The sequence below is a fragment of the Lontra canadensis genome, unplaced genomic scaffold (genome assembly GCF_010015895.1).
Source record: "Lontra canadensis isolate GAN:19392208 unplaced genomic scaffold, GSC_riverotter_1.0 scaffold29, whole genome shotgun sequence".
Taxonomy (NCBI): domain Eukaryota; kingdom Metazoa; phylum Chordata; class Mammalia; order Carnivora; family Mustelidae; genus Lontra; species Lontra canadensis.
Window position 1 is genome coordinate 1,199,603 of NW_022631023.1, and position 68,871 is coordinate 1,268,473.

A 68,871-nucleotide genomic window follows, 5' to 3' on the forward strand; every position below is an offset into this window, starting at 1 on the left:
ACTCTCTCCGAGGCCGTCAGCTCCCAAGTACAACCCGAGAAGCCCTCGATCACTGGAAACGCTTCGCACAGTCGAGGCTGCTAACGGTCTGCTCTGGAGGAGGGCTTGGGTGCCGGGGTTTGGGGTGGGTTCCACGAAAATCGGACCCACCAGAGGCCCCATGTTATGGAATCCACGGCCGAGCCGCTGAGACGGTGAAATCCATCCACGTGCTCTCTGGAGGGAAGAGGGGACACACTTCACAGTCGTGTGTAAAGCCCGCCCCTAACTCCGCCCTCCGTCCCACCGGCCAAGGGCTGGTCATTCACCATCACCACATCTGGACCGACACCCCCCCACCGCAGCATCGGGCGCTCGGAGTGTCCCTGAACGCTCCTCCCGGAGGGCAAAATAAAGTGGGTGCTGGGTGGGAGTCCACGAGGGTCATCATGGGGTCCCAGGGGAGCCCCAGAAACCACCGCCGTTGGAGGTGAGGTGGGGGGCCTGCTTCCCGGGGGAACAGCCAGGGCAAACCTGGGGCCTGGGGCTGGAGAGGAGGCCAGCATGGCCGGAGGGCAGCGGGGAGGAGGGGAGCTCAGGGTGTGGCCTGGCCGGCTTAGCGGGGGCCGGGGGGGGCCTGACCTCTTCTGGTGAAAACTCAGCTGTGTGGGTGAGAGTCAGGGTCTCGGCCTGGGGTCCGCAGGGTTGGCCGTGCTGAGTCGGGGTCTGTGCCTGCCTGGGCCCCGGCTTGCAGGAGGTGGCAATGCTCGTCTGCTGACTGTGTGAACAAACACGGGGAGTCGGGCCCGTTATGGGTCTCAGGACTCTCCCCAAAGATGCTGTCTTATTGGACGATGGGCAGGTTCTTTAGTTACAAGGGAGATGCGGAGACAAATGGAAGGCAGTGGTGTCCGCCCGCCCCACGCTGGCTCCCGGAACTCCCTCAGACACAGGATGGATCGCTGGCCTCCGCAGAGAGGGCTCTGCCCGGCTCCTCGAAGCTTGTGCTGGCACAGTGTCCCAGTTTAGGGAAGGAGGGCTTGCCAGCTTCGGGAGCGGTCAGCCCCATAGCTGTGCCAGGCAGAGAATACTGGGGCCAAGGACACTTCTCCAGGAGCTGGGCGGGTTTGCAGGCTCCCAGACACCTGAGAGTCCAGTGGGCTCCTCCTTTACCAGCCCTGATGCAGGGCCAGTGGGGACCTCGAGCGTGAGACACGTCCAGGAGGGGCCTGCCTCTGACCCCGGGTCCCCACACCTCTGGCCAACAGGGGCCTGCCATCCCAAGAAGACAAGTGGGGCGGCTCCCAGCTGTAGGGCAGCAGCTCCAGCCGCAGCAATGAGCAGGGGACAGGGCCCCAGGCTGACGCTCAGATCCTCCCAGCACGTCCGTGTGGCAGGAGCCCCGTATGCTGCATGAGTGCAGGACCCAGCTCTTGTGATGACGGGGACAGGGGGATGGACGCCTGACCCGCACCCCGAGCTGCAGGGTCAGGCCCAGGCAGCTGGGGCCTGTGTGTTGTGCAGTTTGTTTTCATTTCTCTGCACCCACCGGCCCAGCCACTGGTCTGGACCCAGCCCTGCACCCCTCATTTCGAGCCTGGCCTGAGCTGACCGCGGGAACCACTGAAGGCGACGCTGGCCTCGGGACACCTCCAGCCACGGCCCAGGGGCACGGCCAGTCCAGGTCAGAGTGGGACAGGGGTGAGAGCCGCTGTTGGCCCCATGTGACTCCCGACGAGGCCCGGCCTCAGCCCAGGACCGGCTCCGCCGGAGCTCAGCCTGCACCACTCCCGAGTACGGCCCCACCCGGACCAAGAGGAAAACCCCCTCCCCCCACAGTGCACTTCTCCTTCGGTGGCACACTTGGCCTTGAAACACCCAGGCTGGGAGCTTGCTGTCACCCGCAGAACGGCAACGGCTCCCTTCCTTGCTGGGCCCCGGGGCAGAGGGACAGCGGCCCCATCTGCCCGCTCGGGGGACGGAGAAACGTGTCTGCAGCGGAAGTCAGTCAGATGGCTCTGCGCAGCCGGGAAGGACCTTGCCAGCCTGGCGGGGAGCTCTCCCCACCCTGCCCTGCTCTGTGTCCTTGGAAAACAGAGGCCACATGCCTAAGGGAACTAGCCAAGTCCACCTGGGCTGGAGGGTGACTTGGGACAGACTGGGACCAGGGGCTTCCCATTGGACGCCCCATCCTGGCCTGTGGCCACTTGCCCAGGGGCATGAGTGCCCCTTCCCATCCTCGGGGCTCAGGCTGCTGCGAGAAGTGAGTTCCTGCATACGACACCCAGTGCTCATCCCATCACGTGCCCTCCTGAATGCCCATCCCCAGTCACCCCACCCCCCACACACCTCCAGCAACCCTGTTTGTTTCCTAGAGTTAAGAGTGTCACATGGTTTGTCTCCCTGTCTGATGACTTCCCGTTCAGTTTTCCCTCCCTTCCCCTGTGGTCCTCTGCCCTGTTTCTTAAATCCCACATAGGAGTGAAAACATATGACAATTGTCTTTCTCGGACTGACTGACGTCGCTCAGCACAATCCCCCCCAGTCCCATCCACGTCGATGCAAAGGGCAGGACGTCTCCCTTTCTGACGGCCGAGTCACATTCCGTCGTGTAGACGAACCCCGTCTTCTCTGTCCGTTCATCTGCTGACAGACGTCTGGGCTCTTCCACAGTCTGGCCGTTGTGGGTGTTGCTGCTACAAACACTGGGGGGCACGTGTCCCTTTGGGTCACTCCATCTGCATCTTTGGGGTAAATACCCAGTAGTGCGATTGCTGGGTCACAGGGCAGCTCTATTTTCAACTTTCTGAGGACCCTCCATGCTGTTTTCCAGAGTGGCTGCCCCAGCTTGGGTTCCACCAACAGTGCAGGAGGCTCCCCTTCCTCTGCATCCTCGCCAGCATCTGTCATTTCCTGACTGGTTAATTTTAGCCATTCTGACTGGTGTGAGGTGGTATCTCATTGTGGTTTTGATTTGTATTTCCCTGATGCCGAGTGATGTGGAGCACTTTCTCATGTGTCTGTTGGCCATCTGAATGTCTCGGCAGAAATGCCTGTTCATGTCCTCTGCCCATTTCTGGATTGGATTATTTGCTCTTTGGGTGTTGACTTTGATAAGCTCTTTATAGATTTTGGACACTAGCCCTTTATCTGATATGTCATTTGTGAATTTCTTCTCCCATTCTGTCAGTTGTCTTTTCGTTTTGTTGACTGTTTCCTTTGCTGTGCAGAAGCTTTTGATCTTGATGAAGTCCCAATAGCTCATTTTTGCCCTTGCTTCCCTTGTCTTTGGTGATGTTTCTTGGAAGAAGTTGCTGTTGCTGAGGTCGAAGAGGTTGCTGCCCGTGTTCGCCTCAAGGATTTTAATGGATTCCTGTCTCACATTGAGGTCTTCCATCCGTTTTGAGGTTATCTTTGTGTGGTGTGAAGGAAATGGCCCAGTTTCATTCTTCTGCATGTGGCTGTCCAGTGTTCCCAGCACCATTTGTTGAAGAGAGGGTCTTCTTTCTAAAAGAAAGGTTGTTTTCTCCGAGTCTGGCCTGCCGTGTCCGCTCCCCTGTGCCCTGTGGCCTTGTCTTCCCTGTGTCTTTGTCGTGACCAGACACTCAGGGCAGAGTGAGGTCAGAGGCAAGTCCTCAGGGACACGTTCCCCCAGGCACCCCTGTTTAGAGGAGAACAGAGGGGCATGGGTGTGCTCGGCATCCACCGGCAGGCCCCTTCGGGCACAGGGACAGAGCTGGGGAGAAGGTGGACCTGTCCTTTGGAGCTTGGGCCTGGAAGAAGCCTGAAGGTCTGTGGACGCCTGGACAAGTGCTTTCTACTGACCAGAGGAGGCAGGACCGACCGGTACCGTGCTGGGGGAGACTGGGCGCTGGGAACCTGGTCTCAGGGACGCCTCCCTCCTCCTGCCCTTGCAGCCGTCCCCTCCTCCGTGGGCTCCTTGAGAGGACTCTGAAGAGAGGGCTGAGGGGACGCGGCTCTGCGGCAGAACCCACGCACCTCAGGGAAGGATCTGATCTAGCTGGAGCCTGGGCTTCCCCATGTGGTCCCTGGAATGGACCCGCCTACCCCAGCCCTGTGGCCCTCGGTCCCAGGGTGCCCCGCACCATCCTCAGTGCTCCCAGGAAGCACTGGGAGAAACTGGAGCATGGGGAGAAAAGGCTTCCCAGCTGACCTCTGGCCGGTGCAGGGTCACGTAGGGCCCCTGTGGCCGGTGCCGGGGTCGCCAAGGGCTCACAGCAGACTCGCCAGCCCAGCTGAGGAAGCTTGGCTCCCACCCATATAACCAGAAAAAGTTGGACACCCTGCAAAGTTGGGGCTTTCTGAGCCCATCAGAGCACCTGAGGTCTGGAGTCAGGCCCCAAGGTAGGAACTGAGCCCCACGGGAGAGACCCCACGCCGGGTGGCAGGAAGGGTTAGCTGGAGACTGTCCCCCAATTGCCAAGGCCAGGGCGCGGTGCCCTGCGGAAGACAAACACACCCGAGGGCACAGGCCCACAGGGAAGATGGGGAGGGTCCTGGAGGGATTGTCCTGCCGTGCCAGTCAGGGAGGGACACCCAGACCACCTCCTGTGCCCCCAAGGAGCCCACTGTGGCAGGGGAGGGCTGCAGGGGCCATGGGGGCAGGAGCACGTGGGGAGGCCACACCCACGACCAGGTTCCTAGTGCCCGAGGCTGGGCGCTGGGACATCAGAGAGTGTCCCCTATCCCGGGGTGTGGCTGTGAGAGGCAGATGCTCTCCTGGGTGCGGCCACAAAGCTCGCAGGGCAAGTGCTGGTGTGGCTGGAGGAGCTGGACCTGGTTCTTGACCAGTCGGGCACCCCCAGGACAGAGGCCCTGGCAAGCCCGAGACCCGCGTACCTCCAAAACTGGCTCCTCCGCAAGGCCAGCGGGGTGGGGGTTGGAGGGGCGGGGTGGGGGGTAACATGGTGGGGGTCGTGGTGGATGGGGACGTGGGGAGGAATGAGGGGGGAACGTGGGGGGAATGTGGAGGGATGTGGGAGGGGGGACATGGGGGGAAGAATGTGGGGGGGGCTGGATGGGGAATGTGGGTGGGGGAACGTGGGGGACGTGGGGGGCGTGGGGGGCGGGCACCCAGCTGAGTGCTCTGCCGTTTCGTACAGAACCGGACGCGCAGCCAGCACCGGGCTGCACGACTGAGCTCCTGGGTGTGTGGCAGAGAGGGGAAGCCCCAGCCGCGCGCAAACCCACCGGGCAAGAGCCACTTTACCTGGAGGAGCGGCGAGCCCGAGACCCCCCCGGCCCTTCCCGTGAGGGCCTGAGCCAGTCCACCCCCCAACGCCCCCTGCCCACGGCGCCCACCGCCCCTCAGCCATACACAGCGCCGGCGACCCCAGCTAGGGTGGGATCACAGCCAGCAGGACGGCCCAGGGGCAGGGGTCGGGGCCGGGGAGCGCACGGGGTTGTGCAGGGCGGGGGCCCAGGTGTGTGGCGGTCAGGCAGACCTGCACTCGTGCTGGCAGACCTCCACGGGGTGAGGGCGGGGGCACTGGGGACAGCAGGGGACAGCGGGGCCTCAGGGGAGGGCTGCCAAGTCCTCCTGGGGGCAGGGGCTCTGGAGCCCTAAGGGGCCCGGGGTAGTTTCCTGGCTGTGCACGGTGCCCGTGGTCACGAGGGAGCCGCTGAGGGGCGCACGGGAAAGCCCCCAACTTTCCGTCCTGCCTAGAAGGCTCATGTTGTTCCGGAACCAAAACATCCACAGTCTCTCCAACGACACACGTTTAGGAAAATGAGCTCTGCTGGGGGCGCTTGGCTCGTTCTTGCTAAGCTGGGCCGGTAACTTGGAAGTGAGACCCGCGGACTGAGGCATCTACAACCCATCCAAGGGGACTCCACATGTCAAAGACCCTCGAGGCATAACTTGGCCAGTTGTACCTGAAAACATCTCCTAGGCCCTGGCGTCCGGACAATGAGATGGTTCTTCTCCGCTGCTGGAAAAGCCCCGGGTTGGGGAGCGATTTTCCCCTGTCCCATCAGGACCACCTTCTAGCAGCAAAATGCCTCCCTGAGCTCTCCACGCTGCCACGGTCTTTGTATCAAGGGGTCTCTGTATTTGGGCAAAACATGGTTTTCTTCATTTCCCGTTCCCTGAAGATGCACCCTCTCCCCCAGATTTGACCTTCCGTGACTTTGGACCCCACCAGCGGTCTGCACTGCCCGCCCCGTCTGTGCCCAGCACCCACCTGGCAGGGAACCTCGCTGAGCTGGCGGCTCAGAGACGCACAGGTCCCGTGGGCTCAGCGTCCCCGGACACAGAGAACCTGCCGCGGCCGTGCCAGGATCCCAGGCCTGTGCACGGGGTCAGAGACAGTGGAAGACGGGTTCACCTCCTGCCCTGAGCCCACGTGCCCCAGGGCTTTCAGAAACTTCCCCTCGTTTAATCACACTTCCCTTAAAGGACCAGAACCTCCAGCATTATTACCTTCATTTCACAGACAAAGAAGCCCAGACTTGGGGCCGGGGGTTTCCTGCATGTCTGGGACCCCAGGACCTCACGACTCACCCCCTTCCTGTGGGCCAAGGGTTTCCCTGTACCCCTCCCCAGCCTGGGGCATGCAGAGCCCCAGACTCTGAAGGCAGCTCGTTCTACACACCCCACAGGATATGCATAAAATGAACGACCCGTCTTTCCCCAGACGCTCTTCCCCCAGGCTCCCGGACTTCCAGAGCCGGAGGCCCCGGGAGGGCCAGACACCCGCCTCCCTCCCTCGCATCAGCTCTGCCTATGAGCTCAGCCTCCCAGCACGCTGGTCCACCCGCCCATCGGCTCCCCCACCTGTCCAAACCCCACTCACCCGGTGTTGGCAGAGCCCCAACCTGGACCCAAGACTCTCTTGCCCCCCAATCAGGTCTCCACCAGCGTCCAAGGGCTCAGGTCCTTCCCGGGGCTCCCTGCTCTGCTAAGGACACACGCCGGGGCCTCGCGGGCCCCTGGCCCGGCAGTCTGCTCTGGCCTCTCCTCCAGGCTTTCACAGACCTCCTTCTTCCCACAGCCCCTCCTTCCTGCCTTAGGACATTTGCAGGTGCGGTCGCCCCTCCCACTCATTCTTCCCCTGGACCCCTGACCCCCAGGTCTCACCTGGACGTCCTCCCACTGCCCATCACCTGGTCATGCACGGCGTCCGTCTCCCAGCGGGCCCTGCCCTGCCCCGACCTGCAGTTGGTAATGGGGTCCCTCCCTGGGTTGCATCTGGCCCCTCTCTGCCTTGCTCCGTGGGGACAGAGCCATGTGTCCCTCCCCCTACAGGCCGCCTCGGCCCGCAGCACAGCACCTGCACGCAGTGGGGCCTCACTCCTCGGGTGAAAATGGTGTAGCAGAGCCAGGCTCCTAAGCCCCCGTCTCCCATTGCACCGGGTGGGGGGGGGGTTCATTCCCCCTGGCAGTCAGGAGGGCTTCCTGGAAGAGTCGACCCACGACCCGGGGTCTGAAGCCTGAGTTTGTCTGCCCAGCTGGCAAGGACGAGGAGAGCTCCGGTGGACACTTGCAGAATTGGTCACTGCCAGCGAGCCAGGGGGAGGGGGGAGGGCCGGGAAGAGAGATAACAGGACATGTCCGAGGGCAGGGCTGTCCTGCCACGGGGGCGTCTTCAGAGATGGTCTTGGGGGGAAGGTTCTGAATAATACCAGTGTGGGGGAGGGGTGGGGGGCCGGGGGTGGGGGTTGGGTCACGGGGGTCCTGGGCCCCTGAACGTGGCCAGTGTAGCATCTCGGGGACCCGAGGGGCAGGGCCCGGGGCTTTAACATCACGTTCATCACAAAGCACAATGTTTTGTCTCAAAGATAAATGAGGAAATGCTGAGGTCTGGGCAGGAGAAGAGTGTCCGGCAGAGAAATCAGCACGCTGGTCCCTCCACCCGGGGCGCGGAGGCTGCTGGCAACTCTCCCAGCTGTCCCCGAGGGTTCTGGGTGCTGAGGGGCTGGCGTGGCCCGTCGCGGGCAGTGGCAGGGGTCAGACGGGCATAGCCCCTCGCCGGGCTCTGGGCAAGGGGTGAAGAGAGCAGACACTCGGGCAGTGAATTTGGGAGGGCCCTGTCGGCCTGTGCCACAGCCTGTAGAGTCCTGTCCCTTCCCCCAGGACGCCCCCCAGGTCCCCAGCAGAAGAAGCGGTCCTCCAGGGCCCGGGCTGGAGAACAAAGCCCCTGTGTGCTGTTCTGGGACCGAGAACCCCGTGGGGACAGAGCCCCTTTCAACACCAGCCCCGCTCCTTCCACCGTTCAAGGTCAACGTGGCCTCCTGGTTCCTGGGGGCAGGCCAGCTTGGTTGACGCAAGCGGATGATTCAGAGATAGCCCACAAGGACGGCCACGGCCACTGGGCATCTCTGGGGGTTGGCTTCATCTAATCTTAGCTCTGCCTTGAGCCGGTCGCCAGAGCGGGCCCTCTCGGGCGGGCTTCTCGGAGACCCCCGGGGCGAGGGCTGCGCCAGCTCCGTGCCATGCGTCTCAAGATGGGACCTGTTCTGGGGAGGCTTGGGCTTCAGGGCCTGAAGGACCGAAGGAGGCCACAGGCAGACCAAGCCCCTGGGAGGACACTGGAGGGACCGTAGTCACGGGGGACCGCAGCTCACAGGGACTACAGCCCACGGCAAGGGGAGGCACATTTCATGGGGGGACAGAGCTCAGCGGGACCACAGCCCACGGGGGCAGGAGGCAGCCACAGTTCATGGGGCCCAGAGTTCATGGGGGTCTACGGCCCATGTACAGCCTGTGGGAACCACAACAAGTTGGGACCACTATACCCACACGCTGTCCTCCCTCCTCCATCTACCCAAGCCTCCCTCCACCCAAGCCTCCCTCCTCCCTCCGTCCACACCCCAGCATCCTTCAGAAGCCATGATGCTGGATCTCCCAGTCCTTCCAAATCTGGCTGCCCTGGCCCATGCCCCCAGCACTTTTCTCCTGAGCCACAACCAGCCCCTCCCGCTCCTCCCTGCCTTCTCCTCCCCTGAGCAAGCAGATCCTCAAGCCCTCGGCAGGATCCCCCGACTTGGAGGAAACCTGCGAAGCTGGTGTCCTCTGACTGTCCGAGACCTGGCCCTCGGGGGAATCCGGCCCTGGGATCGGAGCCTTTCCTGTCCAGTGCCAGGCTGGCTCCCGAAACCCACGTTAGTACCCCTTATCCATCCGCTGGCAGGCTCCCTGGTCACGCCGTCTCTGGCAAGGGGACGCACAGGGCAGATGGTGCCGACCGGGGAGGACATCACCCTGGAGACCGGCCAGGTAGGAACAGGTAAGAGAACTGCCCGCCCAGCACCACAGCCCAAACCCATGGCCATGGGAGAGAACACGCAGAATGTTCCTACAGAAGAACATTCTATAGGAACTTCTCTGTAAGTGAGAAGGCGCCGGGAACCCCAGGGACCCCGACCAACACGGGGAAGGTGCGTGGACAGGCTGGGACCCTGGGTCCCTGCCATGGCCCTGCCGGAACACGTCGTGGGCTTAGGGAGGGGATCCCCCAGGTCAGACCACCTCCCTGCTGGCAGGGGCGGGGTCTGCCTGAGGCTCGGGGCTCCTCACGCTGTGCTCCCCGTAATGGTCATCCCGGAGAGACCAGACACATGCATGGCCAGCTGCTCACCAAGGCTGGCCTCTACTTGGCTCCCAGAGATACTTGCTGAGCACCTGCTGTATGCCGGGCTCGAGGACGGCGGGCAGGGACCCTGACCAGGGAGCTGCGGGCTGAGGGGCTCCTTAGGGGACAGGGCTGTGACCGTGTCTGCTCTCGTTACAAAGCAGCCTTTAAAAGGGCATCTCCCACGGCAGGACGTCTCCCTTTCTGACGGCCGAGTCACATTCCGTCGTGTAGACGAGCCCCGTCTTCTCTGCCCGTTCTTCTGCCGACGGACATCCGGGCTCTTCCACAGTCTGGCTGTTGTGGGCGTCACTGCTGTGAATACTGGGGGGAAGGGGCCCCTTCGGATCACTCTGTCTTCATCTTTGAGGTAAATACCCAGTAGGGTGATCGCTGGGTCGTAGGGCAGCTCTATTGTCAACTTTCTGAGGACCCTCCATGCTGCTCTCCAGAGTGGCTGCCCCAGCTTGGGTTCCACCAACAGTGCAGGAGGCTCCCCTTCCTCCGCATCCTCGCCAGCACCTGTCGTTTCCTGACTGGTTCATTTTAGCCATTCTGACCGGTGTGAGGTGGGATCTCACTGTGGTTTTGATTTGTATTTCCCTGGTGCCGAGTGATGTGGAGCACTTTCTCATGTGTCTGTTGTCCATCTGGATTATCACATGATCTCACTCGTGTGTGGAATTTTAGAAACAAAACAGAGGAGCATAGAGGGAGGGAGAGAAAAATAAAACAAGATGAAAGCAGAGAGAGAGACAAACCAGGAGACTCTTAATCATAGGAGACAAACAGGGTTGCTGGACGGGGGGTGGGGGATGGAGGTCGGGGGGACGGGCATTCAGGAGGGCACGTGATGGGACGAGCACTGGGTGCTATATGCAGCTGTGACTCCCTGACCTCTACTTCTGGAACTAATAATACGCTGCGTGTTAATTAATCACATTTAAAGAAATTTTTAAAAACATCATCTCAAAAGAACAGCATGAATTCAGCTGAGGGGCTTGGACCCCACGGACGCACAGGGGAGCAGAGTTTCTGATTACCTGCACTTGCCGTAGAGGCTAAAGAAGAGGGACAGGGTCCAGGCATTGAGCGCACACAAGGTGTGGGGGGGAGGCTGATTCTCGGAGCATAAAGCTTCAGGGCAGTTGCATCGCCGAGAGGCCTGGAGAGCGAGTCAGGGCGCCGGAGGGGAGGGTGGGCGTCCAGAACCCCCAGACGCGGTCCCAAGCTGTCAGTGCCCCGTCCGGACGGCGGCACACACTGGTGAGGTCCTTGTTCACGGACACACCCAGTGTGGAGCCGCAGGGCACTTCCTCCTCGTGGGGTCTCTCCCGAATCGCACAGGGCACTCACTCATCCAGGAGGGTTTGTGGGGCACGTGTGTGTGTGCCGGGCCCCAGGGACACTCCCAGGCCCCCAGCTGCCTGGGATTTCCTCCTACGACGGCAGGAGCCACAAACAGGGAACGCATCATGTGTGTTAGACGTGACATGTGCTCTCGACCGAGGGCTCCTAGATGGGCCTCGCGGGGATGGTGACAGCGGAGCAGGGAACGGCACTGGGGCCGAGCTGGGGCTCCCAAGCTCACCCCAGCACAAGCCATGTGGCCTGGCTGTAGCCGGTCCAGCCTTCAGAGACTGCAGCCCCTGCCCTGCCCAGCAGGCCCCACCCAGCCAGAGAGAGAGGCTGAGAGCTGCTCGGAGAGGCTGCCTCCCCACAAGCTCCCAGTGGTGCCAAGGATACTGGGCCAGGGACTCTGCCCAAAGTTGCAAGGATGCAAGGCCTCCCACGCTTTCCCCACCCGTGTCCTGGGTCTGTCCCATGCAGCAGGCAAGGGAGCTGGGGTGGGGGTCAAGTTCTGTGCCTGGGCAGCGAGCACAGCCCACCTGCTCCCAGCCATGGCAGATCCCCACTGGACACCAGCCAACTAAGACGCGGGCCAGCCTCGGCGCAGGGCTCAGAGGACAGCCCACTGCCTCACCCACTCATTCGTCACCAAGTGCTGCCCGCGGTCCCCGTGCCTAGCGCCGGGGGTCGGACTACAGCCCTCGCAGGGAGAAGTTGGTGAAAATCTGGTCCTGGCCTCCCGTTTCCAGCACCTGCTTGTCTAAAGGGAGAGCCGCAAGCAGAGGTGGCTCAGTGCAGAGTGTCCTGCGGGGGCCACATTGGGAGAGAGCCAGGGCCGCACGGTGGCCGGACGGCTGGGTGAAGAGGAAACTCAGGCCCGTTAGCCTCCGGAAACAGCCTGCCGGGCATCGTCTCCCCAGGGAGGGAGTTGCTGCAAAGTTATATTTTCAAACTATTCAAATACATGTATTTTTTTAGGCCAACCCAGGTGTTCCGGTAAGAGTGTCTAAAAATAAGCCAGGATCACGTGCTCCCAGGGCTGAGTCCCAGCCATGGTGACGCAGCCAGGCCCAGGAGCTCCATCATATAAGGATGTGGAAAGCCCGCTCTGCCCCTACTTCTCTCCCAAGACCCCAAGGCCTTGATGTTGGTGAAATTCATTGAAGTGGAGAGAGAGCATCATCGGGGGGGGGGGACAGACCCCACGGAGAAGTGGGCTCAGGGCAGGGGCCTGTGCACCGGGTCCCGCAGCAGGCCGGGGCGGCAGGCGGACCTCGGGTCGGACGGCAGCACGCTGCCGGAGGGAGCCTTATAAGGAGCTCCCGGGGCCTCACCACGAGCTCCCAGAATAGCCTCCCCGCTTGGCCCCGGGGCGGGCCGGCGCCAGGGTCCCGAGGAGGGCGCCAGGGCGGCCAGGCCAGAGCTGGTCAGGCCCACACTCAGGCCAGCTTCCTTCCTCCCGGCCAACCGGGCCCCAGTGGCTGCGGGAGGGGAGGGGAGGGAGGGGACGGCACTGCCCACCACAGGACCACGGTGCCTCAGCGCCCTCGGCCCCCAGCAAAGCCTGCTTATCCTCAGGATGAAACATGTGAAATGAAACCCACAGGACGGGGGGCCAATGGGACCGATACACGGAAATGCAGGGCTCTCGTCGCAGCATTGGGAGGTGTGAGCTCCTCCGTGGAGGCGTTACGGGGCGACACCCCTGCTCCGGGGCAGGTCAGCGTCTGGCACCCTCTGCCCCGGGCCTGACTCCGCCGTGAGTCATCCATGGAAGGCGGCCCAGTGCCCTGGCGGTGCGGGGCGTCTGCCCCCCTGCCCAGATGGCCGCGCAGGACGGGGCAGCAACATGAGCCATGGGCCAGGAGGGACCCCACACCCTGGAGCCTGGCCCAGGAGATGGTCGGGGCTGCACGCAGACCCCAGAAGGGTCCCAGAGCATGTTCAGTGCCAAAGAGACGCAGGAAAGAGGGCTGAGGGGTGGCAGGCGTGAGGCCTGAGGGTGGTGGGGTACTGGGGGAGGGGTGAAGCCTGAGAGGACAGGGTGATGGGAGACGGGGGCCCAGGGTGAGGTCTGAGGGAGGAGGTCTGAGGGCCTGAGGTGGGAGCAGAGGTGAAGATGGGAGGGGACCTGATAACCAGCCACCCGGGCCCTGCCTGTTCTCCTTTGAAAACCCTCAGGCTGACCCAGGTCTCGGCCCAGAAGGGAGCCTCCCCTCCCCCGTCTAGCAGGGCCCATCTCGGACCAGTCCTGCTCCCTCTTGGCACCCTCCCTGTGGGAGGAACCCTCTGGAAGGACGGGCCTCTCCTCCCTCCACTGCCGGTCTGCTTGGGTTGAGACCCCAGGACTCACACGCTTTCTGGGCAGGTGTGTGGGAGAGGGGATCCCCACCGAGAGGAAGTGCAGGGGGCACCCCCTGTAGTAGTGACCTTTGGGTGGGGGTGGGAGCCGCACATCCCTACACCTGCCTCCCCGTCTCGTCCTCCTCTCCGCCCCGTCCTCCTGCCCACCTTGTCTTCCTCCCTGTCTCGTCCTCCTCCCACCTGGCCTCTACTCTTTGGCAGGGGGCGTGGCTAGCTGTGCGCTGGCAAGGCTGGTTGGGATCCAGGGTGGATCCAGGGAGGAGGTGTAGGGTCTGCCCCCATGGTGAACCCCCTTGAGCCCCCAAGCAGGCCAGAGCATAGCTATGACCCCCCCAGGGATGTGGCACGGGCAAAAGGGCAGTTAGCCATCCTGGGTGCCCCGGGGCTCACTGGGTGCAGCCACCGTGGGCGGGGATCTGGGTATGAGGCTAGACCACGTGAGCGAAGGCAGGTGCTAGGGGCTCCGGGCACCCGAGTACAGGATCTGGGCCCCTGAGAGACCTTGGGCAGCCAGAACAGGCCCCCAGCCTGGCCCAGCAGCCGTGGTGGGTGAGGAGAAAGCTCCCACAGATCGAGGTGGGCACCCAGCCTTGGGAAGACATCCGGGGTACGGGAGATGTTCTCTGGTTGGGGGAACAGCGGCTGCCATCTCAAACTTGAAAAATGTTCACCTTGATGCAAGAACCTTAGAGCTCTTAATGGGGGGAAGGGGCACTGTGGCCCCCCAGGGGACCGTCCACGGGGCATTACCCAGCCCAGCATATCCCCAGCCTGATGGGGTAGGGGCTCGCTGAGCCTACAAAAGCAGCCCAGTGACAGCACCCGAGTGGGATGGTATCTTCTGGAAGGCCATGGGGACCCCCATGTTCCCTGCTCCCACTTCTGGAACTGACCCCTCCAGTGGCCTCCTCTGTAGCTGGGGGATCCGGAGGCCTGGGGCAGATGGTCTGGACTGAGGACACAGCAGTGTCTGGACTGAGGACACATGGGTCCTGCTCAGCAGCGGAGAGTCCCACCGAGGGCACACCAGTGGGATCCAAGCCTAACGGTCCTCCTGAACCCACAGAAATCCTCGCCCGCCAAGCAGGGCGAGCTCACGGACAAGGACGGCGGCTGTTGGCCTCTGTGGCCGGACCTTCTCCCACTTCCACGATTGTTTCCCACTTCCTTCTCCCCAAAATTAGGTTCTCGGGGTCCAAGGACACGTCCCCCACCGAGTGACAATCATTTCCATTCCCAGCTACTTGCCGCACACGAGAGCAGCAGGGAAGACAGAGCTCTGGGGTGCGGTTTTAAGGCACCTGGAGGAAGCCGTGGTGTCCGGTGGGCCTGGCAGGGCACTGCAGCCTCTCGGCCCCCAGGCCTGCTGCACGGGCACCTGCGTTCGAGCAGGAGCCCGGGTTCCAGCACGCTGGGTGGACCCCGGGTGGGTTCCCTGGACGTCCGTGCACGGGCACCAGCATTTTCCCGGGACTGCCTGCTGGGATACGCGTCAAACCCCGGAGGGCGTGTCCTCGGTCCTGTGCCAGCCCCGCCCGCTCCTGGTTCTGGGGGAGGCTGGCTGGGCCTTTCCAGCAGTGTCCCGGGGGGTGCGGGGGCGTCTCAGAGCAGCTCAGGGGCCAGCCCAGCTCCGCCGGACCGCCCGCCGCTGGCCTGCGCTGTCTGCACCCAGGAGCTGAGCATGCTTTGACATTCAAGATCACAAGGATGGGGGCAGAGGGACGCCCCGGGGGCTCCATCGATTGAGCACCTGACTCTCAATTTTGGCTCCGGTCGGGATCTCAGGGTCGTGGGATCGAGCCCTGTGTCCAGTTCCAAGCTCCATGGGGAGTCTGCTTAGGAGTCTCACCTGTGTGCTCTCTCTCTCTCTAACATAAATAAATTAAAATCTTCAAAAGTAATAATAAAAACAAAGCACAAGGAGCCGGGCAGGCTGAGAGACTGCGGACGCTGGACACGGTAAAGCCCAGAAGATCCCCGCTCTGGCCGCAGAGGACGGGGAGGATGGGAGGTCGGGGCGGCAGGCAGGCGGCCCCTCCGGCCCCGTCTCCGCGGTCACGGTCCCACTCTGCTGCAAGCTCCCCAGGCCCAGTCAGGCGGGGGTGTCCCTCCTGTTGCCTAGCCTCCCGTCTGTCACCTGTCCTTTGGGTATGGGTCTGATGTCATCAAAAGCTTAACTTCTGCTTCCGATTTAACGCCCTCCTCCTTTGTGTCCATGTGGCTGTGTCCGGCCGCTCCTGCTCGGGGTCCAGACCAAGCCTTGCCTCTTCTCTCCTGCTCATCTCACACTTTTGTGTTTCTGTTTGTGGGTGCAGGCAGGAGTGGGTCTGACCCCCCGTGTGCCCCCAGCCCGCCCTGCTCCCTCCACGTCTCAGATGCCCCCTGACCCTGGGAACAGTTCCCACCGAGCCCTCACCTCTGTTCCCTGATGTGTTTCTCTGTTCCTACAGCCAGAAAACCTTTCATTTACTCGGGTTTTCTTACGTGTCCACGTGCCTATTAAGGCAAATTTCCTTCTTACTCTTGTTGTGTTTTGTTCTGAGGGGGCAGGCAGGGGGAGAGAGGGACCTTCCGGTAGACTCCCTGTGGAGCACGGAGCCCGACGCGGGGCTCGATCCCACGACCCTGAGACCATGACCGGAGCTGAAATCTGGAGTCAGAGACGACCCACTGAGCCACCCGGCACCCCCTTTTTTTGTTGGAAACAGATTATTGTTTAGAACAGTGTTAGGTTCCCAGCAGAACCGGGGAGACCGCCCGTGTCTCTCTGTCTCTCTGTCACCACCCGGAGTGGTGTGTGTGTCACAGTGTATAAGGCTGCACTCACACACCATTACCACCCAGAGGGCGGGGATGGCTGTTTGTGGCTTTGCACACGTGTGGGACAGCCCGCAGCCACCCCTCCAGTGCCACACACCTTGCTTTCACGGCCCTAAACAGCCTCTGTGGTCTACTCATTCATCCCCACCACCCTCCTCCCCCCGCCCCCGCAACACAGCCCGTCACCAGCCCCACCGCTGTGCCTTCGCCAGAGAGTCCTGTCGCTGGGGTCACACGGGCCGCAGCCTTCTCAGACCGGCTCCTGTCACTCAGTGACACACTCACGGCCCCCCGCGTCCCCTCATGGCGGGATGGCTCATGTCCTCTTCATGCTGAACACCCTCTCCCAGCTGGAGGGACAGTTCCCGTGTCCGTCCACCCGCTGAAGAGCCCCTGGGTGGCTTCCGAGGGTCGGCAGTTACGCACGGAGCTGCTGCCGCCCTCGTGGGCAGGTTTCTGTGGGGACGTGTGTTCCCGTCCGCCGCGGGGGGACCTCAGGGAGCGCGATCGCCGGGTCGAATGGGAAGAGCAGGTTTCGTCTTGGGAGAAACCACCAAACCTCCTTCCGAGGTGGCGGCACCACCTGCTTTCCCCGCAGCCGTGACCGGGCGCTCCGGGCGCTCCCGTCCTCGCCAGACCGTGGCCGCCCTCGGAGGCGTGCAGCGGTGTCGCCGCTGTTTGCGTTCCATCTCCCCGGTGACCTGGGACGTGGGGCAGCTTTACTGATTGGCCGTCTGTGTGTCTTCTCTGTTGGGTCTTTTGTCTATTTCTAAAAGGTCGTTTGCTTCATTGTTGAGTTTTCAGAGCTCTTTATATATGACAGATAACTGTCCTTTAGGAGGTGTCGTTGGCAAATGCTTCCTCCCAGGCTGTGGCTTGTCTTCTCACTCTCCTGACATGGTCTTTTGCAGAACACAAGTTTGGCGTGTTAACAAAGTCCGGCTCACCCGTCCTCTCTTTCTCGGATTGTGCCTTTGGTGCTGTGTGAAAAAAGTCACCCCCTCTGCAGGGTCCCCCGGGATTTCTCCTGTGTTGTCTTCTCGAAGTTTGATCATTTCGCATTCTGCATTGAGTCTGCGATCCACTGTGAGTGAATCATCAAGAGCGTGAGGTCTGTGTCTAGGGTCACTTTTTGCGTGTGGACGTGCCGTTGTTCCCGCCCCGCTTGCTGAAGACACGGATGGCCTCGTGCCCTGGACAGCGTGTGTGTGGCTGTGTTTCTGGGCTCTCTGTACTGTCCCGTTGCTCTCGTTGTCTGTTCCTTCTCCAATACCATAGTGTCTTGGTCACTGTTGCTCCATGGTGACTCCTGAAGTCAGGGGTGTTGGTCCTCAACTTTGTTCTCCTTCACTATTGTGTCGCTGTTCTTAGCAGTTTTTTAAAACTGTTTTTGTTTCTTATTTACTAACTATTTCAAGTTGTCAGGTCCCATCAAATATCTTTGGGGATTTGGTTAGGATTGCTTTTTTAAAAAAGATTTTATTTATTTGACACAGAGAGAGGGCGTGCGAGCACAAGCAGGGGGAGGGGCAGGCAGAGGGAGAGGGTGATGCAGGCCCCGCACTGAGCCCCCCGACGCGGGGCTGGACCCCAAGTCCCTCAGATCATGATCTGAGCAGATGCGTAACCGAGTGAGCCCCCCAGGGGCCCCTAAGATCGCCGTTTACATGTGTGTCAGCATGGGGAGGACAGATCCTTCCAAGTTCTGAGCCTCTGCTCTCCCTGCCCACCCCATCAAAGGAAAGCACATGGAGGGGTCATGCAGAGCCACCTCTGGAGGCCCACACACGGCTAGAGTTCTGAGTGGACAGGGTGAAGCCCAGTGTGGAGAGGGACCCCGAGCGGCAGATGGGTTAGGAACGGCAGTGTCCATGGGGGCGGGCCCATGTGCTGTCCCCCTGTCCCCCTGCTGCCTCTGGGGTGCGGGGAGTGGGTGGCAGGGCTGCTGCTGCCATCTGGACCCTGAGGCCGGGTCTACAACCCCAAGTGGAGCCCGTGCAGATGAGAGTGTGAGCTGGTGCTGAGACGGGCTGGTGTGCAAGGCCTCCCCCCTGCTCTCTGGCAACCCCAGGCTCTGGGGGCCGGTGTAGGAGCCCGTGCTGGTGAGCCATCCCGACCCTCCCTCCGCTGGGTAGCTGCACCCCGTCTCTACAGCAAGCAGGGTTTCTGTGACCGGCCAAGCGGCTGATACACATCTACTCATCTTGGCAGAAAGGACTTCTCAGGAAATGAGAAGTGGACAGAAGTGTTTAGTCTTCTGTCTTTCGACTGGCTCTGGGAAAGGCAGGGGTCCGGCCAGCGCCAGCCCCTACCCCAGCCAGCGGTCCCCGCACACCTGTGTTCTTGCTGTCACTCAGCCTGGAGCGACCTTCCCGCTCACCTCCACCTGCTGTGAACATGCTTGTGTGCGTGTATGTGCGTGTGTGTATGTGCACCCGCGCACTCTTCCTGGAGTAGCTCCATTACCCAGCAAGGTGTGGGCACGTGGCCCTTCCTCCAGCTGGGGACAGCCCCTGCCGTCCCAGCCCACAGCGGGCAGCCCTGCAGGCATAAGGCTTTCTGGAAGGCCAGGAGTCCCGAGCACCCAGAGGGCAGGCAGCCCCATGGGCAGGAAGCAGCTGGGTTTCCTGGAGTGGCTAGGACCTGGAGTGGCCAGGTCACGACCCTCCTGTGTTCTCTCCTGGTCGGGCAGGACTCAGGCAGCTACCCTGAGCGTACTGTGGGGCGGGGTCCCAGGCCCAGCCCCTCAAGCCCAGGAGGCCCATCCGCAGAAGTTAGGTGGGTGGGTGCCTCAGGGTTGGTCCTGGGGTCTGGACTGGGTTCCCGATCCTGGGCTCTCCTGGGCACTGGCCAGAGCAGAGCAGACGCTGGCCACCTGGATCTCCATGCCCGGCATTTTGCTTTAAGTTTCTGGTCCGTGCAGTAAGAGCTTAAAGCCCAGGAAAACCAGGTATTTCAGGAAATTTCGGAACTCGTCCCTATCAGCAATTAATTTTCTCAGCGAAGCGTCTTGTGACATTTCCCCTCAAAGCCTTAATTTCCCTCCTCTGGTCACCCTTGGTTTTGGAGAAGTTTGACCAAAAGCGTCCCTCCGGTTCTGGGGTGAGATGCTGTTGGGGGCAGCGGCCGCCGCAGCTGAGACAGAGCGAGCGGCTCCCGGGGCCTGGAGGCCAGGAGGGTCCGGGGAAGCTGCCTCTGCCGGCCTCCTGACCAGTGTCCCCCAGCCCCTCCCCGTGTCTGTCCTCCATTCTTCCCTCTTATGAGGACACTCGCAGTGGGGGTCAGGGCCCACCGGGGACCCCGGGACGATCCCCTCATCTCGAGACCCTAACTCCTCCAGATCTGCAAAGGTACTTTTTTTTTTTTTAAGATTTTATTTATTTGACAGAGAGAGATCACAAGTAGAGAGAGAGAGAGAGGAAGAAGCAGGCTCCCTGCCTAGCAGAGAGCCTGATGTGGGACTCGATCCCAGGACCCTGAGACCATGACCTGAGCTGAAGGCAGAGGCTTAACCCACTGAGCCACCCAGGCAGCCCCTGCAAAGGTACTTCTTCCTCCAAACGTCACAGCCGCATGTTCTGGGGATTGAACGTGGACAGGAGCTGCGTTGCTCCGCCCTCCACAGGGAGGGGCAAGAATGACGGCCCCGACCACCCTGCCAGCGGCAGGTCCCGGCCCCCCCACACCGACAGAAGGGAAGGCAGCGAGGAGGGGAGGGTGCTCAGCCAGTGGGTGAGGGTGCTGGGGGCCATCATTCAAGGACCGCAGGAGGGAGCCCGATGGGATCCGCGGCCCATCCCTGCCCATCAGCATGGTCTCTGTTAACTTGCCAAGCCAGGTGGCAGTGGCGGTCAGCGAGGTCTGCAGGGGACAGCAGGTGGCGGGATCCTGAGAGCCACAGGCCCTCAGAGCCCCAGGCCCTAGCACAGCATGTGAGGCCCCACCCGACCCTTGGTCCCGCAGAGCTGTTTTGCAATTCCCCTGCAGTGTTTCCAAGAGCCTCTTTCCGTTCCCCGGGCGGGCGTGCTGTAAACAGGCGGGCCTGGCTCTCGGGGCCTGTGTAATTGTGGTTTCGTTGGACGGTTACAGCAACGTGCTCCAGGCCCCATGGTTATCCGGGCCGGCGTTGGAATCCGCAGTTCCTGGAGCGCCTGCTCTCCTGCCTCGTCCTGGCAGCTGGGAGACATTCCGTCCCGCTGGCCCGACAGCGGCTCCGATCCCAGTCCTGAGAGCACCGGCTCTCAGGGAACCGGCTCCAGGCCCTGCGCCCCCGGCACAGAGCAGAACCGTGGGGAAGTCGGTGTTGAGAGGGGCGTGATGCCATCAAGCCTCCTGATTTCACTGAGATTGCCACCGTGTGTGTGTGTGTGTGTGTGTGTGTGTGTGTGTGGAAATACCCTTAGGAATTGTGCATCCCTCACCCTCCGAATGGAATACTCCGTCTTTGTGTGTATCTGTGCATGTGGTCCTGCCATGCGTGTGCCACTGTGTGTCTGTGCACGTGTGTGGATGCGTGTGCCACTGTGTGTCTGTGCACGTGTGTGGATACGTGTGTCACTGTGTGTACGTGTGTGCATGCGTGTGCCGTGTGTCTGTGCACGTGTGTGCACGCATCTCTGTACCTTTCACCCAGCTCCATCTCTCCCCTCTGAGCCCTACCCCAGACCCCGTGTGCTCGTGCGGAACTGGAAGGTGACGAGGGCGAGGACACGGCCGAGCTCTGGCCGGGGCTCAGGTCAGCAGGGGCATCGGGACAGCCCGCCCCGAGTCCTCTGCAGGGAGCCGGGGCTGGGGGAGGCCGGGGGTGCCCCCTCAGTCCAGACGCCTCCTCTGGAATGAATGGCAAATGTCGAATGCAGCCCCAAGGGAAATAGTTCCCACACCTAATCGTGTCCCCAGAGAGGTCGGGAGGGGGCCGGGGAGCACGTGACGGGTAAAAACAAGGTCCCTTTGTGCGCTCGGGCAGCTGCGGCTGCTCCACACGGCTCAATGGACCGGCTGTCTGGCCACCGGGCCGGCCCGGGGGACAAGAGTTCCCCTGCTTGTCACATCAGCGTCTGGGGCCTCCTGCCACACCGAGCCCTGTCCCTGAACCTGCAGGGGAGCAGGAAACGCCGGCTGTGGCCAAGGCCACCTTCTCCCTGGCAGAGCAGTTCATAAAGAGGGCGATCTCCGGTGTTTGCTCGGAGCCGCCGAGCAGTGACGAGTGGATGACTTCCATTTGCTTGGGCACAAAGCCCCCGGGCCTAAGGTGGAAAGGCCGTGTGAGGGCTCTGCAGGGCAGCCTGGGGTCCCTGTGGGCGTCCCGATGGCCTCGGGGAGCGTGGCCTGCTGCCATTCCCTGCAACCCCCAGAGTGGGGTGGGTCCCCAGCCTCCCTCCCCCGTTGCTGGCCCGAGACCTGACGGGGGCTGCCCGGGGCCAGCAGGACACCAGGCATAGGAGAGCACCCCCACCTCCGAGGGACCTCTGCCCGCGGGTCCCCGGTTCTCCTTACTGTCCGAGAGGAGCCTCGTCCCGTCCTCCCATGTAGCAGGGAGGCTCTGGGGGATGTCAGGGCTCCGGGGGGCTGGGGGCCGGCAGGGAGGAGCCCGGGGGCAGGTGCATGGGGAGAAGCCTCGGAAGTGGGCCTGGGGCGGCTCCCGGGGGCAGATGCGAGCGCCAGAGGAAAGTCAGTAAGGACAGTAACAGATGACCGTCCCTCGCGGGAAATGAGGAGGGAAGAGTTTTCTCTTGACTGAGAAAAACTCAAGTCATGACTCGGGGGAAGCTCTTCCTCACGGTAGAATTCCAGCCAACAAATGATGGAATTAGAAGATGCGCGCTCGAGGGGCGCCCGGGGGCTCCATGGGCCGAGCGTCCGACTCTCACTCGGTTTCGGCTCAGGTCCTGATGCCGAGGTCGCGGGACGGAGCCCCGTCCGGGCCCAGCGCTCAGCAGGGGGTCTGCCGGAGTTTCTCGCCCCCCCACCCCTCCCCCCTCGGGTGTTTTCTCGCTCTCTAAAATAAATAAATAAAGTCTTTTAAGAAAAGAAAACTGTTGTGGAATAAAAATATTTTTTAAAAGGCGCCCGCTCTGCCGTCTGGATGCGCTCACTCCTGCCCGTCTTCGCAGGCAGAGCCGCAGGGCTCCGCGGCTGGGACCCCTCTCTGGGCCTCCAGAGACGGGGGCAAGAGCTGTTCCCTGGCACAGGAAGGAGGAGCGGGGACCTCGGGGCCAGAGACACCCACCACGCTGCCCTCGCACAGTGGGGAGTTGACTGAGTTTATCCCAGCCACGACCCTCCCCTGCTCCCTCCCACTGACAAAGCCCCCCACCCCCACCAACACCCAGCTGGGGGCCTGGGCTGGTCATCCGGGATGGGCCCAGTGTCCTGCGGCTGGAGGCCCTGCCACCCGCCCGCAGGGCCTGGTCCTGGCTCTGGGACTGCTCCCCAGAGACCAAGCATGTTACCTGGGTCACAGTCTCTGCGGCACACACGTGCCTGTCCACACTGTGGAGGGGACTCAGGGCGCCCCCAAGCCCCTGCTGGCCCTAGTAGGAGTCCCAGGAGTCCAGTCCCGGTGATTGGACTCCCAGTTCCTTAGTGGTCAGACACCCCCCAGGGTTTCTTAAAACCCACATTCCCAGGCCCCTCCCAGAGCCCTGACCCACACAGGTGGCATGATGTGGGGGGCCAGAGGCTATGTGGATGCCCACGGTGGGTGAAGCCCCGTGTGGTCGCCGCCCTCCTGCTATGCGCGGGACGATCTCCCTGTATGCTCACCCGTCACGCCCCCAGCCACAGGCCCGGTCCACCTGCGCCATGGCTGCCGCATCCAGCAGAGCCCGACTGGCCGGTGCCCCACTCTTCCCCGCCTCCCAGCCAGGACCCCAACCCCTGGAGGCTACTTCCTCCCAGCCCAGCCCCTCGCAGGACTCCCTGCCACACGGGCCATGAGCCGCCCTGCTCCCGAGTCCACCCCTCTCACCGCAGGGCCCGGCCTGGCTGTCACTCGTGTGGTCCTTGGGGGTCAGGGATGACGCCCAACAGCCCCTCACACCCAGCCCCCCCGCTGCCCGGTCAGCGTGTGTCCCACGTCTCTCCCGGGACCCCAGGTTGTTTGTCCGTGGGGGAGACCCCAGCCTGCCACCGCTGCTCCCGGGTGGAGACCCCAGCCCGTGGTCCACAGACAGATCGCTCGAAGGACTCCTGTCTCTGCCGACGATCGGCTCAGCCGCACGGGGACGCAAAGTGTGACATCCTTCAGTGAGGTCACAGAGGTGGTTGTAACAGGATGTGAGATTGGGAATGTGGGCCGTGGCCCCAGGGCCACCATCAGGAGCCACCGAGCCACACGTGCATGTTTTCTTTGGAACGGTCTTCCCAGCAGAGGCCGAGAACAGCCTGTGGGACACCCTCCCCCCACCCTGTCCCTCTGTCCCTGGGGAAGGTGTGGCTGGGGTGAGGGCTCCATGGAAGGACCCCTGGAGATGACCAGGGGCTGAGATTCATGTTCCCGCCCTCGGGGATGTCCACCACCCGACCCGAGGCTGTGACTCAGGCTCCCGGAGGGACGGTGCGGTCTGACACGTGACTCCGAGGCCGGTGTCTGGGGGAATCCAGGAGCCGGTACAGTGGGGGCCGAGGAGCCTGCGGACGCGGCTGGTGGGTGCGGGTCTGTCTCCTAGAAGGGATGTGCACTCCCTGGGGACAGATGGCATGAGACAAGCATCTTGAATTAATTGCAGGACTAACAGTGACCGGAAAGTTCCAGATCTTGGCCCAAGTTTTCAAACTGCAACATGAGAAAACAGTCCTCTTGGAACAATGCTCAAGGAGGAGTGAAATGTAAAAATAAAGATGCTTTTTAACGACACCCAGGGGTCCCGTGTACCTGACACAGGACGGAAATAATTATCATGAACCTCTTTGTGGTGGAAAACATGTCTCTAAGCTTAAGACCAAAAAGGAAACCAAAAAGTCATACAGTTGACTCTGCACAAATGAAGTGTCACTATATCAAAAATCACTATAGATGGAATTTACAGACAAATCTGTTCAAATTCTCACCCTGGATTTTAACTGTCACATACCGGCCATGAATCCAACCAACATCCCTGGGAGCTCAAGGGCCCTGTTTTTCATTTTAAAAAGCGGGGAACTGTGGAAACGTGATTGCAAGTTGTAGAAAAGGGAGCGCTCTCACAGATCGCTGAGAGGGAGACGGGGACGCGGGGGACACATCCCGAGAAATGACAGTACGTACTAGGGTCTTCGGTGAGCGTGATTAGCACTGGGACACACAGCTTTGGATGCGGACATGGCCACACACGTGCACACGCACACATGCACAGATGTGCACACACAGGCGTGTGCACACGTGTACACATGTACTCACACATGTGCACACACCTACCTGCACATGTATGTGTGTGCACGTGTAAAATACACGTGTGTGCCTACCTACACAGGCACACACGCACACACGTCCCCTTGCAGACAAGGCTAGAGAGACGCGCCCGACCTATCGCCGCATTCTCTGGGGTGGGGCTTGTCCACGGTTTTGAATTTCCACGAGTTGCTTATTGGAGTTTTCCAAAACAAATAGGTATTTGGTGATCCAAATACCCAAACAGTATTTTTCCAAAAAATACAAGCAAAGAAAAGAAAGCAAATGGTTCTATAACAGGTCACGCCCAACCTCTCAGATGCTGAAAACACGGTCTTGGTAGATTCCGGTGCTCTCCCCAAGAAAGTGCAGAACTTAAAACGTCCTGCACAGGGTTTTCGATCTCTGGCCACTGTGCCCTGCCTGACCTTCCTCCCTGACCTCAGACGGGGTGCTCTGGGAGAAGGGCGGGGGGTGGGGGAGCAGCCCCTCAAAGTCCTGGAGAGGCTGGGATGGCCTGGAACTGAGATGCACCAACCATGTCGATGCTCTTTCCTAAGCCGTCCGCCTCCCCCCTTGCTGGGGGTGCAGAGCAGGGCAGCTGGGCGCTGTGGGAAGCCAGGAGCCTGTGGCCCCGGGAGACATGGGGGGTGTGTGGCGGGAAAGGTCTTGAGCTCAGTCGGACCTGATTCTGCGGGTGAGGCTGGGCACCGAGCGTGCGTCTGCTCAGGTCGGGTTGGGGCGATGGGGGAGGGGATTACCTGCACGGAATCTGCGTGGAGACGGTCGGGCCAGGAGTCGGAGAGGCAGTCGGTTCATTGAGGCAGCTGACACATCCACAGTGAGGGGCCCGGGCCGTGGCCGACAAGAGCCCGGGCCACCGTCCACACCGCCACACTGTGGACGTCTGCTCAGCACCACGGGCCTCTTGGGCTCTGCATGACCCGTGAGTGACACTGGGCTCCTTTTCAAGGTTGTCCGGGGCAGCAGGTGGACTGTCCCTTCCACAGGAGTCCGGAGCCCCGATCTCAGCTTCTCTGTATGACACAGCCAGCCCTGCCCACGTGGGTCCCTCGGCCTATCCATGCCCCCTGCGGGGTCGTGCTCAGGGAACAGCGCAGAGAAATCACTCCCTGGCTGTTGTCCCAGCCATGCCTGACAGACCGTCGTTTGCCTCTGCCCCAGGCATCTGGGGTCTTCCACCAGCACCCAGAAGGCGGGGCAGGCCGACGGTCAGCTGCGGGGAGGAACGATGCCGCACCGTCACGGTTCTGGACGCAGCGGTCCCTGGAGGCCCACGCAGAAGAGGATCCGGGTTCCTGCAGTGCATGGGGACACTCAGGGACCAACGTGTGTGGGAGGGTGAGCAAAACCATCCGGCCAAGCAGAGCCCACAGCGAGGGAATCCCCTGACCTCCACAGACAGACCCCGACACTGACCACAGCACCTGCAGCCGCCACGGCTGAGGCAGCAGCGACTAGAACAGGAGCGCCGTCCACGGAGCTCCCCACCCACGGGAGAGGCCACGGGCCTGACATGCAGGGTTAGGAGGAGGAGGTTGTGAGGACCGGCTGGGAGCACCTCAGCGCTGGGAACCAGACTCCCCTGAGGAGAGAGATGGCCCCTGGATTTGGGGGTGCCCCAAGGCTCTCAACACACCGTCTTTGGGGAGCTCAACCATGGCTTCCCACTAGAAAGCGGTGTCCCTGGCCTCCTCGGTGAGGTGGGCCCCGGGGAAGTTCTGGCCACAAGGAAAGGTCCTGGACCACATGGGACCCGGTGATGTCCAGCCATTGGAAACATGTCATGGAGGGTGGATGGTGGCCCCCCAGGCTGTGGGGCACCTGCTGGGGGGGCTGGCGGAGGGGAGCAGGGGCCACGCCCCACAAGCCCCACCCCCACAGGAGAGTCCGCGAGGAAGGCTCACGTGCCCGGTAACCGGTGCCGCAGACCCTCGGCTTCCACCACCCAGGCTGTGACCTGGTGACACGTTTATTTACTTACTCAGGCCTTATTTCGACAAACGTTTAGCAGCACCTCTGGCTAAGGAGAGCCAGATCACTGGACTGGCTTTACCCCTTGGAGAACCTACCGCCCCTGCCTGCCTCAGTTTCCCACCCACAGTGTTTGGGATGAGGCTCAGATGACGAAATGGGTGAGTACATGTCACCCTCTCCGGCCTGCCCACCGGAGGTGGCTTCGGAGGGAAACTGAGGCGAGAGCCCAGCGCTTGGCATGGTCCCTGGTGGGCCCCGTGGCAGGACGGGTGCCCAGGAGCCCCTGCGATGTGGCTGCACAGCTTGTGCCTGTTTTGGCTGAAGGCACAGTGGCTGAGGGTCAAGGTTAACACTTAGCAAAACCAGCTTTGACATCCGTGCTGGTCGGCATGGGCGGCCGAAACAGAGCCCCAGACCAGTGACTCAAACAGCAGCAGCATATCCAGACAGCCGGACAGCCCACACAGCGGTGCTGACGAGGGTCGCCGAGGCCCTCTCCTCCCCAAGACACCCCTCTGTGCGTCTGCATCCTGGTCTCCCCTTCTGACATGGACACCAGCAGGCTGAGGCACGGCTCACGTCTGTGCTCTCATCGGATGCAGTCACCTCTGTAAGGACCGTGTTTCCAAATACAGCCACGGTGTTCAATGCAGGAGTCAGGGTTTCCACACGTGCCCTCGGCACGCAGCTCAGCCCAGGACCTTCTAGACGTAGGGATGACCGGGGATCGTCCGAGTGTATCTGCCGGCCGTGCTGTCCTTCAACACCGCCCGGCCTGTGCCGGCCCGCTCCCAAGCCCCCCACCCCCGTCTGCCCCGTGGTGCGGCCTCAGCTGGGCTGGGGGGCTCTGGGGCGACACACCACATCGACGGGCACAGCCTCCCGCTGCTCCCTGGCTTCGGCAGCCTCCCCGGTACTGGACAATGGGCAGATCTTCTTAGGAGCTCAGGGAAGCCAGAGACATGGAGGAAGGAAGCCCCTGAGATGCGGCCTCACAGGCTGGATGCCGACATGGGACCTCCGTGCACCCCTAATGCCAGCGTCTGTGGGGGTGCCCCAGGACTTCACGCCCGCACCCCGAGAACAGCACAGGGAGGCACCCGCCTCCTCCCACGCAGGGGATGAGCCGCACTGGGATCTCCCATCACGGCGACCAGCACAGAGTCAGAGTCACGCCTGGACGTGCGGCTCTGGGGCGTGCTCGGTGCTTCGCGCCCACTGCCCATGGTGCCAACAGCCGCTCGTGGGTCAGGCCGTGGCAGGCTGGGCCCGGCCCTCTCTCCGGGCCTGTTCCTGGGAGCTCCTGTTCCTGGGAGCCTGCCTGCGGCTGGGCGTGGGGCACTGCGCAGACTCCTGCCTGCCTCCCCCACGTCTGCTGGCCAGTCCCAGGGACATGAGCTGCTTTGGGGGACACTTTGGGATCACGGGAATGTCAGGAAAAACCATCTAGCCTCCAGACCCCGTGCCGCAGACGCTGATGGATTCCCCACCCGCCTCTGGATGGCAGAGGATACATCTGGCTCTGGCCAGGCAGGCCCTGTCTGTCTGTCCGTCTCTGATCAGGGCGTTAACCGTTTCCCTCGAGACCGGCCAGAGGGGTCTGTCCACTCCAGGGTGTGAGGCCAGCATTTGGGGACAGTCCCCAGGGTCGCATCACAGCGCAGGGCGAGGCTCAGGGAGACAGTTTCCTGGCCAAAGCTCAGCCACTTCCTCTGAGGGGGAGGCAGGTTCCTGTGGCTCAGATTTGGGATAAAAGCACCTAGAAGCACTTTCTCAGACCATCCTGTCGTGGGCACGGACTTTAAAACTCCAGCATCTCTGGGTAAATATTGTGACGGCTGCGAGCTCCATTAGCCTTCCTGGGGAAATCCCAGCTCCCCACCTCTCCCCGCCCTCCCCTCCAGGGTCCTGCCGCATCTGCACACCCAGCACACGTCTCCTTGGCCCCAGGTGGCACAGGGACCCCCGGTGGCCGAAACGGGGAGCCGGGCACTGCCAGGCTGTGCCTTCCTGGGAAGTCTGAGCTGCCCAGCCATGCGGGGTCACAGCTCTGGGGGCCGCTGAGAGAGCCGAGCAAGCACCACGGCCCCCGGGTGCTGGGCTGACCCCATGACTCCGAGGGTTGGTACCAGTACCAGGCAGCACTCATGCGGTATCCTGACGGCGTAAAGGCCACTTGGGACCAGCAGGTCCCAGAGAACAGTAGATAGAGACTGTCCCCCATGCTGGGGCAGCCACGTCCCCCAGGCCCACAGGCAGACAGGGAGCAGGGCACTGTCCTACCAACCCCATCTCCAGCTCCAGGCTGGGGCTGGCCGGCTTGGTCCAACCCCTGGCATCAGGAAGAGGAAACTCTTCCCGGAAAAGGGGTACAACTGGCCCAGAGCTGCGCAGAGAGGTGGGTCAGGACTGAACCTCATCTCTGGCTCATGGTCGCAGTGGGAGCCGAGCCTCCCAGGACCCAGGGAAAGCCACACGTTAGGTCAGCGTTTGCCCTGATGGTGCAGACGCTGGGGTCTGGGAGGCTGGGCGTGGGGAGCCCGGGTGGCAGGCGAGCGCAGTGGGCCCAGGGCTGGGGCTGAGCCCCGTGGGTCCCAGGTTGCTGTGGGGAGGAAGGAGGCCCTCCCCCAAGTCAAATAAAATGGCAGAAACAAGCACGTTTGCAGTGGGTGAACTCGCGGGAGATTTCAGACATGGACGTGGCTGCTGACCGTCTGGGGCGGGGGCGGTGGGGCTGGGAGCGAGGCTGGTGAGCAGAGGGGATGGTCAGGGCCAGGCTGTGGAGGAGAGGGGAGTGGGCGGAGTGCCTTGTTGCTGATCTCCAGGCTCAGGGTGAGAAGCCTTGGAGAGCATGTGAGCTGGTGGGGCCAAGGAGGCCAGCAAATGCAGGACCCAAGGCAGGGGTGTCGGGGTGTCTGGGACAGGGTGGGGGCGCCATCCTTGCCAGCTGTCCAGAGATTCTCAGTGGGGCATCAGCTGCAAGATGGGGAGGAGGTGAGGGCAGTGGCCGGAGGGACTGGGCCTGACAGAGGGGGAGGTTAGATGCTGGGGGGGGGGCGCGTTCCAGGCTGGAGAAGGTTCCCAGGGTGCTGACCATCCCCCAGCTGCCCGCAAAGCGCCTGCGAGCTTTCAGAGGGGTTTTCTGAGGTTCTCAGGCTCCAGCTTTCCCACTCCGTGAGCTGGACATAGGAAGCTGTGGTTTGCAGGCGCGGCCCCACTAGATGGTGGACATTCCAGCCCGGCGGGCTTCGTGGGACTGTTCCCAAACGGCTCCAGGGAGTTGGAGGGACTGGCCAGCTGTGGGAAATCTCTCCCAGACCCAGTCTGTCCTCATTCTGAGAGGCTGTGGGGCCTGGGAAGGTCAGTGGGTGCCAACGGTGTTATATGCAGCCTGGACCCAGACCTCTGAGGAGTCCGGGCTCCAGACCTCGACCCCCAGAAATGTCTGATAATCAGAAAATGTGCACGTCTCTCTGCAGCCTGTGCGCAAGGCCCTGGACCCCACCCCACTGGGGTGGGTGCTGGGAACAGAGACTGAGGGAGGGGAGAGACAGACAGAGGTGCTGAGGGCAAGAGCATCGGGGACCCAGACTTCCTTTGTCGCCCCCACACCGGCTCTTTGCTCTGAGACCCAGCAGCCCTCTTGTGGTTGATGCCCAAGGAGCCCCCAGCATGTGGAGGCGGGCGCCCACCTCCAAGACGTCAGAAGAGGCTGGGAAGAGCCGCCATGCGTGGCCAGCTGGGCACAGGGCAGGACTCTGCACGCGCGGGCTGTACTAGGTGTGTACTCGATGGTCCACATCTGACACCACCGACATCACCTGTGAAGCCCCCAGCATCCCATCCATGGCCTCGGGTGGTATTTGGGGCTCAATTCTAAGCCCCTTTGGAAATACTTGCTGGGACAGGACTCTGCCGTGTAGAAGATTCCTGCGGGGAAGCACGTGGATTACCTCCCCACCTCCCTCCATGGTGCCCACAGCTCCTCCCGGAAGCCCCGTATCCTCCCCGCAAGAATTGGTCCCCGGCTCGGGGCTGCAAACTGCACTAGCGCCAGGCACTCCGGCCGCTGAGCACTGGCCGTGCTGCTGTCCCTGGAAACCTTGCTGACCAGCCACCGAACTCCGCGTTCCCAGATTTGGAGCTGGCATTGGGATGTAACTTTGTGATGTGCCTCCATTGACAAACACCTTCCCCAGCCCGTTCTATCCATCAACGAAACTCGAGAGAAGGGGACATGTCAGGGAGCTGTGGATGAGTTATTCTCGAAATGCATCTGTGTCGTCTGTGCCCATGATATTCTGGGCCGTCCGACACGTTCTCGATCGCCAGCATGGAAATAAGTTCTGGGCAAATCCCTGCCATGCGGGCAAGACGGCTGACGTCCCACAGCACACGGCCGCGTCTGCCCCGCCGCCCCGGGACAGAGGGCCACACCGGCGGCACATGCTGACCCCAGAGCAAAGGGAGAGAGGAGGAAAGAGAAGGGGGGATCTTGTGAAATGATCGTGTTCCAGTTCCTAGCAATACATTTCAAAAGCTAGATTCCATGGATGATTTTCTCGGGAAATACATCTTTCAAGTACAAAGCAACTCGGGTAGAAACAGGAAATCTAATTAGTCCAATAGCCCGGGAGCAGGAAAAAACAGCCGAAGGTTTAACCGTGAAGAGGCTCCAGGCGCAGGAAGCTTCACACCAAATCCACAATCTGTAAGGAATCCCCGCAAGTGGGAACGCGGGACCGCGGCCTGGGTATGCCCGCCGGCACTGCTCACCAGCGGCGTGTGGCCTTGGGCAGGCCATGCACACGCCGGGAGCCTCAGTTTCCTCATCCGTCAAGCGAACGTGGAAACAGTACCTAATGCACAGGCTGTGCTTATAGATTAGGGACGTGACTCACAGGAAATGGATACAACCGTTTGCGCAGAAAGAACTGGACACGTTTCAATTGTTACCAAGAGTTACTCGCTCCCGAGCCCAGAAGACGAAGCATCACAGTTCCGTCCGTACAGTTAGTGGAAAACCGGTGGTGGGGATCACACTCACACTCACACACTCACTCACACACACACTCACACACATGCGCACGCTGCTAGGACACACATTATCTGTATTAGGGACGCACGACTTGCAGTAGGGCACGAACCCTAATAAAACCACAAACAAACAGCACAGAAGCCAGCAGGAGCAAGTGCCGTCCATCCCGGGAACGTAACAGGACTCAACGTCACAAAATCCGTCCCTACGACGCGTTACGTTAAGAGATTAAAGAGGCAAAGCTCTCGCCATCTCAAAAGACAGTCAGTTCCCCGAAAAGCGTGTAGGAAAACTGGGTGTCTAATCCTAAATTTCGATACATGCAGCCATGAGATCTTTAGGGAGCAAGCAAGAGTGGGGAGAGTCCCCAGCCCTGACACACATTGAGCTAATGCTAGAGTGGGGGTCAGCAAACTTGCGTGAAAGGTCAGAGCAAAGCTTTCAGGGTTCTCAAGCCAGCTGGCCTCTTCCCGCCCACTCGAGGCCACCGCGCCGCAAGAATGCAGCCATTTCGCTGTATTTACTGACAGGAGCGGCCGCCTGCCAGTAGAACTTTATTTAGGAAAAGGGGCCACGTGGACTGGATCTGACCCCCGGGCCAGAGTTTGCAGACCCCGCATCAGAACCCTTGACGTTATAGTCGGGAACAAGAGACGGGGTGCCTCCGGGGCTGCATCGGTGGAGCGTCGACTGCTGATTTCGGCTCAGGTCGTGATCTCAGGGTCACAGAATCGAGCCCCGCGTCCGGCTCCGTTCCTGGCGGGGAGCCTGCCGGTCCTTCCCCCTCTCTCCTCCCCTCGCTCGTGCGCGCTCTCTCGCTTCCTATCACTGAGCTAAACACATAAATGCAACCTTAACAAGGAAAACAACAGGAAGATGCCTGATTTTCTATCTGACGCCTAACAAGGGTAGTGGCACAAGGAAATACACATGATTACGAACACTAAAGGCAGAGATAAGCTACAATTAACCGCACACTCCTGGGACTGCTTGACTAGGAAAACCCCAACTGGCAAATCAATGGCAAATGGTAAGAATTACAAGTGGCCAATTTTAAGGTCAGTGTAGAAAAGTAATAAAATTTATTAAAACAATATATAACATTTATGGGGGAAAGCATGCCATTTGCGCTGGCAATAAAGCCCAGGAACGAGCCACGGATGAGAAGACCTGACATAGAAGAAAACTAGAAAACTTCCCCCAAAGTTCTAAATAAGTCGAGAGACCCACTCCTTAGCAACTCCGTGTCACGTCAGTGGCAATTTTCCCGACTGTGCCCATACTCTCGGCGCAGTCCCAGTAAGATTCCCAGTGGGATGGGTGACGTCACTGCTTCTGATGTCACGGGGAAGAGGAAATGTGCAAGACCAGCCAGCAGGCGTGTTTGAAAGGACGCACGGAAGGGCCTGGCTACTGCGCCGTCCTGATGAGTGAACTGTGTCCCGGGCCGACACTGACAGGTAGGTCCGCGGGTCAGGACCCAAAGGCCAGAGACAGAGAGAGTGTTTAACAGATGACGATGGCAGCGTTTCATGCCATCAAGGACGGGGCCCCTTGCCCAGTAGACGCTGCGTCCCTCGGCTGTGCCTCTGGTAAGGACAACCTCACAGCCCACTGGCCTCTGTCCACTTGCCCGCTCTGCCTTCCACCGACCCCAGGGATGCGTGACCCGCCCCCACCTTGGTGGTGTGTCTGTTACCACCTTGTTGAACAAAAGGAGCCTGGACCTTCTAAAAGGGGCAGAGAAGAGGCTGGGGAGTGGAGACATCCCTGGCGGAGAAGGGAAGCCCACAGGAGGGGGGAGCCGGAGGTTAAAGGTGGTCACGGGGTGGCAGAGGACAGCATCAGCCACAGCCTCTGGGCAGAGGGAGGCCTATGACAGCAGTGACGGGCACCGCAGTGGGGTCGAGCCCGAGTCTGTGGCCACCTGGGTGCTGGGGCGGCGGGTCCCCCAGCTACAGTGCATTAGGCCGCCAGAGCACGGGATAAATGACACCCAGCCTCTCCTGGTTCTCACGGGCGGGATCTGACCACGGCCCCCAGGTCCGCCCTCGGCAGGTCTGGAAGAATTCACAACCGTGGCGGGATCCAGAGCCCCAAACCGAGAGAGCAGGGGTCACGTGGAGTCGTCCCCCCGGGGCTCCGTGGGTGGGGTCTCCCTGCTGCCCGCACAAATTCCTGTTCTGCCCTTCGTCCCGAGCCCCCAGACCCCCACCATCTGTGTGTGTTTCCGTTGACACGATCCTCTGAGAAGGGCCAAGACGCGTCCTTGACACAGGCCGTCCAGACACAAATAAGCAGCCTGTTTCAGTAAAACAAATTACGCATGTTTTGACATTTGCTAGTGTTTTGATTCCAGAAAGGCTGTGGGCCATTCCTACAGTCCTGGCCCCCACCCGTGGCCTGATCCCCGCCCCACCCCCACGCACACTCACGGATCTTCCCACAGTCTCCGGGGACCCGGCGGCTCCCAGGCTCAGCCCTAGCAGGAAGCCCACCCCGGAGGGTACACGCAGGCTCAGGAGTACCCTGAGCCACAAAGGAGGGACCCAGGGCATCTGTAAAGGACTTTCTGAGTTACCTGCCTTGGGGCAGACCAAGCTGTTTTCCTGAACTGTGGACCGGCCGTGTGGGGGCTGACTTTTCACCGGGAGTCTAGCTTCCCCTCCTTGCCCAGAGAGGGGAGAGGCCCTGCGCCCCACACACAGGTCAGCCTCAGGACCCAGCCCCGGGGACCTGCCAGGCGGCGTCCTCCCTGCCACCCCGAGCCAGCATCCCTGCGAGCGGCCCCCACCACAGGCCTTCCCCACCCCCATGACCTAGTTCTGAGATTGGTGGCTTTCCCCATGTGAGGCGGCAGGGATGTCTCCCAGGCAAGCAGGACACGAGTCCGGGGAAAGGCTGTGGTTCGGCCTCAGGGGGAGGTGGCCAGAGCACTGAGCAGCACTTTCACTGCGGAGCCCTGGGACTCCCCCGGACTGGCCCTTCTGCAGGTCCTGGTCCACTACCACCCGAGATGACGGTGGGTCCCACTGTGGGCAGGTCCCATAGGGAAGCCAGACCCACGTGCTGACCGCAGGAATCGGCATGCCTTCACGTCTTGGTCACTTGGTGGCCTGGGTCCCCAGAGCACTGGGGCTGTCGCTCGAGAGCAGTCCTAGCAGGCAGGCCTCAGAGGCTCCTGTTAAAAAGCCCTCGTGGCTCCTGGCCTAACCGGAAGTCCCTTGCTTCTCACCAGCGGTGACTCACCTGGCAGTCAGCTCTGCTATGCATTTCTGGGGACAGAGGCAGGACTCTGCGGCGGGGCATTGTGACAGGCAAGGACACAGGGAGCTCCGCACCATCCAGAAACTTCTTGCTCACGGGTCCTGGTAACTCACTCTGAACACTGAAAAGCAGGGTGTCCATGGTGTGAAAACAGTGTGAACTGGGGTGTGTGTGCCCCCCAGCCTCAGTGTGCTTCTCGGCCCTGTCCGCACCCACACCCACTTCTAACAACTGTCTCTCCAGCCCCGCCGCGTCTGCCGCCAACCTCTCCAGGTGGATTTGGAGGGGTCTCGGCCGCAGTGAGTTACCTCCTGCAGCCCCCGCGGCCTGACCCCCTCCCTGCCCACCTCGGGGTTGTTTCTGCGGACCCAAGGTGGGGCCAGGTGGCCCTAAAGCTGCCCCTTCCCCCGACTCCTTCCCTGGCTCTGGCAGGACCTCCTCCTGGAAGCCCAGCTTCCAGAAGAATCTCTAGGTTCTTCAGAGCCGCCTGCCCTCCCGGCCACCTCAGGGCTGGGATCTCCTGAGACCCCGGGACTCGCACAGCACACCTGCTGGACCCCAGGCCAAAGGGCTTCCCTGTCCGTCTCCCCCTCAGGGGTGGCTCCTGCGGCTCAGCCTTGGGGGGACCTTGGGTGGGAGCAGCTCCCCGCTCTTGGGGGCAGAAGAAAGGGGGCCTGGTGCTGTGTGCTCCAGGTCGGCCCCTTCCCCAGCCCCTTCCCTCTGCCCAGGGCCTCCATCCCTGCTGTCAAAGGGCTCTCTTGCCCTCTTGTGGCAAAGTCCCCTCCTGGCAGATGCTGTAGTGGGGGGAGGAGGGGACCGTGTGAGTGGCTCTGGCTTCACACTGAGGCAGGAAACCTTAAGTATGACTCCCATTGTGCAGGGGAAGAAGGAATTTGGTTATTTTTCTTACTGATTTCTTTTTTCTGAGAAAGACTCACAAACTTCTCCTGGGTCATTCTTGTAATCCAGAGGTTAAACAACAGAGGCGGAAGGGAGAGGGAAGGGGAGGGAGGAGGGGAGGACAGGAAGGAAGGGAAGGGGAGGGTCGAGGAGAGAAGAGGAGAGGAGAAGAGAAGGGAGGGGAGGAGAGGAAAGGAGGAAGAGGGAAGGCAGGGGATCTGCCAGGAGTCCAGGTGGCGGGTTCAGACAAGGAGCCTGTGGTGATGAATTTTCTGCGTCAGCTTGTCCTGGCTAAGTCCCTCCAGAGCGCTGGGAAAACATCCATCTGTGGGTGTGCCCCTGAGGAAGCTTCCGGAAGACATTAGCGTTTGAACTGGTGGACAGACCAAAGGTCCCCTTCCCCAGACGGGTGGACTTCCCCCAACCCTCTGAGGGCCCGGGTAGAACAAAAAGGAGGAAGAAAGGGTGAATTCTCTCCCCCTTCTTGAGCTGGGACATCCGTCTCGTCCTGCGCTCAGACAATGGAGCCCCTGGTTCTCGGGCCTTTGGACTTGGACTGACCAACACCACCCGCCTCCCTGGGTCCCCCGCTTGCAGACAGAGATCCTGGGGCCTCAGGCCTGCAGAGCTCACTGAGCCCATCCCTGTAACCCATCTCCTCACATAGATCCACCAGTGTTCCTCTGGAGAACCCAGGGAGGTCCTGATCTGAGCAAACCTGTCATGATGAAGGGCGTTCTGAAACCGCGAGGGGCCCGTGCATGGGACAGCGCATTTGATGTTATAGCATAAGTAGCACATCTTTTTGTGAATTAATGATATCGTGGCTGTGAGAAAATGTCCTACTTTTCAGAGATACATACAGAAATATTTCAAGTGGAACAAGTTGATGTCACTGCCAAAAAAAGTCATTTACTCTAAAATAGTAGAGGCAACACCAGGGGAACAGGATGGGCACAGTGGGCGTGGTGGGAGGCGCCAGGGTTGTTGGGGGCAGCACACAGGCCCCCACTTCTGTCCTTTCTGTTCTGCAACTGAAAGGTCAGGACAGACACTGCTGGGAATAGTCTGGGGACGGCTTTACTGAGACAAAGAACAAGAATCCAGCCCCAGGGACGAGGGCTGAAGGGCAGGTCCAGGGGACAGAGGGTACGTGCTGCTGGCCCTCCTGGAGCAGAGAACCCCGAGGTGACCTTGTGTGCTCTGCACGCCGAGGGCAGCCGGCAAACACCTGTTCTACGTGCTTGACTCCACGTGGCTCAACAGTAAAAAATGCTCAGGGCAGGCGAGGAGAAGCCCGGAGACCACGGTTCCAGGATGGGAGCCGGGGTGTGGACGTCTCCACCACTCCGTCCCCCCTTGCTGCCCCTGCCCCCGCGGTCCCTACACTGCTGGGCACAGGCTGAGGCCGCCCTCCCCCGGGAGGGGTGCCCGGGACCCAAGGTGCTCTTCATGCCAGGAACTAGGAAGGCTCCGGTCACCCAAAGGGTCCCCCTCAGGCAGGAGCCACGCGGAGTTAAGCGCCTCTAAGAGAGACAGTGTCCCCGGGGAGCTGCTGGGGGGAGGGGAGGACGGTGCCGGGAAAGCAAGGGGTGGCCGCGAGGGGCCGGGAAGCAAGGCCTCCCCGCACCGCCCTGAGCTTCCTGCGGGACCCGTGCCGCCGCCGCCGCCGCCGCCGCGCAGCCCCACGCGCAAGCGGGTGCAGACCTGGGCTGCACAGGGACGGGGCGCGGGAGCCGCTGGCCTGCTGACCCCAAGGTCCGGCTTCTCAGATGCAGCTTCCACCCCAGCCCCTCCGGCGTCCTGAGCCTGTCGACACGGAGGGGCCGCTCTGCCGCCCTCGCACCGCGGCCTTCCACAGTGAGACGCCCCCACTCCCAGCGGGAGACACCTCGTCACCCCGGAAACGGCTCTGCGGGTCACCGGGTCGGGCGGGTCCGCGGCGCGGGGGCCGCAGCTGGCCAGCTGTGCAGGCCTCGGGTCAGCCCTGCGGCTTGCCCGGCCCGAACCCCGCCGGCCTCCCGCGGAGGCCGAGACCCGCGCGGCGCACACACCTGCCAGAGCCCACCTCGGCCTGCGCTCCGCCCCGCGCGGCTCCGCCCCCGCTCCAGGTCGGCCCCGCCCGGCCTGGCTCCGCCCACTTCCCAGCCCTGCCCCGGCCCTCTGGCTCCGCCCACAGACGCGGGGCCCCGCCCCTAGACCGGCAGCACCACAGGCCCGGCACCTGCCCGGCCTGAGCCCCGCGCCGCCCGCGAGAGACTTCCGCTCCGGGGACGCCCAGCCTCGGAATGACGCAAGACGCACGCGTGGCGTTGCCGTGGCTTCAGGAGACGCGCGGCGGAGAGCGGGCGGGGGGCGCTTCCGGGGCGGGGCGCGGCCGCCGGAAGTGCGTGGCCGCCCTTGGCCATGGCGGCGCTCGGCGTCGTCTTCCTGGTGCTGCTGGAAGCGGCGTCCTGGCCGCCGGCCTCGGGGTCGGGCGAGGAGTTCTGGCCCGGCCAGTCGGCGGCCGACATCCTGTCGGGGGCGGCGTCCCGCAGACGGTAAAAGCGTGTCCGCGCCGGGGGCGGGGCCGCGGGGGCGGGGCGGGCTCCATGGCGCGCACTCCCGCCCCCCCGCGCACCCGCACCCTGTCAGCGCCGCACCCCCGCATCCCTGCACCCGCACCCCCGCACCGGCACCCCGTCAGCGCCGCACCGCACCCCCGCATCCCTGCACCCGCACCCCCGCATCCCTGCACCCGCACCCCCGCACCCCGGCACCGGCACCGCGTCAGCGCCGCACCGCACCCCCGCCGGCCTTCGGGCCTGCGCCGCGGGCCGGGCTCGGCGGGGGCAGCTGCGGCGTCCCGGAGGTCCCGGAAGGGCCGGCTGTGGGTCAGCGTCGAGCGGCCGGCGCGGGGCCTGGCCCGTAGCTCCTGTGCGTGTCCGCGCGGGGCCGCCCCGGCTGCCCGCGGGAGTGTCCGCGGCGGGAAACGGGTGTCTGCGGTCCAGCCGCTCCCGGGGCTCGGCCCAAGCAGCCCCAGCCGCGCGCTGACGGGCCGGGATGGTCAGCGGGGCCCCCTGCGGCTCCGGGCGCGGGGGAGGTTTACGTCCCAGCGTCCTCGGTCGCGGCGGGGTCTGCGCGGGCTCGGGAGCCGCGGGGTGTCAGGGCCGGCGTGCGGGCGCGGGCGCGGGGTGGAGGTCAGAGCGGGCACTGCCGGCGACGGTCTTCGCTAGACATTGAGACGCGTCCCCGCGTCCGCGCAGCGGCTTCTCACGGGTGTCCTGGGTGAGCCGACGCGTGCGGAGGCTCTGCTTCCCCTCCGGATCCCGCAGACGGGGCGGGGGTCTGCGGTGACCGCTGAGAGTGGAGCCGGGCGGGAGACCCGGACCAGCACCCCGCGGGCGGCCGGTCCTCGGGCTCTTGTCGCCCAGACTCTGCCGGTTGCAGGGCGGTGGTTGCTGGACCCTCGCGGGCGCCGTGCGCGTGCGCTGTGCGGCCGGGGCGCTGGCCGCTGCCGCCTCCTCACTGGGAACTGCCCCAGCACCGCTCTCCTGCCGCCCCCAGGTACCTCCTGTACGACGTCAACCCCCCAGAGGGCTTCAACCTGCGCCGGGACGTGTACATCCGCGTGGCCTCCCTCCTGAAGACGCTGCTGGAGACCGAGGAGTGGGTGCTGGTGCTGCCCCCGTGGGGCCGCCTCTACCACTGGCAGAGCCCGGACATCCACCAGGTGCGCATTCCCTGGTCCGACTTCTTCGACCTTCCGAGTCTCAACAGAAACGTCCCCGTCATCGAGTACGAGCAGTTCATTGCAGGTGAGGCCGTGGTCGCGGGCCGTCTGCGGCTCTCTGCGGCCGGGCGCGCTGACCCTTGTGTGCGAGGGGGCCCCGGGGCCGTCCTGCTCCTTCCAGAATTGGTCTGGTGTCGCAGATCTGAAGTGTGCAAGCGCCTCTGCAGCCCGGGGCAGCGGGTGAGCCCGCGCAGGGCGCTCCCGTGGTCGTGGGGAGGCTGCCCGTGCGGGGGCCGGGCCTGCTCCCAGCCCGACGTGCTCCCGTGCAGAGACGGCCTCGTGTCCCCAAGGGACGGCTGTCCGTGCCCCAGGGGGCGCTGACCTCCGGGCACCTCCCTGCGCTGCTGGCGGAGGGTCTCGTCATAGTGTCTTGTTCCCCGGAATCCTGCACAGCCTCCGCTTTTCAGAGAGCCAAGCTGGGGGTCTTCTCAGAGCGCGGGCGCGCAGAGCTCAGCGTTGCGTTTTTCAGAAGACACGCGCTTAAGAGGCCGCGACACCCTTCCGCTGCCCCTCAGCCTGGAGGAGGGGGCGCCGACCCGGCCGCCCTGCGCGTCTGCGTTTTCCGCGTCCTGCTCTCACGGCACCTTAGTCCCCGGCCCTTTGGGCTGGTCCCGTGGCGGCTGCAGGCATGGGACGATACGGACCTCCTGAAACCTTCGTTCACGGGGAAGAAGCAAACTCTGAGATTTGTAAGAAGCACGTGTGGAGCACATCCTTCCGTGGGCCACGACGGGCGCCGTCGCCGGGCATCTGACCGAGTCTGGGCCTAGGTCTCAGCCTCGTCTGAGCCACGGGTCCTGGAGCCTCTCGGAGAAACAGCCCTTCACCTCCGCACAGGACTGTGGCCGGGGGGTTTCTTGACACGCAGATACGGGGACAAGTGTGAGCCTCAGCCACGTGAGGTGGTGCTCAGCGGGGACACGGGATACGCGGGGTGGGGCGCCCAGTCCCCTCCCTGCTGCTCCTGAAGCCTCAAGCCTGGGGCCAGAGCAGCAGGGGCAGAGAAGACGGCCGGCCGTCCTGGGTGACGTGCTGCGGATGGGCGGACCCGCTCGGCCTCCGCCTGCCCAGCTGTCTCCCTCTACAGAGGGGGAGGGAAGGGAGCCTGTCCTGGGTCAGGCTGCCGGGACACGTGCTACAGGGCACCGGGCCTCTTGGCCTTCCTGCGACAGGGGCCTCTGGAGCTCCAGGACCAGACCCCACCTGTGGTGCAGCCCCTGAGCGAGGGGGAGGGTGGAGGAGACACCAGACTTGCACTCGGGGCGGCTGTCTTGTGGCCGGGCTCCCCTCACCCATCTTCGTGAACACTGAGTGCGTGGCCGGCAGGTTCTGGGCGGGGGGCGCCGTGGCAGGACGGATGCAGACTCCTGCTCTCCTGGGACTCCTGTGGGGAGCAGGGAGGCGGAAGCCAAGTGACCGGGAGGAGGACCCGGATGGTGAGGAGTGGCTCGGAGAAAATGAGAGTGGGAAGGGCAACGGGCTGTGGGGGTGGGAGGCTGTGGCTGGGCAGGTGTCCTGGGAGGTGCGGTTTAAATGGCTTTCTGAGGGGTCAGGGTCAGCCCTGAAGGGAGCAGTCCCCACGAGGCTGGTCCCTGCAGGGAGGGGAGCGTGTGCTGGCGGGGCAGTGTCGGGGACAGCGCGTGTGGGGCCCGTGGCTGTCGTGAGGACCGGGCAGTGCCGGCTGGCGAGGGCAGGCCCAGTGGTGGGAAGAGGGGACACGTGAGGAGCCCCTGGGAGCAGCAGGGCCCGGTGAGCTCCGCCGCCCCAGGCCGCGCCTCTCTGCCTTTTGGGACCTCGTGCCCTGATGCCGCTTGTGTCCCGCGTCTGCCTCCGTGAGCTCTCCGCGGTCTGCGGGACGGAGGGCGGCGTTAAAGGAAGCGGTGGTTCTCGTGCCGCGCGTCCATTTCTGGTTCTCGTCACGTGGTCGTCCTTGGCCTCTTCCAGAGTCCGGCGGGCCCTTCATCGACCAGGTGTACGTCCTGCAGAGCTACGCGGAGGGGTGGAAGGAGGGGACCTGGGAAGAGAAGGTGGACGAGCGGCCGTGCCTGGACCCGCTGCTGTACTCGCCGGACAAGCACGAGTACTACAGGTGCGGCTGGGGCGGGTCCCCCAGCAACAGCCACGGTGCATTTGAGGCTCATGGACGTGGCCGTGGCCATGGTGGTCAGGTCGCCCGGACCCATTTGCCATCAGGACCTGCCCGCAGCGGGCTGTCCCCTCAGCAGCACCTGTGGACAAAGCATCAGAATGACCGGGTGCTCGAAACTCCGTGCTCCGGGAGGTCGTTGACGGGGCGCGGCTGTTTTGGGGCTGTGACTGCCCAGGCGCTGGCCAAGAGGCCCGTTTGTGTCCCATTCCCGCCCCTCTGTGCGCTCTGCCGGCCGGAGTTCCCCGAGCGGCCCCCCGGCCCCGTGGAATTGGATGGGACTCATGGTTTCTTCACGGGATCTCAGGAGAGTGTCACCGGCCGGAGTCCCGAGCGGTCGCTCTTCCCCGAGAGTGGGGCTGGCGTGTCGGGGTGAAGCCGTCCGCGTGCGCGTCTGGGCTTAGGCGTCGCGCGGCTGGGCACAGGCCGACGGAGGGGCTGGGCTCTTGTTTTCCAGGGGATGGTTTTGGGGCTATGAAGAGACGAGAGCGCTAAACGTCTCGTGTCTGTCCGTCCAGGGATCGGCTTCCATCATGGCCCCCGTGCTGCTGAAGAACACGTCGGCCAGGTGAGCGCCGGCTCTGCGTGGTGACCGGCCGGCGAGGCTGTGTGTGCGCGTGTGTGCGTGTGCACGTGTGCCTGTGGGCGCGTGCGTCGTCCTGCTGGTGTCGGGAGCCCTCCTGGCTGTGGCCTGTGTGGCGGGCACGGGAGAGGTAAACCTCATCCCCACCCCATACTCGGGCCACAGTGAGGCGGGGCTGGGAGGGAGGAGGAGGCCGCACGTGTCCCTGGGGAGAGCCGGGTTCGGGACTGTCCCCACACGTGGGTCCGTGCAGCGAGGGCAGCTCCCCATGGGGCCGTCCCGCCATGCTGGGCGGGAACTTACCGGCTGGGGTCTCGTTCTACTGCTTGTGGGCGGGGCAGTCTGAGTCCCCCTGGGATAGCGCGGGGCCCTGTCCGAGGGGGCGGTGGGCAGGTGTGAGTCCTGGGGCAGGGGGCAGTGAGGGCTCAGGCCAGACTGGAAGGGAGCAGCGATCTGACCTTCCTCATTCAGTGGACCTGGTGATTGCCCGGGTGGCTGATGCGGGGTGAGGAGGTGGCCCACCGCAGCCCCCAGCCGCGTCACCCTGGGTCCCACCTGCGCTCACCTCTGCAGGTGGGTCTCTCAGTCAGCCTCCTCGGAGCTGGACGTCGCAGCAGTCAAGGGGTGGCCGCAGCCTCCTGCCCATGCCGTCCCCTCCCTGGTACCCTGTCCCACTTGGGACACGGGGATGAGGGCAGAGTAGGAGGCCATATGCCTCCCCCAGACTCGTGCCCCCACGTCCTCCAGGTCTGAGTGGACGAGGCCCCTGCTGGTGTTCCCTCTGCCCGTTGTGCTGCTTCGGGCTGTTGGGTCGCCCTGGACGGGGCCTGACGGGGCCTCGCTCTGCAGGCGAGTGGGTGGGTGCTCTCGAAGGAGGGGCGAGCCTGGGCCTCGAGCAGCGCAGACAGGCGGGTCCACTCGGGTGGTTGCCTGCAGGCGGGATGCAGGCGTCCTCCTGTGTGGTTTTGCCCTTGGGCTCGGGTCTGCAGAGTCACAGACCTTCCAGAGAACCGCGGCCGCGCTCCTGCTGGGAGCCCCTCTGGCGCAGTCTGGCTCCGTCGGCTGCCGGGGCCGTCTTTCTCGTCCGCCTCGTTTTATCTGTTTTGTGTCTTGTGTGGGTCGTCCCAGGGCCTTGCTGTTCCCAGTTCAGTGGCTGGGACAGGAGAGGACGACCCCCGTCCCCGGACGCTGGGAGTGTGTGCAGAGCCTCCTCCCCGAGGGGTCCCAGCACCGGCCTGCGTGCGCCCGGGAGGCGCTCAGCTCCGTTCCCAGTGCTCCCGGGGCAGCCGATAGCCGCCGCACGGGCAGTTAGACGCTCTGTGTCGTTCGAAAACAGGTCGGTGATGCTGGACAGAGCCGAGAACCTCCTGCATGACCACTACGGGGGGACGGAGTACTGGAACGTGAGTGCCCGTGGGCCCCCGCCGCACAGCTCGGCGCACTGTGAACGTCTGAGACGGGGGCGCTGGCGGACCCGCGTGGGCGGGGGTTCGGCGGGGGGAGGGGCCAGAGCCGCCGGGGCCCACGTGGTCGGCTGGTCGGCGTCTCTCACCGTGGGGCTGTTGTTCGTGGCAGCCGATCGCCGGAAGAAACGCAGCCTGCTGTGAGCTCCGGCCCCACGCCGCCGCTTGCCGTGGGTGACCGGCTCGTCTGCGTCCCGGGGCGCGTGCCCGGCGCTGTGGGTCGGGCAGGAGCCTGCGGAATTGGGCTTCACGCTCCCTCCTCGTGGCCGCTGGCTTGTGCTTTGGGGGGTCTGCCCTGTCTGAGGCGTGTGGCGCTTCTGTGGGCGGCTGGGCGGGCGGACCCGGGAGAGACCCCTGCTCCCTGGACACGTGACCTGGGGGCCTCTCGCTCGAGTGGGTCATTCCCGAAGCACAGAGGGCCTTGTCATCACCGCCCACAGGGCCTGCGCCTCTCACGGGCACTGTGGCCCTGAGCTAGCGGTGAGGACAGTGGCTCCCTTCAGTGGGGGCCTGTCCCTGCATGTGGGGACCGTCCTGGTGGACCGTCCTGGTCGCTGAGCTGTCACCAGCAGACGGTCAGGAGCGCGTCCACGCCTGAGCTCCGCGAGTGCCATGGCGTCCTCCTCGGGATCCCTGTCGCGGTTGGCGGCCGGGGCTGCGGGGCTCCCGGGCGGGGCGGGGCGCTCAGCAGCGGCTCTCTGCGCCCACAGACCCGGCGGAGCATGGTGTTTGCCAGGCACCTGCGGGCCGTGGGGGACGCGTTCCGAAGCAAGTACCTGAACTCCACGGACGAGGCCGACAGGATCCCCTTCCAGGAGGACTGGACCAAGATGAAGGTAGCGCCTCCCGCTGCTCACGACGTGCACGCGCCCACCCAGGCACACGGTCGCTGAGCCGGTCTCTGGGCAGCCGCGGACGCCCCTCGGGAGGGTCCCCTTGTGCCCCCACAAGCTCAGGGCGATGGCTCGGCTCCATTTCCCCTCGGCAAGCTGGAGGCGCCAGTCTGGGAGTGCAGGTGGCCGTGGACCGGTCCGCGCCATGTGCCCGGTGGCACAGGAGCCGCAGAGAGCGAGGGAAGGCAGCGACTGCCCAGGCGGACGCAGGGTCGTCTGTGTCCGTAGAAGTCCCTTCTGAAGGGTTGGGTCTGCACATGACCCCAGCCGGTAACACGCTGCTGTCCCAGGCGGGCGGTGTTCACGACACTTCCGGTGTCACGGGCGTCTCAGCGAGCCTCCGGGCACTGGTCCCCTGGGCGCCTTCCAGCGAGGCCGCGGGATCCCACAGCGGTTACAAGGCATTTGGGTCGCATTTCTGGGGAACATGCAGGAATAGGTGGTTTTTGTCATCTAATTTGCACGATTTTTCCGGAGTCGTGTTTACTTGATGGCACTGGGATAAAGGGTCTGTGTGATTAGCCAGTTCACGGCCCCAAGAGTCCCGGAGACGGGCCCGTGGGCGGGCGCTGCTGTGAGGGAGCTCACCGTGTCCCGAGGGCCAGTGGCGGCCGGAAGGCTCAGTGCTCCCGGTCCTCCTCTGCCAGGTCACGCTGGGCTCCGCGCTGGGGGGCCCATACCTCGCGGTTCACCTGAGGAGAAAAGATTTCATCTGGGGTCACAGAGAGGATGTGCCCAGCCTGGATGGGGCCGTGAAGAAGATCCGCAGCCTCATGAAGACCCACCAGCTGGACAGGGTGTTCGTGGCCACGGACGCCATCAGGACGGGTACGCAGCTCCGCCTCTGCCGGTCCCCGTCATGTCCCCAGCGGGCCCAGGTGTACCTGTGAGCCCTCAGCATGGCCGGGAGGCAGCGCCGGGTTCCGTGCCCGTGCCTCGGACCTGAGCCGCGGAGCCCACGGAGCCCCCGGTCACTGTCCCTCCGTCGCTCTGCAGAGCATGAGGAGCTGAGGCGGCTGTTGCCCGAGATGGTGCGGTTCGAGCCCACGTGGGAGGAGCTGGAGCTGTACCGGGACGGCGGCGTGGCCATCATCGACCAGTGGATCTGCGCGCACGCCAGGTGCCTCTGCCCGGGTCAGCCCTGCCATGGTCCGTCCGTTTCCATGGCGGTTGGTCCCGCGTTGGCTGGTTTGACACCCAGCCCCATCTCAAGGCTGTGCTCCCTACCCGCAGCGTTCTCCCAGTACCGCCATCGGACTGGATCCCGGCCGCCCCCGTAGGGACCCCACCCAGGACCCTGCTCCCCTGGGCCCACCCACAGCCTCCCATCACGCGTGTCCCCGCGGAGCATAGCTGTGGTCTCCCTTTGTGTGTCATTGTCGCGGGAGGCAGGCCCACCCCAGAGGAGAGTGGGGGACCAGGCCCAGGAGGAGGCCAGCACGCTTCGAGTGTGGGGACTGGTTTCTCCGCATCTGTGGGGTCCCCCAGAGTCCCTAAGCCCGTGCGTGCAGGCTGTGGGGCCGGGGTCCTCTCCTCTGACCTCTCTGTACCCAGATCTCACCTGGCTCTCAGCACCCCGCCCCCAAGCCCCAGACTGCCAGACTCTGGCCGCGTTCTCAAGACTCCCGGTGCGGGACCCGTGGCCACTGCTCCCCGCGTGTGCGGCCTGGCCGCAGGGCTGCGGTGGGTGCTGGGCCGCTTGGAGCAGCTCTCGTGACCCCTGCTTCCTTGGCAGGTTCTTCATCGGAACCTCGGTCTCTACGTTCTCTTTTCGGATCCACGAGGAGAGAGAGATCCTCGGGCTCGACCCGCGGACGACGTACAACCGGTTCTGCGGGGACCGGGAGGAGGCGTGCGAGCAGCCCACGCACTGGAGGGTGGCCTACTGAGCCGCCGCTCCTCGTGGGCCCGCGTCCGGGACATCCGCACTCGCGGCCTCGTCTTCCTCTGAGCGCCCGTGTGGCCTCGGGTGGTGTTGGCCCCAGCCGGCCGGCAAGGCTGCCCTACCATCACTTCAGGGTCATGGTCACCACTCGCGGCCACGGGAGCTACGGCGCACGTCCTTTGTCGGTGTTTCCCCCACCGTGGGCTGCCTGGGGCTCCGCTGCTGGCCAGGCCGGTGTGACGTGAGGAGGTGCGGGGGCTCGGTCTCCTGGAGGGCGTCCGGATCCCCACGGGCCTGCTGCGTTTCAGCCTGCCGGTCCCGCTCGTCCTGCACTTGGACCCGCGGGAGGCGCCCTGTGAGTTGGCGGGAAGGCGAACCCCCACCTTGCAGAATGGCCTGAGGCCTGTGTTGGCCCGTGAGGGGCTCTCTGCTCCTCAGCTTGGGCACTGGAGGGTTCCTCAGCAGGGTTTTGGGGTTTTGTCGGGTCCACACAGAGAGGAACCCCGTGGCTGGCTGGCGGGCTGCGGGCGGGCCGCCTGTGAGTGTGGCAGCATCGGGGGTCGGACACCCCGGGCCCTGCCTCGCGGTGGGCGCAGTGGGCTGAGGGACGAGGGGGCGAGGAGGACGGTCACTCCGGCCTCCAGAGGGCTCGTGCTGCTGCCCGGAAACCCCTTCTGGGCCTCACGCGTGGCCACCACCCGCCCCCTCTGACCAGGAGCCCCAACTTCACACAGACTCCCTGGGTGACCCGGGGATGGCTTCTGTGTTTTCTTCCCGAGCTTTGAAAACCCGCCCCGAACCGCGCTCCGCTCCCGTGGTGTCACCGCGGGGTGCGGGGAGATGATGAAGTATTTATTCTTTGCCTATTTGTATCTTCAAATACTATTAATAAAATACGTTTTCTAGAAAAGTGAAATTCTAGAAACAGTGTCTTTCTTACGCCCTAGAATTTTTTTCCAGCTGAAAACGACACAAACAGTCCGGACTTTATCCTCACTCTGTGTTTCAAGGAGAACGAATGCTTTGTCCTGCCCCGTGTGTGGCCTCCCTTGGGGTCCGCGGTGGCAGGGACGGGGAGCGCTTCTCCCATCGTCCGCTGGACGGCTGCTGCCCAGCTGGTGTTGGGAAGAGCGGGGCACGGGGAGAGCAGCAGGTCAGGCACCGGGAAGGCCGGTCGTGCCGGGTCCGTTCCCTACGGCACATCCGTGCTAGCGGTGGCTCAGCTGTGGGCGGCCCTGGGACAGCACGTCCCTGAGCCGCTGTGTGGCCAGAGCGGCTGTGACCACAGCCAGGCCCAGGACCCGGGAGGAGGAGCGTGGGGGGAGGGGTGGAAGGCGTCTCCTGGGACCCCCTGGAGGGACTGAGCAGAGAAGGGGGTGGACAGCCCACAAGCCGAGGCCAGGTGATGGGACGGGGCTGTCGGTGGGGGCAGGACTCCGGCGGGGCAAGGGGGGCAGACCAGGCAGTGGGAGGACATGGGGCGGGCAGGCGGGGGGGTAGCGCGGGCCCAAGGAGGAAGCACAGGAGCCATCCACCTTGGTGGTCTCGGCCCGGCAGGTGGACCATCCGGGCGGCCCGTCTGGTGGAGACGGCAGAGCCGCTGTCGTCCTGCTCCCCAACCTGCGCGCCCACCTCAGACGGGCCGGGTCAGTCCCGCACGCGGGAGGGTGGGAACGTGGGAGCCATGCACATGCCTGGAGCCCAGCAGAAACCCGGTGCCTCCCTGGGCCTGGCCATGCCCCTGACGGGGCAGCTCGGCATCGAGCCAGGGCACCCAGGCCGGTGCTCCACTGGGCAGACGGCAGGTGCGCGGCGAGGACTGTGTTTGCAGACTCGTGTGCGTCTGTGCGTTGGCGCCGCTCCGTGGGAGAGGGGGGTGCGGCGGCCAATGGGCCCCTTGTGATGCCCGGGCCTCCCGTTCCCAAAGCCCAGGGAGGCCTCCAAGGCCTGCATTTCGCAGACGACCTTTCCTTGCCGTGAAGGTGAACGAGAACCACCCTTCTGTTGAGTAATGACTGGAGTGCCGTTTGCTTCCGGCGAGCTGCGGGTGGGAAGTGACCGTGGGGCTGCGCGGCGTGTCCCCCGCATGCCGGTCAGCTGAGGCCATGTGGGTGGGGGCAGTGGGCTGAGCTTACCGACCGGCCTCGAGCAGAGGGACCCGGAAGGCTCGTGGGCACGCCCTGCCCCCGGGTTGGAGGCCCTGTGCCCGCTGGCGCTCCCCATGCAGAAGCACCTGCCGACTCAGAACCGGACACCTGGTCAGCCCTGCGCCGCACCTGGTGTCCCTGCACCCGTCTCGCCCACGTGCCTCACGGTCGGGACACCGGCTACCACGCGCCCTTTGTGGCTCGCTGGGCAGGACGGGGCCCAGGCATCAGAGAGCCGCTCTGCTCCCAGCCCGACGGGATCCCTGCTGGGGCGCGAGGCCACGGCGCTGCTGCCCTCTTCGTGAGCCTCAGCCCGTCCTGTCCTCCAACAAGGGAGACCCGGGGACACAGCCAGCCCCAGTCCCCACACCTCCCGGCTTCCTTTGCGGGTTTCAACAAGACTGTTCCCTCTGAGCAGGTCGGCGGTTTCCCGCGGCACATCCAACTCCCCACTGGGGCCCTGGGCACGGGGGGCGTCGCTGAGGGCCCAAGGGGCCATGGGCGGGGGGGGCCACTGCTGCTCTCCCCGCGCTGGTGGGGTGCTGGGCACTGCAGGGGGGCAGGGCACTTGAAGAGGCTATTGCTGGGCCTGGGGATCTGGCTGACCTTGCCTCCGACGCCGGCCTGGAGAACCGGAAGCTTCCGGGCACCTCGGAGCCACAGACAGCCGTGCCGGAAGGGCTGGGGTTTCGGGGTCGACTCTGACCATGGGCTGGGCACTGAGCGAGCGTAGAGGGGCCGGGTCCCCTGGCGACCCAGGCATGCCCCCCACCCTGGCCACGGACCCCGTAGGCCACAGACTCTGACTCCTGGCGGCCTCAGGCCTGACTCTGCCACTGACCAGGCCAGGGGCTGACCCGCCCCAGCCTGTCACACTTGTCCGTGGAGAGTAGCAGAACAGTGTGGACCATGGAGTATGTCTGCTCACTGTCACCTTCTCCCCCACTTACAGATGGGGAAACTGAGGCCACTCAGGGCAAAATAAAGGGCCAAGGCCACTGTGGGACCGGAAGCCTGAACCAGGCCCGGCCTCCGCGACCCTCCTCCGTGCGGCTCGTGCCTCGGGGGCGGGAAGGGGCTGACAGAGCACCTGGTCGGTGCACCTCGTGTGTACCCCCCACCGACTCTCCTGAGTGACCTCGTCCCCCACCCTCGGGCCCCCAGCCTGGGGCTCAGGCATGCGACCTGGGGAAACCCTGTACCCACGGGAGCGTTTGGCCCTGGGGACACGGCACCTCCCCGAACCGGGCCTCCCTCGGACCCAGGCCCTGGGGCCGCCAGCCTCCGCGGGCAGGAGTCGCGGTCTGTGCACCCCTCATCCGGCCGCCGGGCGCCCTCGCCCTCTCGCCTCTGCTCGGCCCGGGGGAGCGCGGCTCACCTCAGCAGCAGGGTCGCCCCTGCCAGCTGAAGGCTCGAGTGCGCGCGACCAAGTAAACCGTCTGGAGCTCCCTGGTGGGCAAAGCAGGAGCCGCGGTCAGAGCCCGTGGGTGAGCCTTGCGACGTCCCTGTCCCTGCCGTGGAGCGTTCCCGTCACAGGGTTTCCGCCGCGCTCTCCACAGCGAAGCCACGCGCTGCCCGAAGGTCTGCGTGGCCTGAGCGGGACGCTGGCCGGGGCCGCTGCCAGCGACCCGAGTGCAGACAGAGCCCCCCGCCCTGGCACGGGCTCAGGAGGACCCTCAGCAGAGCAGAGTGTCACGGGCCCGCGGCCGCGCCCCCCACCCCACCTTGCCGTCCAGCCCCTCCCGTCGGGGACACTGTTCCCTCAGATACCTTATCCCGTGGGCCCCGTTCCAGGCCTGAGCCCGAGGGGGGAGCCGAGCGTGTCCTTGAAGACACCATCAGGGACACGTGCGGCAAGCAGACTTTGAACATCCAAGGGCAGGTCACGACGTGGCCACCACACGCAGACGCGGCCACGAGATGTGGTTTCAGCTCACTGGGTTCGAGACCGCCGTAGACGCCCACAGGGTCCCAGTAACAGCTCCAGCCCGTGTGCCACTGCGGACGCCTGCCCGGCTCGGCTGCCCACGGTGATGGGTCCCAGGCCTGCCGCCTGCACTGGCATGTGTGTGTGAGCACACGTGTGTGCCCGTGTGTGTCTGTCCATGTGTCTGTCTGCAGGTGTGTGTGTCAGTGCGTATCTTCACGTGTGTGTGCACGTGTGAGTCTCCACAGCCAAAACAGTCCCTTCTCAAGGGCCCCCTCCTGGTTCCCCTGTGCTGCCCCTGTCCATGCCCGGCGGCCACCCCCCAGTCCCCGCAGCTGCCATCTGTCACCTCGCGAGGGCAACGGAAGTGAATCGTGCCATCCGTAGCCTTTGGGGGTTGGCTTTGCTCCCCCAGTGGCCATCAACCCCTTCGTGTTCGGGGCATTAGCGTCATTTAATTAGCAGCGTACTGACGGAACATTCCAGTCCACGCGGCTTCTGTGGGAGGGGCCCGTGTCTGGGTGGCATGGGGGCCGACTCACAGCGGGGCTACTGTGTAAAGCTGGCACGCATTTGCACGCAGATGGTGTGCACCGTGTTCAGCCTGAGGTGCCCTCTGGGCGCGCCAGCCCCGCCGTGACCCCGTGCACTGGAGCAGCCTGGGCGCCGGGCAGGGGCTGGGACAGCCGCCAGGAGCAGCATTCCCTGGGGTGGACACACAAGAATGCCGTTCAACAGAATCGAGAGCTCGGGGTCCTCTGTGCTGGAAATGGGGCCGGTGAGAGCCGTCCTTTGACGGGTGGTCAGGGACCAACATTCAGGCGAGCAGGACAACCCTGACTTGTAGGGCTGTGTGCAAAATGCGCTTAAAGGCCTCGGATCTAAGGTCCATGAGGACTCCTGCAGGGGGACTGAGGCACCTGCACTGGGAGGTCCGCCGGACAGGAGAGAGCTGGGCTCCAGCGGGTGGGAGATCACTGAAGGAGAAGGCACCCATGCAAAGGCCCTGAGGTAAGCTCAAGTCTGGCTTGTTGGAGAAACACAAAGCAGGTTCCAGCCCCCAGTACAGTGGTGCCGGGGCACGGCACGGTGAGGGACAGGCAGGCAGGAGCCCCACGGTCACAGAGCCCCAAGGCCAGAGGCAAAGGGCCTGGGGCAGGAAGCACTGTGCTGTGGTTTCCAGCTGTGGAGAGGGTCCCGGCTGTGGCAGGATGGGGCCCGGAAGGAGACCCTGCAGTTGGCCAGCTGGGAGCACGAGGAGCAGAACCAGATGCCCGTCGGTCCCTGGTGGGACAGTGGGCAAAGTACTAAGCCCGGGGGGGTCCAATGGGGACGTGATCAGAGCTAGACTGTTGCCCCGAGAGGCCCGGACTGGGCGCCCCTTCTCCTGGGGCCTGGAGGCTCTACCCGGCGAATGAAAGGACGTGTCCCCAGAGCCAAGCCCTTCCCTGGAGGATGGCACCTTCTCCAGATGCTTCTGAGAAACACGGTGACACTCGTTCTTCATCTTTCCTGTTCCAGCCTGCGGCCAGAGCGGGACAGCGCGTGCAGACACGGGAGCATGCAAGGACTCGTGTCCTCCACCTGGTGCTGGAGGGGACCTGCTGCGGGGACCGGAGAGCATCTGGAGGGTCACGGAAAGGAGCGCGCATGCAAGGACGCGGTTTGCGATGAGTTCCCAGAGGCGCGAGGCATGATCTTTGCAGTGACCATGTCCACCGCCCTGCTGGGCCAGCCACACCTTCCTGCCTGCACACATCTCTGTGGGCCCTGGTTCTGGAGGCTGTGCCACGGTCCGTGGACACTCGCTGCTCTGTGGCCGGCGCTAGAAAAGCCGCGGACCGTCCTATGGTCCTTCACAACCAGAAAGAAAGGTAAATCATAAGAAATTCAAGGTGTTATTTCAAGATAGATTTTCAGAAATTCTTCTTTTGTTGCTTGTGTGCCTCTCTCTGACCACGGGCCCCTTGGGGTCAACACCGCTGAGGGTTTTGGTGATTTCAAGAAAGTAAGGCGGGTGTCAGACAGGGGCTGGGCTACTCTCTGGGGGCCCGGTGGGTCCTGGCCCAGAAGAGCTCCCAGGGGAGGTGGGACAGCTGTTGGCCCAGGCCTGTGGCACCTCTGCCTGGCCCTCTCCAACGGGGCTCCTGCCGGGGGCTGTGTATCCATCAAGACGGCAGAGACCCGCCAAAGCTGCTCCACAGTCAACAAATACAACTGCACCACTCAGAGGCCAGGAGTGGCCGCCTTCAGGCAGAGCTGGATCCAGGGCACCCGTGGGCCCAGCCCCAGGTGCGGGTGCAGCCCCTCCCAGGCCAGGTGGTGGGGGGAAGGGAAACCAGCCTCCTCTACCTGAGCACAGCCGCTCTGCCCCTTAGGACTCGGCCCCCAGTCCCACATGGTAATCCGGGAAACCCTTGTCCGCACTCCCTGCGCACATTCGGGCACTAAACAGGCTGGGGGGACTTCAGGACAGAAGTCGTGCCCTACGCCTCGTTTCCTTCCTCCTAAGATCACTCTCTTTCTGATCGTGTCTGTCTGCCTCTGTGTCTTAATCCCCGAGCCTGGGAGCGGAGGGAGCGGAGCCAGCCTCCCCTGCCTGACTCGGGGGCTCTGCGCTGGGTGTCTGGGGCGGGGGGTGGTGGGGGCTCCATCCTCCCAGCAGACGGCACTGCCCAAGCCCCTCAGGAGGCCGCCCCCACCGCCCCGTGCCTCTCCCAGGGCCCCCACCCTGCCGTCTGCTGTACCTCTCCCGCCCCAGGCCGTACCCCACTCGCTGCCGCTCTAGGGACAGGCCACCCGTAATGGGACCAGGCCACGGGTGCTCCCGCCACGCAGTGGGTCTCACCCTGGAGTGTGAGATGCCCCAGCTGCCCCCAACACTGGATTTTGCGGCAGCAGTTCATGCCCCCCGCCAGCTGAGGAGCGGGTCAGCAGGAGCAGGGAGGGAAGCTGAGACGCCAGACAGAAGATGCACACGTGTCTTAGCAGGGGCACTGGTGACAATGGCTTCTGGGCTGTCCACGGCAGGCTCAGCTGGGGCCACAGGCAGGCCCTCCCTGACCTGCCCAAGTGCCAGGAGGGAGAGACACAGGGAGCCACACACCTGAGTGCTTCCCCAGGGCACCCTGAGAGCTCACCAAGGACACACCTGCCCTCCCCCAGGCACACCTGAGCTCTTGCCTGAGGCTCCCAGGCCCGAGGGGCACAGGTAGAAGCCCCTGGATCCCCAGATGACCACCCTCCCCAGGGGCCCTATTGGGGGTTAGCCGTCCAGAACCTCCACGTCCCCCCTGGCTCTGAGTCTGCTCGGGGCACCAGGAGTCTCTCTGCTTCCCCAGGGCCCACCGTACGTATGTTTATATGTTTATAACCCGGCCCGCAGACCCCCCGGCAGATGGCCATGGACGCCCATCGGGGCTCAGAGAACCAGGAGGGATCGGGAGCAGCACGGCCCTGCCCCCACCCCCAGACGGGGACCCGCGGGCAGGTGCCTGGCCTTGCGGCAGAGCCCCTCCTTCAGCACCCTGGGCCAGGCTCTGAGTCCACCACAGTGTGGGGGTCAGTGGCCACCTTTCCTTGACCCCCGGGAAATGCCCACTGGCCCCTTCTTCCTCCCAGCACTGCAGAGATGGGCCTGTGTCGTCCGCCCTGTCATCCTGCCCTGGGCTCCTGCCGGGACGGCCCAGTGAGCTTGGAAATGCAGGCCCCAACCCCAGGTGTCCCGGGACCCCAAGACGGCAGGGTGAGGAGCCAAGAGGGCCAGGGGAGGGCCTGGGTCCCACTGTCCTGCCTGGACGCATCCTTGCCAGGCCCGCACAGCCCCACTCCTTCCCCTGCCCCGCCCTGATACTGCTTCCACTCTGTGGCTGAGCCCCATCTCTCCAGGGCGGGGACACTAGTGATGGCCCCGTGCAGTGCTTGACCCCGGCCCACCCTCTGACACCTCACACCCCTGCAGGCCTTGTCAGGGGCTTTGACTTTGAGCCTGTCGGGTGCCAGCCCTACCCCCAGCCCCTCCCCAGGCACCTGTGGGGTGACGTCACCACAGCCGCCCCTTCCCAGGAGCCCGCAGCCTCAGCTGCTCCTCCGTCCACCTACAGCCCTGGCCTCGGGCCCCCAGAGCTCTCCGGGTTCCCTTGCTCTCAGGGACCTGCCCTGCACCCCTGCAGAGACCCCCAGCCCACTTCTCTTCCTCTATCCTCTCTGGGCCTCCCACCACCTGCCTCCGTTCACACCGTATTTGCTCTCACAAGCCGCTGCTAATCCTTCCCAAGGAGGCAGAGGACAAGCTTCCCGCCCGGGCTCGACCTGCTGCTCCACCTTGGGTCTGCACTGGGTCCCGAGCCTCGTCGGGGCTCTGCACTGTCGTCCTCGCTGCTGGTGCGGGGGTCCCGCCTCTCGGCCCCCAGCCCCAGGCAGTGGGGCGGCGCTCGGCTGACATCGCTGAGGGCACTCACAGAAGGTGTGACAGTCGCTGTCCTCTGAGCCTGAGCCAGAGCCCGAGCCGGGCTCACTCACCCACTCCCCTGTTTGGGACCCCGAGGCTGTCCACACCCCTCCACGGCCCACGGGGGTGGAAGCCTTCGAGCCAACCACAGCCCCATCCCTCCAGGACTGACCGCTGGCCAGCCTTGGAGTTCTGTCTCTGTGGACGCTGGCTGTTCAGACACACGCCCTCTGCCCGGCCGTCCATCTGTCCGTCCACCCATGTGTCCGGCCCTTGGGCCCGTGGGTCTGAACGGCTCCCCACCTCACGCCGGAGACTCCAGTGCAGGGAGCACGGCTCCGGCTGCGGAGCGAAGCCCGGGTTCCACACGGCCCCTGCCGCCAATGCTGCTGTCCCCACCCCATCCCCCGAGCAGGGAAGCCTCACCCCTGGCATCTTCTGGGCCCCCTGGGACGGTAGTGCACCCTCCCCTGGCGGACTGGCACCCAGTGGCCTGTCTCCCCACCGCGTCTTGGGGGCGAGCACCGGCCTCAGGGGGCACAGTGTGGGTGGGGGGCGGGAGGGCCACATGCCCACCGGCGTGGAGGCCCGGTCCTCCCTGGGCAGCTGTAGGTCTCTGCCGGCCATCGTCTTCAGACTGGGCAACCTCTTGACCCTGACCTCTAACCTTGGGCTGACCACCCCCTCATGGGCACCTCTGTCCAGCAGCTCCTCCCCTCTCTAAATCCATCCCAGGCCTTGCATCGGAGCCCGAGCCCTGTCCACCCTGGTGGCACAGTGGCTGGGGGACCCCAGGACAGGGACCCTGTGGGATGAGTGGCCGAGGTCTCTCTCACCCCGGGACTCCGAACCAGAGTTCTGTTCTGCGGCCAGAGCCAGTGTCTCCCAGCTCCGTCCAGTCCTCACCCTGGGGCCCCCTGGCTCGGCCTCTGCTCTGACCTGGGCCCCGGTGCCCACCGCCTGCCGCTGGGGGAACAGAAGCAGGACCTCAAGGCCTGGCTTCATCGAACAGCCCCGCCTGTGGAGCCCGCCCATGGCCTGCAGAAGGAACCGTCCTGACACCTGCCCTTGAGGCCCCAAAACCCTCGCCGCACCCCAGGCCGGTCCCAAGCCCCCGAACCTCCCCTTGAACTGCTTCAGATCCTCCCAGAATGCAACCGGCCTCCTTGTCTCCAGACGGGCTCGGAGCCTCCACAGTGGACATCAAGGGGCACGGACCCCTCGGCCCTTTCCGTTTGGGGGACAGCTAGGAAGAGGCGTCCCAAACCCTCCCCTGCCCTCCTAGACCCCAGGCCCCAGCCCCCACCCCTGCTCAGCAGCCCGGCCTTGCCCCGCTTCCTCCACCAGCCCCCTCGCTGCCCTGTGGGAAGGAGAACGTGAAAATGTCACTCTTGGCTCTAGGGACATGGCAATGTTCGCGCGCCGGTCCTGCTTGGGTCCCACTGCCTACAAAGACCCCTCGCCACACACGGAAAGGCCCGGAAGCCCTGGGGACGGCTGCATGGACGGGTGGAGGAGGCGGGAGACACCCTCACCCGGGGGCGTCCCAGCCACCCTGAGGGGCCCTGGGGGGGCTCTGGCTTCAGCCCAGGGGACCTGGGGTCCCAGCCTCGGCCCAGGGCCTCTGTTCAGAGATTAGAAATGCCGGTGGGCAGGTTGCCTCGTTCAGGTGGGAAAAGGGGCCATGGTGCTCCCCCAGACCCAGGGGGCTACAGGGCCTCCTATACCCTCAGCTCCCCAGAGGGGAAGGGAATCCAGTGAGTCCAAGCCCCACCCCCAGGCCTGGGCCAAGGTCACTTCCCAGTGTTGAAACTCTGGACCTTGCCCTGCACTCGCAGCCCTCACTGGGCCCTGCCGGGACCCTGGGGAGCCTCTCAGGCTCTAGCAAGGGGGCCCGGCTGTCGGCTCTGGGGACGCGAGGGTGAGTGACATCGGTGCCCCCACTGAGCTGCACCCACGGAGGGCTGGGGGGAGTAGCAGAGCAGGACAGAACCCAGGGGGTAGGGAGACCCCCATCCGCCCGAGCAGCACGGACCCGCCCACAGGGAGCCAAGTGACAGGAGGCAGCTTGGAGGGCAGGCGAGCTGGCCCTGAGAGAGGTCAAGCCCCGGGCCCACGGTCACCAGAGGGCCACAGAAACACCGACCAGCGTCTCAAGTACATTCCGCAGCCTCCCGAGCGTGCCCTCTGCTCCCGACCACGCGGCTCCTCGGGGCCCCAGGAAGGACCGTCCCCCAGCTGCGGGAGCTGCGGCCCTCACCCTAGGCTCCGTCTCGGTGGCCACGCGGCCTGTCCCCTGCTGCCGCCTGACCCCACCCCCGCCATCGCCTCCCTCTTTAGGGCCCCCTGGAGGCATCAGGGCCCCCGGGAGAAGCCACTTCTGCACCCGAGCTTCGGGCTGCCAAGGCCCTTTCCCTTACAAGGTCACCTTCTCAGGTCCCAGGGTTGGGACCTGGTGTTTGGGGCCTGGTCTAACCTCCGCGACCTCCAGTTCAAGACCCGTGGGGTGAAGAGCCCCCAGCAAGGCGCTTGAGCCGTCGACCAGAGGTGGCGCCTCCGCACGCGGGGCCGGACCGCCCGGGGCAGAGGGACACTGGGGTGGCCCCTGGGTGGCCTGTCCCAGGGGGTTGGAGAGTCACCAGGCTGCAGCGGGGACATTTCACCAACAACCTCCTGGGGACGCAGCGGCCCGACCCGGGCGCACCCCTCCCCGTGGAAACTAACAGAGAGAGACACGGGTCCGCGAGGGGGCTGGACGGCACCGCAGCTGTCCCCTGGCGCGGGAGGCATGAGTCACCAGCGGCGAGGAGCACACGGGCTCCGCCCAAAGCCACACAGGCCACAGATGGGCTCCGGGGACCCTCCCAGGGCTGGCGTCCTGGGTCCAGGAAGGAGACAGCCAGGTGGCTGGTGGTGGCCTGGGTCCTGCCGGCCTCCCCAGCGCTGCCGGGACGGCCTTCGGAGAACTCGGGCCACAGGTGGAGGGAAAAATCCCCTGTGTCTTTCACTGAATTCAGTTCAAATCAATATTCACGTTCATGTGCAGTGTGACAGCAGGAGGAACCCAAGAAAGAAGCAGCAGGCGTCCCCGGGCCTGTTTCTACCGGCTACGGCAGGCAGAGCTGTGCTCCCAAAACTCCTGTCCCTCCTCCCGGGACCACAGAATGTCGCTTCATGTGTGAAATGTCCTCGCAGGTGATCCTCAGTGATGGTCTCAGGAGGACATTGTCCTGGGGCACATCCAGTCCGGGGCCCCACAGGGAGGAGAGGACAGGAGCCACAGAGAGGGCCACGCCACAACCGGACAGAGATCACAGAGACGCGGCCGCAGCCGCCAGGAGCCCAGCTTGGCCAACCCCCCCCGGCCCCCAGGAGCGGCGGCTGCGTGCTGGGGCTTCAGGCCTCCGTCTGTGGGCTCTGCTGCGGCGGCCTTGGGACACGCACGGGTCTTGGGCTGACTGCCCGATGTCACCGGACTGTGACCCCGCTGGCTCTGCCGGGGACGCTCGGGGCGCCGCAGGGCGTCAGCCTTGAGTGTGCGGGCGCGATTTACATCTCTGCAGGTCCACACACTCCAGAGGCAAATCCGGGACCTGCCGGGGGAGCTGGACCCGGCAGGGCGGGGACATGGAGACATGGAGACATGGAGACATGGAGACATGGACAAGGAGAGCCGCGGAGGCCTGCCCCTGCTTGGGAGGAAAGCCTGGAGCCCCGTTCCCCCAGGGCTGGGCCAGACTTCGGGTTTGGGATGGGCCTCCATGCTCCCACCAGCAAAGCAGGTGCACAGCTCCCGGGGGTGCTGTCCTGCCCACACCTGCCCTCAGGCCTGCTCCAGCCCTGCCAAGGGGACGGCCAGCTCTACCAGACTTGTCACGAGCCCAGAGGGGACGCACCGGCCAGCCTCTCGGCCTTTGTGCCATTCGCCCCCTGCCCCACCCACTGCCTTTAAACCCGGCCCCACTGTCGGGGGGCTACTGACCACGTAACCAGAGCCTGGCTTGTTCACCTGTGACCCCACGAAGCGCCTGGCCTGGCCATTGGGATGGGGACACTCACGAAGCATTATTGTGGCACTCGCTGGCCCTTGGGGAGGACAGCAAGCCCGGTAGGGCCCCCCCACGCAGGAAGTGAGCCGCAGGCCCAGGCCTTGGTCCCGGCAGAGTTGGGCAAGGCCACTGACCCGTCCTACTGCCCGCTGCTTCCGAGGCCCAGCTCTCCGGGCGGAACACCCAGGCCAGCTCTCCCCGTGGCAGCCCCTCCCCCTCCTTCCCACATACTCGCCAGCCGCCCCCCACGCCCCTGGGAGGAAGGCAGGAGACACCCGGGCTTTCCTCGTGCTTGGAGCTTGCAGCCATCTGAGAAGAGATCGGTGCTCTGGGCCCGTAAGGCCCCTGGGGCCGCACGCTCGGCCACACTGGGTTTGACCCCGGAGCGTCTCCAGGGCTCCGGACACACGCGTAGTCTCCACGTGATGCCCATAGAGCAGCCGCTGCAGGCTGCTCAGCAGGGGACCCGGCACCGTGCGGGGGCAGGGGTGGTACAGAGCATCGAGTGGATCCAACGTCCCCAGACGGAGCTGTTAGAGGGACGGATACGCCCGAGAGCAGATAATGGGAAGAGATGACCAATTTATGGGCGCAGTGAGATCCCAGGGGACAAGGGTTTCCTTTCCTTCTTATTCCTGATGATGCGAGTGCCCTCCGTCTCTCTCTCCCCATCTCTCCCCGTCTCTCCCTGTGTCCCTCTGTCCCTCCCCATCTCTCTCTATGTCCTTCTGTCTCTCCTCCATCTCTCCCCCTCTCTCCCTGCCTCTCTCCCTGTGTCCCTCTGTGTCTCCCCCATCTCTCCTCATTTCTCCCCGTCCCCCCCTCGCTTCTTCCCCGCTCACCCAGGAGCCGCCCCCAATCACCCCTGAGAGGCGCCCGTGGTGGGACTGCCAGCGCAGCATCCTCCCAAGGCCCGGAATTCCTCCGACACCCATTGAGAGAGCCTGAGATCAGATCTAGCTCAGGGGACACCAAAGTGACACAGCCCTGGCCCAGTGGATACTCAGGTCCCAACCCACAAATTCTGGAGTACAAAGGCTGGCGTGGCTGCCAAGTTTTGGGATGATTTGCTGTGCAACAGGTGTTCATGCGCTCACAGAGTAAACCAAGAGCACAGGAGATTTGAAGGTGACGACCTGGTCACTCCAGGGCTCAGACCCTTGGGCACGTGGCCCTGGCAGCTGGCTTCTGGGCTTTTTTCTGGTGCTGGCCTATGGCTTTGGTGGCCTTCGCTCTACCTTTTCGGAGCTGATCGCTGTGACCTGGGGCCCATGTCCTGACCTCCCAGAAAATACAAGGCAAGTGGAGATTCAGGCTCATTGGAGATAAACGTCCCTCTGGTTGTGGTGACAGGTGGCTGCCCATTTTGCGCAGCAGTGTCTTCTGCCCTGAGGCCCAGCACATTCTCAGCAGCCCTCCCAGCATGGGCAGCCACGAGTCCCCAGAAGCACCCTTCAGCCCCAGTGGTCGGCCTGCCCGTCAGTCCTGCACCCGAGCCCGGCTCCTGGAGCCCAACGGACGCTGACTGGAGCAGAACCTGCAGGAGGGAGCACTGGGTGGGCGGGGAGGAGGCCGACCGGGAAGGCGCCCGTGTCCGGATCCCAGGCCGAGGCCGCAGGGAGGGGGCTGGCTGGAGCCGGGCTGTGGGGCTCACTAGCCAGGTGCTAATGGGGGTCGGGCCTGACGCACACTCCTCTGGGCTCCAGAGCCATCTGTGCCCGCAGCTGGCCGGCCCAGGGCCCTCGAGCCACGTGAGTTAACCGCTGAAGCCTGGACATACATGAAACAGCCCGTCACAGACTCAGGGATCTGTTTCTATTGAAAGGTCTTTTCAGGACAAACTAGGGCGGCTCCATGTCCCCTCGGCCTCTGTCCCCTGCGCTGTGCCATGGACGAGCCTGAGGGGGGATGGGTAGCGATGTCATCTGTGCGTGTCTCAGAACAGGCAGAACCAGGCCTTCTGCCCCCCATGGCCCCTGCCCGCTGACACTCCTGTGCACAAACCAGCTGCAGGCAGGGGCCCTCCCCACGGCTGCTTCCACCCTGCCCCAGCCTGCTGGCCCTCACCGCTGTCCCCAACCTGTTGGGGCCGTGGTGGGCCATGAGGGTCCCTCCCTCACCCTCCTAGGCCCTCAGCTTCCTGGGGGCGCATGGACGGAGCAGCCAGAGTCCAGGTGGCTGCAGCGATGGTGACAGGGGACTAAAGTTCTCGGGGACAGCAGCTTTGTGGAAAAAGTGATGCTTGGCCACCGGGATGAGCCGGGTATGGGAAGGACGGTCCGGGTGAGCGGAGGCAAGGCTCGTGGCCAGCTGGCGGGGTCTTCATGCAGAGCTTGGGGCTCTGGAGGTCAGGCCGGGGGTCTTCCAGAAAGATGGTGGGCACGATGCAAGAGGAAAACAATTAGTTGGCCAAATTAAAAGAAAACTTGCCTGAAAACAAAGAAATTGCAAGATGCCAAACAAGGAACTCAGGAACCCCAGGAGACAAGCCGGTCAAACCCTCTTCCGTTATCTGGGGTTTCCACAGCGTCTGGCAGACCTGGGCAGTGCTGACGAGCACAAGGGCTAGGTGAGAGGGTCTCCCGAGGCAGGGCACATGGACAGGGATCCTTTGTGAAGCCAGGACTTCACAGGTTGAACAAAAACCGGCATGTGGAAACACGCAGACACGCCAATATTCCCGTCTCAGCCCTGACACTGAGGAAGGAAAGGGACTCGCCTGAGTGCTCAGGAACTCCAGAAAGACCTCAGCACAGAGGGCAGTCTGAACTCAGGCAGACTCCGTGGTCCAAATTTCAAGCTGATTATTTGCAAAAACAGTCCCATTGGTGCATTCCCCCAGGTGACAGAAGCAAACACATCTTTTGGGGGAGAATTAAGTCAAGAACTCAAAGCTTTACAACCAAATATACTTCCGAATCAAACAAGAAGTTGGTGATCAAAAGTCGTAAGAACGAAGGAAACAAGTCACCATATCAATGTGTAAGCAACAGATTAGATGCAGCTGAAGAGGGAAACAGTGAGCTGGAAGACAGACCCAGCGGAGCTACAGCAGAATCGTCCAGAGGAGCAGAGACGTGGGAAACTACGGAAGGTGGAGTGGAGGCATTTGGTAGATCTAGTGAGATCACATCTAATAAGATTTTTTGAAGGAAACGACGGAACAAAGAAGAGGCAGTATTTCAAGAGATGATGGCTGAGGAGTTTTCAGGTCATTTACAGATAGCCAAAAGATTCAGTAAGCTCAATAAATCCAAAGGAGAACGAATTAAAACAAATTTATATCTAAATACGTAATAGGGAAACTTCAGAAACCGAGAAAAAAGAAAAGATATTTAAAAACAGGCAAAACCATAGATTATTTACAAAGGAACGACAATCAGAGTTTTGGTTTCCCATCAGTGTCAACGGCAGCCAGAAAACAGTATAATAACTTAGTCTTCAATGTACCACGAGAAAGTAACAACCCAGAGTTGTAGAAACAACCATACTATAATGAGGGTTAATTTTTTTCAAACAAAAAGGAAATGTGAGAGTTAACTACCAAAAATACTGTTAACAATGAAAAAAAAAATACTGTTAACAATGAAAGTATTCTGGCCGTGTTGTCTAATATTGTGGCGCTGACTTGCACCGGGCTCTTTAAACATAAATTAAATACAAGTTCACTCCTCCTCCAGGTGTGTGGTTTCAGCAGCACCCGAGGGCAAGGTGTGGTGCAGCCGTGCCGTGTGCCCCACTGGGCCGCAGGCCTGTCGCCCCTGGTGCCCCCAGACTGTCTCCACACAGGTCTGTGCAGGACAGCCCACAGGAGCTGCAAGTCCTCCCGGGCCGGCCCCAGCTCAGCACCACATCCTCGCAGCTTTTCCATCGGAGCTCCTCCCACGGTGCGGGCTGGGCCCGATGCCCGTCCCCTGCAGGCGCCCGTCTCTTCAGATCCCAGGCTCCTGGTTGGCCTGTGACCGCAGCATTCCTAGGGGCCCAGGAGAGCTGGCTCTTGTTGCAAGGGTACAGTGACATCGCTGTAGCTGCCTAGGTCCCTGGGCAGAAGCGGTCACCTCGATGCCTCTCCTGGGCACCTAGGACTTTGGGGCACGGGTCTACAGCTCATCTCTGTCCACGGCTGCTGGAAGTGACACAGTTGGGTTTTTACTCATGTTATGCCTGTGTCTGAAAGTCACAGGCTCTGCTTCGACTGCTCTGGGACCTCCTTAATGTCGCTAAGATGCCCTCTTGACGTGGCCCCCTCTGGGCTTCTGGAGAAGCGGGTGCGTGGCAGCCCCACTGTCTACGCCTGGATCTGGGACCCCAGACTGTCGACGGCGGGTGTCAGAACAGTGATTTCAGCCTCACTGGCTTCTGGGCTCACGGCTGTCCCCCGGCCCCGCACCTTCCACATCCCTGGGCTCGCCCGTCCTGCTCGGCACTGTCAAAAGTTCCGGAGATCTTCGTGCCTAAGTTTCCAAGGCTTTACGTTTCTGAAAATGTGCTTAGGCATTTGTCCACTTTTTGCTTCTTCTGTCCTTGCATTTTTAAAAAACGCTGTCTCAGCCACGTGCTGCCTTATTTCTGGTGAAACCTGTGCGTGGTCTCCTGCAAGGAGCTCCTGGCCATCCTGGCTCTCGGAAGGGGGTCATTTCTGCATCCGCTGTTTCTGAAAACAGTGTGGGCTGCAGGGACCTCCGCCCGTCTCAGCCTCCACCCCTGGGTGCCCCTGCCCCAGCTCACACTCCCGTCCAAGAAGGGGAGCCGCCCGCGGAGCACCCGTGGGGCCCCGTGCTCCCATCTGCTGTCCCAGCTCTGCAGCCCCCTCCTCCCCACTGCACGCTGACATCCTGCCCTTTCCCTCCAGCCACACACAGACGGGAGGTGTCGGCCGCGCCACTGCCCCTGTTTGCCCGAGGGCAGGCCGAGGGGCAGACAGGATCCTGGGTCCAGAGTTTCCCCCTGAGGCCTCGGATCCCAGACCAGGTCCCTCCCGCACCACCTGATTCCCTGGTGCAGGGTCCCTCTGGAAGGTCCCTCCCTTCCCACCACACTGTCCCCTTCCCTGAAGCTCGTGGCCTCTCAAGAGCCCTGGGTCCTGGTGGTGTCCCCCCCACACTGCTTGTCCAGGCACAGGCTAGCCCGAAGGGACTCGGGAGGTCCCCGGGACCACCAGGGGGGCTGGGAGAGACAGTGACGAGGCAGGGAGAACGGGTGGCCCCTTGTGGCTGCAGACATGCCGGCCTCTTGTGCACTGTGTGACCACGTCGCCCAGAGAATTTTGATCTGGATTTGCATGAATTCCTCTGTTACTTAAGCCATGGCCTGCCCGGCCCAGCTCCCAGCGTCTGCGGCGAACCCCACCTGCTTTCCCCTTGGTTCTGCTGTGGGAGGGGCACGGAGGCCAGGGCAGCAAACGGTGACAACAGTGAATTTGGAAATGCAGCCTTGTCCCTTTTATTGTCAGGAGCCAGGCCACCTCTCTGTCACCAGGAATCGGCTTTGCCCACGTGACGGCTCCTGTTTGAACGGACAGGGACCGTCCGGCGCTCACTCTCTCCCGACTCCCACAGCCCGTGGCCGGCCGCCGACGCGAAGCCACTCGCGGACCCCAGACGGCTGACGGAAGGGACCGGGCTGGCCGCTCTCTGCCCGGCGGGCGACAACATTCAGCCTGCAGTGGGCATTTCTGCGGAGAACAGTTACAAACAAGGCGACCTGACCAACTCCAGGACGGAGGCCCTCCCTGCTTTGCCCCTTGCAGGACCAAGCACGAGCTTCAGCGGGAGAAGCTTCGAGACACGCTCTGGGCTCTGCGGGCAGACGGTGTTTTCCTTGCACAGGTCAGCCCTGACTGCAGCGGGTCCCGTCCTCCGGGGGGACGCAGGCAGCCACGGAAGCCGATTAGTTCTGGGCAAAGGGAGAAAGAAACACTGGTTGGAGGGTCGCCCTCCTCTCACTTGGCTTAGAAAGAGTCCGGCTCCAAACCAGCCTTTTCCGTCACGCTCTGTCTAAATGCGCGGTCCAGTCTCTCCCCAAACGAGGCTTGGGACACACAGCAGGACACCCCGCTGACCCCAACCCCAACCTGGGGACCCCGGGGTGGGCTGAGATACGTCTCTGCAGACAGGCCAGAGCGAAGGGCGCCCAGCATGCAAGGCTGGGCTGGGGAGGGGCTGGTAGAGAAGACCCGAGGCTTAGGGTTGGCTCCCAGGCTGGGAAAACCTACACCCTTTTAAATACTTTACTCTATAGCTTAATCTTTCAATTCCGAGTTTTTACAAAAGGTGGTTTCTGGCCTATTGTAAATATTAATGTGTCAGAGTAAACCCTTCCACTCCTCCCTCACGTGGAGGCACTTGCAACCCAGTGATCTTGGCTCCAGCCCCACTATGTGCCCAGCTCATGCACCCCTGCGCTCGCGGACCCCACCCTCACCCCGTGTCCCTGCTGCTCCTTGATCCAGAACCTCCTGAACCCTGCTCTAGCCTACAGCCCCGCCCTGTCACCAGCGCCCCGGGTCCTCGTCTCCCCCGTTGCCTCTACTGCCCAAACACCCCAGAGACAGCGAGACCCTCAACAGGTGATGGCCAGGACTCAGGACCCACGTTTAATATCCCTCCCCCTCCTCCGTGAACCGTCCACCTCCCACCTCCACCGTCTACTCCCACATAACACTTCCGGAATCAGAAAGTCGTCTGGAAAAGATGTTCATAGAAATTATGTAATAATTTATCACCTGTCGATTCGACTAGGCTTTTGTTACGGTGTTTGGAAAGCAAAGGGTGTAAACCACCCGGCCTGTAGAAGCCGTCACTGTCTGTCACTGCTAGTTCCAGGGCGTCAGCCCACACACATCAAGGGACTGTCGTTCGCCCGCGGCCCCCCGTCACGAGTCACGAGTACTACCTAGTTTCTTTCCTCCTAGACATGCCAAGGGGACCTGTGGACGTCGAAGTGTTAATTTCATCGCTTTTATGCCGACTCGACATTTTAAAATAAAAGCCTTCTGTCATTCCGTTATCTTAAATCTATTTTCACCCAAACTCCGAGCTGCCAATTGAGTTCGTTCTAGTCATGGCCCACGTCCTGCCTGGGATCTCACTCTTCTTGTCAAACCATCGAACCAAATTAGACTGATTTTCTGTCAAGAAAGGTCTGACCCACTTTTTCAGTTGCGATAAGGGAATTAACATACTTTCCCCAGGGTATCCCACAAGAAAAACACTGAGAAATGAAACTGTAAGAAGACACGCTATGAAGTAAGTTCCCGGAGGCGGTAAACATTGACACAAAACCCACGTTACAACAGGCCACGGAAAGAAAAAGTGCTACAGGCTGCTTCCCTTTGTAAGAAATTCACAAATTTAAATAAATCTGTAGGCAAATGCCCAGGTTATCCAGTGATGAGGGGAATGATAAAGTCTGTGTGTTCGTGTGTTTGTTGACTACTACACCACCTCAGGAGCTAAAGACAAAACGAGAACCAAAGGTAAAAACCATCTCTAAAACGTCCCTCCTTCGCCAATTCTATCGCGCATCAGGATCTGCGTCTCCTTCGTGTTTGATGGGAGAGACGCGCACACGCGGCCACAGGCGAGTTAGTCTGGCCGTGGGCGCGCGGCGAGCTGCCGGCCACGGGACCCTGCACTGACCACTGTCCCCACAGACGCTCTTGTGCGGGTCCTGGGGTCCCGGGTCTCGCCTGAGCATCTCGCAGAAGCCACCGTCCGTGTGGGTCCTCGTGGGAAGGCTCTGGGGCCGAGAACCTGTACCAGTTTGTGCTCTTCCAGGGTCTACATCACGGGAGGCTTGGGCAAGTGGCAGGACGGCCGCGAGCAAATGCGCCTCTGGCCGCCCGCTGTCCCCGTGTCCCGGGCACGGGTGAAGCAGCGTAAGCGTTAGGAAGAGAGCACCCGGGGAGCTGGACGTCGGTTCCGGGGACGGTGGAGCGTGAGTCCGCGCTTTGGGAGACGCTGCCGGCGGCCCCCCTTTGTGAACCTTCCCGGGCGCCTGGCTGCTCGGTGGGTGCAGGGTCATGTGTTCGAGCCCCACGGTGGATGTACAGATGACTTAAAAAAACAAAAAACCCTTCCTGATAGTTCCCTTAATATTTTTTTAACTTAGGGAATTTACATTCGATGGCGTTTTATTTTTTCTGTGTACATTACCTGTGTTTGTGTTTTAACACAAAACAAATCTGTGAGCCCTTAGAATACCATAAAAATGGAATTTTTAAAAAGTCTCCGTTCAGGGGCGCCGGGGTGGCTCAGTCGGTTACGCATCTGCCCCCGGCTCAGGTCACCATCCGAGGTCCTCGGATGGAGTCCCGCATCAGGCTCCCTGCTCAGCGGGGACGCTGCTCCCCCTCTGCCCCTCCCCCTGCTTGTGCGCGCTCTCTCGCTCGCTCTCTCTCTGCCAAGTAAACGAACAAACTCTTAAGGAAAGGAGGTCCCAGCCAGGTCACCTGCTGCGACTCGGCTGTGACCCTCGCCTACGTGGGGAGGTCGGCGTGTGGCCAGGTCACCCGGTCGGCCGGGTGTCAGCAGTTGCCATCAGCCCCCAAACGTCTCGGGACGTCCTTGTCTTTGTCCCTTGCGTTGTCCGGGCCAACTTCACCCGTTCGCCAGCTCGGCTACGGTGCTCGTGGTTTCCGATTCCTGTTTCCTTGTCCGTTCCTACAACTTTCACAGGTTTATTGTAACATCGGGGGTCTGCTCTGAAACGTCGGCTCGCGTACTTACCGAGCCTGATCCAATACCAACCATTTGGATATTCCTGGTTGTGCTTTCAAACGTCTCCTCTCCCCGAGGGGGGTGGCTGCCTGCTCTGACAGCATGTTCAGGACCTCGGTGTGACCCCGGGGTGCTGAGGGGCAGAAGAGGTGGGGAGCCCCAGGAAGAGGGCCCAGACTCGGGGCAGGCCGGAGCCCGCAGGACACTGTGGCCCTGCGGGTGGGATCAGGCAGGCGGGGAAGCACGGGGCCCCCCACAGGGCACAGGGCCTTTGCACGGCCCTGACTGCTGCGGGGACGTGCCCATGGCCCCCAGCCTGTGGCGTTGTGTGCGCCCGTGGTCGCAGCCCAGCCCGAAAGCCGACGGACAACAGCCCTGCGCGCCCCACGGAGCGGCCAGCTGGGGTCTCCGCCGAGCCTCAGTGCGCAGGGCCGCGCAGGGTGGCCACGGGCAGGGCTTCGGGGCTCTGGTGGGCGTGGCTGCTCCGCTGTTGTAGGACCCGCGCTCCCCACAGGGTCATGGGGGGTGCGCGTGGTGCCTGCAGGGGCCCACGGGGGCTTGGGCGCTGTGATGTGGGGGCGCTGGGGGCGGGCATGGGCTCTCCGCGGGGGGGGCTCACCGCGGGGGGTGGTGGGTCCAGCAAGTGGAGTGGTGCGGTGGACTCTGAGCTCCGCTCCCGGATTCCCGCTCCTCCTGCCACAGTTTCCGACCTGCGAGCTTGCTGGAGTGTTGCTTCTGCTCCTACTAAATATTCGTTTTAATTATTTAAACATTTAATTATGTCACTAGTATCCAAGCTCACTAAATAACTGCTCCTCCCTCCAGCGAGGCCCCACCTGGAGCCAGCGTCCGGCTCAGTCTGACCCCCCCTCCCCTCACCCCTTCCCTCCCCATGGGGGCTGCGGGCGGGCACTTCCAGCCTCCTTCCCCCGGGGAAGCTCCGCCTGCGCAGTGGCCTCTTTGGTGCCAGCACCTGGGTGGGCGGGGACACGGTGACAGGTCCCCAGCCTCATGGCCATCAGGTGAGTGCCTTGAGGCACAACCAGCAGCCTCCCCTCCCCACCCCATGACCTGGTAGGGGGCTTGCTGTCCCCATCCCTTCTCAGAGGCTTAATGTGTCTTTTTAGGCTACATATTTTCATTTTATTTAACTCTT

General features: G+C 63.2%; 1 protein-coding gene and 1 pseudogene across 1 annotated transcript; one reads left to right on the plus strand and one right to left on the minus strand.

The window, feature by feature from the left end:
• Nucleotides 1–28,034: 28,034 nt before the first annotated feature.
• LOC116872326 lies at nucleotides 28,035–35,736 on the minus strand (annotated as a pseudogene).
• A 2,323-nt stretch (nucleotides 35,737–38,059) lies between these two features.
• On the plus strand, nucleotides 38,060–46,501 carry POFUT2 (protein O-fucosyltransferase 2). The gene is made up of 9 exons (XM_032865221.1): nucleotides 38,060–38,220; nucleotides 39,227–39,477; nucleotides 41,397–41,541; nucleotides 42,056–42,166; nucleotides 43,518–43,584; nucleotides 44,355–44,480; nucleotides 45,185–45,365; nucleotides 45,534–45,657; nucleotides 46,273–46,501. The coding sequence occupies exons 1-9, from the start codon at nucleotides 38,087–38,089 to the stop codon at nucleotides 46,424–46,426; spliced, it is 1,293 nt and encodes a 430-aa protein (XP_032721112.1). The 5' UTR covers nucleotides 38,060–38,086; the 3' UTR covers nucleotides 46,427–46,501.
• The last annotated feature ends 22,370 nt before the right edge of the window (nucleotides 46,502–68,871 follow it).

Coding starts and splice junctions, on each gene's coding strand:
- POFUT2 (XM_032865221.1), top strand. CDS start 38,087: ATGGCGGCGCTCGGCGTCGTCTTCCTGGTGCTGCTGGAAGCGGCGTCC. Junction 41,542..42,055: donor GACAAGCACGAGTACTACAG/GTGCGGCTGGGG, acceptor CTTGTTTTCCAG/GGGATGGTTTTGGGGCTATG. Junction 42,167..43,517: donor CTGAAGAACACGTCGGCCAG/GTGAGCGCCGGC, acceptor GTTCGAAAACAG/GTCGGTGATGCTGGACAGAG.